Source organism: Akebia trifoliata, chromosome 6, assembly GCF_017979445.1.
Source record: "Akebia trifoliata isolate Shusen 1 chromosome 6, ASM1797944v1, whole genome shotgun sequence".
NCBI classification, from domain to species: Eukaryota; Viridiplantae; Streptophyta; class Magnoliopsida; order Ranunculales; family Lardizabalaceae; genus Akebia; species Akebia trifoliata.
In genome coordinates this window covers 22640718-22712806 of record NC_141380.1, presented here as the reverse complement: position 1 = coordinate 22712806, position 72089 = coordinate 22640718, and the positions used below count along the sequence as shown (strand labels likewise).

General features: G+C 35.0%; 2 protein-coding genes across 2 annotated transcripts; one reads left to right on the top strand and one right to left on the bottom strand.

Annotated features, from left to right (window-relative positions):
* The first annotated feature begins 24970 nt into the window (after positions 1 to 24970).
* Positions 24971 to 58646, top strand: LOC147400423 (Calcium-dependent ARF-type GTPase activating protein family). Its single transcript, XM_086446099.1, is given in 11 exon segments — positions 24971 to 25261; positions 25417 to 25540; positions 30322 to 30411; positions 31426 to 31510; positions 46663 to 46738; positions 54769 to 54932; positions 55020 to 55281; positions 55935 to 56051; positions 56154 to 56249; positions 58221 to 58413; positions 58416 to 58646. Coding segments are annotated over 10 exon segments (1215 nt in total). The 5' UTR covers positions 24971 to 25261; positions 25417 to 25494; the 3' UTR covers positions 58502 to 58646.
* A 1901-nt stretch (positions 58647 to 60547) lies between these two features.
* Positions 60548 to 62044, bottom strand: LOC147400422 (uncharacterized protein At3g28850-like). The gene has a single exon (XM_086446100.1). The coding sequence runs from the start codon at positions 61805 to 61807 to the stop codon at positions 60740 to 60742; it is 1068 nt and encodes a 355-aa protein (XP_086302226.1). The 5' UTR covers positions 61808 to 62044; the 3' UTR covers positions 60548 to 60739.
* Positions 62045 to 72089: the final 10045 nt, after the last annotated feature.

Here is a 72089-nt window from a genome sequence, read left to right as displayed (position 1 = left end):
TTGTTTCTCGGACTCAAAGACTCAAACTTAAGTTTATAGGCACTTCAAAAAGCCTATTCATTATATGATTAAAAAAGTTGGAGTCTGTTTCTTGGACTCGAACTTAAGTTTATAGGCACTTCAAAAAGTCTATTCATTTTATGATTCAAAAAGTTGGAGTCTCGTTTCTCGGACTCAAACTTACTAAGCCATGTTTCTCAGGCTTAGATTTATAGGAACTTAAACAATCCTATTAATTCATTCTATGATTCAAAATCGAGCTCAAAATTTGAAAGATCAGGCCTTTATTGGCTTATCATGCATCTGGATTCATAATTATCATTGGGCTTCACCGGACTTTTAAGTTTTTGTAAGATTTTCTTTTTACCATGTGATTAAGAACAAAACTTTGGAATTAAATGACTTTCAAAAATGCTCCTAGTTTCAAGGTTGACTTTAACTGGGACTTGACTACGAGACTGATGGAATGGATTACGCTTGAAAAATATGGACTCTGATGTATGACAGATAGAAGAACTGACATTCTCTTAAATTTAAGACTTTTAAGATTATCATATGTGCAATAAAGAATTGATCATTATTTTTGAGAAATGCTTGAGCTGGACTTAAAAAATCTTAATAAATATTAGAATAAAAGATCTTTCTCTTCAAAGTGGTTGATGATTCTACATCTTCCATTAGCGAACACTTGAACAAGTAACATACTTTTGAAGATCCTACAATGTTCAAGATGACTTCTGATTTTTTTGACTTCAACATTGTCTTCGTCGGATGTGAGCTATTGGTTGAAAAATGAATATTGTGGCTTGAATGGTTCTGTATTTTCTAGTTTCTCGACAAGTTTTCTTCTTAATTTTTCTTCTTGATGGGACCTTTCCTCCAATTTGATGACGCCCTAATTTTTGCCTAGATCGCCTCTTTAGGTTTTCAATCTAGCGGATTTTGTCTTTCTTTTTCTGATGATGCCTTGATGCCTAGGTCGCCTTTTCAGGTTTTCAACCTAGTAGGCTTTTTTTTATGGTTATGCCCTAAATTTTACCTAAGTCACATTTTCAGATTTTCGACTTAGCAGGCTTCTCTTTTTTTCTTGATGATCTTGATTAACCAACTCGACAACTTCTTGGTTCCCTGCACCTTAACCGAGTCAATTAGCATTCAGGAGGACTTAATAGGTGGGCTTAGGATATGGTTTAGAAAGAAAAGATATAAGGCTCAACTTCCCAAAATGCCCCTAGTTTGATATTCTCTCTTTTATGTTAATTATTTTGATTTTTTCTAAATGCCCCTAGTTTGGCATTTTTTTCTTTTTATCAATTCTTCTGATTCTTTTTTTTCTTAGATGACACTTTTCTTAAGAGAATACACTTATTCTTTTTTTTTTTTGCATGACCGGGCCTGAAGTAACTTCTCAGGTTGCCTACGTACCCCAAATATTTTTTTTTCTTTTGGGATCAAGTCAAAACGTAGTTCATACTAAGATTCCCTCCCAAGGTTGGTCAGTATGGCTTAAAAAGAAGATGTTATTGCTTTTATTTTTTTTTTAAAGGCTGCGAGGAGCTAAAGAAGGTTTTTTTTTCTTTTTTGGTAAGATAGGATAATTGTTCGACCAAAGAAGGCCTTCTTTGGTGAAGTGCTAATTGATTTGGTTAAAGTTCTAGGAACTTGATGTCTTAATTGCTCTGTCGAGGAAGGTCTTCTTTTGAAAAAAAATAATCTTCAGTCTTCTTCTGAGAAAAAGTAATCTTCAGTCTTCTTCTACGAAATTGAGTGTGATTGAGTTATTTATATTTAACTGTTCAGCTTTTCTAGAACTTCCAGAAAATCTTTTATTTTTTTGTGAATGAGAACTCTCCTCTCTTAAGTGAAAAACCTGATGGATCCCTTCTTGTAGGTCTTAGTACCTTTGTCGATGGTTTCAACTGCATCATTCTTGATCGATGAACTTTGACTTTTGAAAATCATCATTGACTTTATATCCTCATGAGACTATGTAGGAACATTGTTGAGCTTCTCAAGTAAATTTATTATTCTCTCATGTTCCCCTGAGGATAATGTATTATCAATTTGCACTTCTTGAGTGTACTTTTTAATTCCAATATTTATAAGTTTGATTAGTGAGCTCTAAGTCAATCCTCATATTAGATATTATGTTCAAATCATTATTACACGCATGATAATCAGAAGTTTCTATATTTTATTAGAATTGAAAAACATAGATTGACTAAAATTTGAAAGTTGAAGAAAGACCGACGTAACTAAAACAACTAACTAGATTTAAAGACTGAAGAAAACTAGATTGAAACTCAAAGAAAAATCAGGGACAATTATTTACAAAGCGAGAAGGTCCTTCTGGGTGGATGGACTACTTGGACTTGACATTGATACTTTGACTAGACGACTTTTTTGACGGACCCAAAATGACACAGATGAGGGTTTAAAACGTTTAGGAGCACCTAAGATTAACCATCGATTCTGAAGGTTTGACTCTTAACCACATGATTAAAATTTTGATATAAATTAGTCCTCCAATGGGAAATATCGAATCCAAATACACTATAAGTCTATATTGACCAAGAATGTGAGAAAAATTAGTCACGGGTCTATCTTTGATTAGGATAGAATCTTTGATCAAATAAATTAATTTGATCTTAAAATGTAACTAAATAGTCCAACTCATTTGGTATTGATCAGTTTGATCCATTTGTCAATTGGGCCAACTGGTTTAATTAGTTCAAATTGATCTGTACATTTCACCGATTGGGTCGGACCGATATTGCGGGTCTAGTTTGAACGGTCTGAATCGATCCGCCCACTTACCTGTTGGTTGGATTAAATTGAGCAACCCAGGAACACCCATAGTCAGTTCAGGTCGTGACCTATATGAAGGCTTCTAGACTTTAGGTTTACTACGTGCAATGCGATTTATCTGCCTACCCTTGCCCAAGTGCACCTATATACCTCTCGAGTGTATTCAATCAGACGGTACGTGGTGACTTGATTTGAATACCGTATAGGTGATAATCTAAAACTCCAACTCACTTCTCTGAAGTCAAAAATAGCCAGTTTGATCCCCAGTTGAGAGGTGGCGCACGATGCTGAGCAAGGGCCCACTTAAATACCTTTCGTCTAGAATAGACGTAATCTATCCCCTCGTACAGTAGGGTACAGCGGGGCAGGATCTTGCTTAGGTACTGATTTTGACCAAGAAGTGCAATTGATGTACTTGGATTATCTTTAATATACCTATGGGTACAGGTCAAGAGTTGTAGCTTTCATAAATGGTTTGGCATCCCACGAGAGGACCGACCACGTACTAGTACTACGTTGGCAAACGGGACATGTGACTGTGTGGCTTACAATAGGTCAAAGGCTCAAGTCGCCCCAGCTTGGGTGCATCGATATACCTTTCAAAGTCACCTGATCAGACGGTACGGATGCCCCAGTTTGATATACTCTAAGGTACGTGACTGGAGTTGTGGTTTTCATGAATGACATCGCATCTCCGAAGAGACCGGGCCACGCACTAGTGCCACGTTGGCTATATGGGACGTGCAATCGTGCAAAACAGTAAACGTGCATGTGATGTGTGCAAAACAGGGTGGGGTGTACCCGGGGCTTTTTTCAGATAAATGGGCCCATGAGCCAAATCAGACCATCACAATATGGATCTCACATTAATACTTAATTAAAGTATACACAATTCATAGCATCGAGATCAAAACAAAGCAAGCATATCAAAAATATATCTATAGAAATCATAGCATATTAGATGGGCAATCAATGGGTATAACAAAAAGAATAATCATCAGATCCAACATTGTAACAAGCAAATTTTTTTTTTTTTTTTTTAAAATCCAAACAAAAAGATTTATTTTATTTTTTATTTTTTATGGTTCAATCAAAGATCACTTTGGGTGACCCAAACAAATCGAGATTTTAACGAATATTGAATTAGTGATAGAATGATGGTTGTAGGGATAAGGAGCAATATATTTTTTTGAAAGACATGGGTAGTAAAATTTTTTAGAACATAAGCTAACTTGAATCACTCATAAGGTTTCAAATTTTACTAAAGGTCATTAAGTCAACGTGGTCATCTCATTGGTAATCAATATCATAGCCTTTTTAGATTTGATGGAAAAAAGAATGTGGATGAGAATAAAATTCAATTTAAAAAATAATAATAATAATAATAATAATACTTGGATCCAAGATTTTGAAAATGGGTGGCTAAGAAATTTCATCAAAATCCTAAATTTAGAGTCAAAATTCTATGATGAAGTGTACAAATTAGGAAGGATAAAATTCTAAAATTTTTGAAAAATGATAAATTTTCACCGTTGGATTTCCATTTTCAAATTTGGAGATTATAGCCATCCACTTTCAACAATGAAGATTGGGGTCAATTTTTTATAAAAATTCTGAGTTTTTTTTTTTTATGAAATCTAAAAGGCTACGGTATTAGATTTCTAACTTGATATTCCACGTGGACCCAATAACACCTAGTAAGATTTAGTAAGTCATGATAGCATGGCTCAAAAAATAAGTTCTAAACTCAATTTTTTCTTGATGTTGGTAACATTAACACTCAACTTTTTTGTTTTTTCACCATAATGTACCACACTTAACAGAACATAAATTGAGTGAAAATAAAAATATAAAAAATGTATTGCTGCTATCTAGCACTCAGTGCTCTCTTTTATTGTTTTCTTTATGTTGCTGCCAGCAACCATCATGACTAAAAAACCCTTTTTTTTTATAAAAAAAAATAGACTTTTAAAAGCCAAACAAATGTTTTGACCAAATGCTTGAGAAGTTAAAGAGAATCCAAATGTTAAAGAATGCTATCCACGTAGAAAGAGAGGAAAGAAAAAAAAAACCACATAAATCAGTTTTAAAAAAAACAGCACCCAGCTGGTGTTGTATCAGCAACAATTGGTGTGGCTCTAACAACTCTCAGAAAAAAAATTCAGAACTCGTTCTCTCCTTAATAACAGCGTAAGGGCTGCCAACAAATCCCCAAAACGTATCTGAAATCATCTCTTTCGGGTTCATGGATTTTTCGATCTACATATATACACGGTCATCGCTTAAGCAAACAAAAAAACCCAATTAACATTTGTTTTTTTCGTTTCTCCAAGAGGGCTGAACTGAAATTCACTCTCCTTGATTGGGATTCTACGAGTACCAATCGATCTAGATTTTTTTTGCAAAAATTAATAATAAAAAAAAATCTGAAAAGGTAAGAGATCGATCTTTTGGCCAATAACCGATTGGAAATTCTTGAAATCGAATTGCTGGACAAACATTAACATCTCGATGCATTCTCCATCGGAGAAGATGACCGGAAAAGGGACTGTTACGAAATAATCCATTAAATTATGGGCTGAAGGGTCATATTCTGGCGTAATTTCAGCTACTAGAAGTGCTTAGAGAAACGATTTTGATAAAGATATCGAAAATTTGGAGCGAAATTTGGGGATCCATTGATCTTGGTCAGTCCTTTGCTCCGTTTGCAAGACGTCACTACAATTAAACGGATTTAATGGAGGTTTCGTTGGGACGAATGAAGTGCAGCGACTACGGATAAGAAGAAAGAAACGCGAAGTCGTGAGAAGGTAAGGACATGATCGATGGGCTGAAACACCAAGTGGTGAGGATGGGATCGATACTGGTAAAACCATGAGAGTAAGAGCATGAAAATGTAGCTGTTAATGGTGAGAAGACATGGCCATTAATGATGGTGGTGATGTTGATTTCTTCCATGAACTATTGAATTAAAGAATTTCTAACTCCTGGAACAGAGATCATTGGGGTTTCTAAAACTTCTAAAGAGAACGAAGAGAGAGAGAGAGAGAGAGAGAGAGAGAGACGTTCTCTCTGTTTCTTACTGATTTCCGTCATCTCCTTTGTGGAAAAGGAGATAAAAAAAACAGTAAAAACTGTTTTCTGCTAATGGCACACCACGCGTAAAAAATGATTTTGTGATTTTTTTTTTCTGATTTTTTTTTCTTGAAATTCTCTCCTCATCACAAACAATATTAAAAAAAGACACTTTTTTTATTTCTTAATGTATCACTCACAAATAATTTATCTTCATAACTCGCCGTCTATACTTAGTAATGTGCTAAAAGAAATTTTTTTTTTTTTTTAAAAGAAGAAAAAAAAAAAAATCCATAACTCAAATTCCAACCACCATCATTCCATCATCAATTTATGTCAATTTGAATCTTTCATTATTTAGGGTCATCCCAAAATGACCTTAGATTGAATCAAAAAGAAAAATTATACGCCAAATCCGAAATATCAAAATTGAACCAAAGGTTATTATTAATAAAGGATAATACAAAATAATAATAATAATAATAATAATAATCCAAAATGAGTCAACACCCATTATTTTAGTCCATTACCTTCTTGAAATCCTGCATGATTTTAAGGTCATTCCGAATAACCCTTGATGATCCATAAAAAAAATGCCAAAACAGAATATTCAATATCCAAACCAGTGCTCAATAATTGAGCCAAAAAGAATGATAAAAAAAAATTAATAAAATAAATAAATAACTAAAAATAAAATAATTAAAAAAAATTAGGTCCTACTGGCAATGTTTCCCATACTTGGGGTTTTTCAAGTCTAATCCTCAAATGTCCCCAACGAAGTCACCACTGAAAGCGCCCTCGATCCGTGGGGTGCGCGAATCCACTTTTGACCTTTGAGGTTTGGGAGTCGCCACCTAGTTATTACAGTTTAGGAACCGAACTTTAACTCTAAAAGACAAATAAACTAATCTACGAAAGAAAATACGGGTCCGGGGATCACGTTACGGGGTTTGAAGGTGTTAGGTACCAACCCCGCCCGGCAAGTGCCGGTCTCTACTTATTCCCAAAAATCGATTACATTACAAAATAGACCAAAAATAACAAATAATTATAAAAAAAAATATAAAAGAAAGTTACCTTGCTGATTACAACGATTCCCTCAGCACTAGCGAAGAGTATCTACGTATGTATTTCCTTGCTATTCGCCCGTCACCGGATTTGATTTCTAATCTCCAAGTTGAGGTATCTTTTTCTTAGATCTGTGAGTTTTCTGATTTTTCTTATGGATTTGAAGGTGTTTTGGAAGGATTTTTGGGTATTTTTTGAGCTAAAGTTGAGGTATGGATGTTAGGTTAGGAGTTAGGACTTCAAAATTAGGATTTTGGGAAGGTTGGAAAAGCTTTTTGACCTACTTTTCTTAGAATTTATGATTTGATCCGAAAATAGGGTGTGAGGACCCCTATTTATAGATTTTTTTTGAAGGTTTGTTTAGATAGAATTAGTGTTTAATTAGAATTCTTTTAGTTAGAGTTATATTTTAATTAGAATTGTTTTAGGTAGAGTTGTATTTTAATTAGAATTATTTTAAGTAGAGTTATATTTTAGTTAGAATTCTATTAAATAGAGTTATTATTTAATTAGAACTCTATTAGGGTTTTGACTTTTGGTCTTATTTGATTGACTTTAATATCTTGACTTTAGTCTTACTTGATTGACTTTTAATATCTTGACTTTAGTCTTACTTAATTGACTTTAGTCTTATTTGATTCAATTTAATATCTTGACTTTAGTCTTGCTTGATTGAATTTAATTTTTTGGAGAACCCCCCTCTATTATATCTTTAATTCTTTGGACCCCCAAATGGAGGGGTCCTTAAAGAAATATGTTGCGAACCCTCAACAATTTTGCCTGAGAGCCTGATTGATCGATTTTTTAGTTCAAAATTTTAAATTAATTTCATTAATGTTTCACTTTAATTATTTAATATTTTATTTATTAATTTCAAAATTTTTAATTATGAAAATTATGAAATTACCGTTTTACCCTCGGAGAGGACTTTTCGCGTTTTAAGTCAGTTTTTTATATTCTAGGATGTTTTACAATCAATTTTTCGTAAGAAATTCAATGGAAATATTGGTTTGTATTATTTATGATTTTTTTTGTGTGAAATGATTGTGGACTTTATGAAGGGCATTTTCGTAATTTTATCGAATTTTGTAAAAATTGGCAAAATGATTTATTTAGTTTCGATTTATTGTTTTATGTGTTTGAATAAGTTTTCCTAAGCGTAACGTTGGCTCTAGGGATATTTTAAGGTTAGGGGTATTTTGATAATTTGATCATTTTTTAGTAATTTTTATCGTAAAGCTTCTTTTTGTCTGCAAGATGATGATGTCTATATTTCTGGGGTCATATTTTCCTAACGTAGCGGGATTTCTAAGGTTTTGTCAGTTCGAGATACCTCATCCAGATTTCTGAAACATATCTGGTAACAAAATAAAGCATTGGAATAAATATCCATCATTGGGAATCGTTGCGATCAGGTTGACGAGTTGATTAATCAGGCGAGTGCAAAAATGGGGTGTCTACAGATTCTAGGGATGCGGTTCAGAGCTTCAATACCTATTGCAATTTCATCGATGCCTTTTATACTTTTCATAGCCGACTCTAATTGAGATATTCTGTTAGCTAACATCGAATTTTCATCAACACATTCTTCATCTCCGTCGAGTTTGAAGACTTCACGTGGACGTCTCTCTTTTACCTTCTTTCCTGTTGATTTCGAGATCTGTTCTAATGTTTCTACTTTACCTTTTATACTGTTGATATCGTTGGCAAAGGCCGCCAAGATCTTACGGATCTCTGTAAGTTCAGATTCTGAAGCCATCTCTGATTGTTGACTTGGTACTGTAGCTCGTTCTAACCGACTGGACTTACGACTCCAACTAGGAGGTGGACGCTTGAGTTTGGGCGCAATGATAATCCTATATGACCCCATCAAAGGTAAATTTAGTCAATTTTCAGTATTACCCTCTTAATAACATTTTAAAGAATCACTTTATTGAGTTTTGTGCACCAATCCATTAATTAATCCATTCACACAATGAACATTCAAAGAAGAAATCAATATTTATTTGAAAGAAAAATAGTTTTATTGAAAATGATTGACAAATAAATGTTCTTATTAAAAATATCTTTCAACAAATTTGACTTGAACTATTTTTACATGAACGCTTGGCTTTGTCTTGATGGTCATCAGGATTGCTGTTAGGCTTGACTCTCTTGACTTTAACAACTGGCTCTTTGAATTCTGCTGGTCTGTCTGGATATCCTAAGGTGCGCCTGTTCCAAGCTTTCTCAATAAGGTGTACTAACTTTTCAGTCAAAGGCTTAGGGGGAAAGAAAGCTTTGTGCTGAGGTAAAGATAACTCTGTAGGTACGTCGTATTGTTCTGGGATCAGATTAGGATGGTAAAAAAATGTTTCTTCTAAACCGATCAGATGGACATAGTAGGATCCTTTGGTTCCTAGAACAGGGGGATCAGCCATCCACCAAGGGCACCTAAAATCGATATGACAGGCAAGCGAGAGTCTAACCATTTGCTCCAAGCTTTGACTGAGTTGTGACGCACTAACAGGTTTTTCTTGGAAAAGTATTATGGCCCATATTTGAGGTTTGATGGAACATTTACAATTTTGAGACGATCACAAAACCACATATATAGTAAGTAGGGGCTTCCTTTGAAACTTTCCCGCTCACCATTTTTTATGGCATCTAAACCTGAGAAAGTTTCAATTAGAATGAGAGGTACCGGGTTAGCTTTCCTTGAGAGTTGAGAAGCTATATCTATGAAGGACTCAGGGATAGTTTGGCCATCACTATTGGAGGTCAGCATGTATTGGGCTAGGATTCCTAGGCACAAACGATAATCTCTAGTAGCTCGCCAGGCTTCAGGTTTTACATTGATAGGGTGACTGCGGGAGCGATATAGACCCAGTAAAGGTATTAAGTCTAATCTCCCGTTATGAACTAAGGCCTTGGCTTCTTCCTTGGAAATGTTCAGTCCTGTGGCGAGGTCACCAGAATACCCGGTCTTCAATGAGGGCCTGACTAGGGGTCCTGAAGTGGATATCCCCATGATACCACAAAAATCCTCGTGAGTGGGGCACAAATGCATATACCCCATATGGAATATATGAAGATGGGGGTTCCATCGCTTAGCCATAGCATGTAAGAGGTTCCAGTCTATCTCAAACTCGTGGAAGTAAAGAGCACTCCTCAACATGAATCTCTCAAAATTGATCTTCTCTACAGGGTGCATCCCTACGACAGTTGTTTTGACTAACTGATCAATTGGGTTATCGCCTGCGACTAGCATCCTGGTTTGACACAAAAGGGTATTTTAGTACTCTTCCAAGGCCCATGTAAAATATCAATTTTCTCTTTATTTTCTTTTGGAAAATCTTGTTTTCATGGAAAATATTTTTCTAGAGAATAACACTTTTACTGGAAAATACTTCTTTTGGAAAAATATTTTTTCTGGAAAATACTTTCCCTTCGTAAACCATTTTTTTTCTTTGAAAATTTGACTTCTATTTCAACTTCAATGGCCCCGCCCACCATGATTGATAGATCGGGATGGACTGGATCATTATTGTAAAAGAATGGATTCTTTATTGGGTCGGTGCACCCATTTTAATTTTCAAAAATAAAATTTCTGATTCTTGAGGACAATCATACACTCTGATCTCATCATCCACATCATTCACATCAATCACAAAGTCTCATAAGATTCCATTCAATGAACAACCTGGGCATACCCACGATAAGTTTGAGTCGTGACCTACAAGGAAGGTTTCTAGACTCTAAGCTTACTACGTGCAATGCATTTTTATCTGGCCACCCTTGCCCAAGCACACCTATATACCTCTCGATACGTGGTGACTTGGTTTGATATACCATATAGGTGATAATCTAAAACCTCAACTCACTTCTCTGAAGCCAAAAACAGCCAGTTTGATCTCCAGTTGAGAGGTGGCGCACAATGCTGAGCAAGGGCCCACTTAAATACCTCTCGTCTAGAATAGACGTAGTCTATCCCCCTCGTACAATAGGGTACAGTGGGCAAGATCTCGCTTAGGCACCGATTTTGACCAAGAAGTGTAATTGATATACTTAGATTATCTTTTATACCTACGGGTACGAGTCAAGAGTTGTAGCTTTCATAAATGGTTTGGTATCCCACGAAAGGACCGACCACGTACTAGTACTACGTTGGCAATCGGGACATGTGACTGTGTGGCTCACAATAGGTCAAAGGCTCAGGTCGCTCCAGCCTGGGTGCATCAATATACCTCTCAGAATCACCTGATCAGACGGTATTGATGCCCCAGTTTGACATACCCTAAGGTACGTGACTAGAGTTGTGGTTTTCATGAATGACGTCGGAACTTCGAAGAGACCGGGCCACGCACTAGTGCCACGTTGGCTATATAGGACGTGTAAGTGTGCAAAATAGTAAACGTGCATGTGGTGTGTGCAACACAGGGTGGGGTGTGCCCGAGGCCTTTTCAAATAAATGGGTCTGTGGGCTTGATCATATCACTACAACATTGATATCACATGATCATTAAATACCAATCCGATCACATTCTATCACATCAACATTATGATCAACATCAAACAAGATTATGACATGTTAGATAGGCAATTAACATAAACTAATGATATGGTCCGAATCACTGAAATAAGCCTATAGTTCCAAGTCTCAAAAATTTTATATGGCCCAATCAAAGTTATTTTGAGGCGACCCAAAATAATTCAAAGTTTCTAAGGACATTGAATTGAAGGTATAATAATGATCGATGAAATAAAAAGGATGTTTTTATTATTATTTTTTTATTTTTCAAAAAACAAGTTGATCTCAATCAAAAGTATTTTACGAAACCAAACAAAACAAAAAGATATACAACCCTATGTTGCTGTTGGCGACATTCAAGACTTGATTTTTTTATTTTTCTTTTGAAAATGTATTTTTTTCTTTTAAAAAAACTTTCTTATCAATTTAGGGACTTGATGAAGATATAATTCAATGTAAGTTAACCCCTCCATTGATAAAAAATTGTCCGAGAATTGTAATATTTTTGCGGAATCTGATTTTAAATCAAAATTGTTAAATCGATATTTTCCGACTGATAAAAAACCTGCAAAAATAGAAGAACAAATCGGGACGGCTTGATCCATCAACGTCCTAGGATTGGTTTTTTGAAATCAATGGGTGCTTAGCAGCCATCCCCGTGGTCATGTGTTACAATAGTTGTTGCTGTAAAGCAATCATAATGGAACAGCCACACTCCATGTTCACCCCGATTATCAATCTCCGTCTGATCAACATTTTTAACTATCCAAAAATCAAGAGCAAGAACTAGAACCAAACAATATCGATAAAGCTAATCCAGAAAAATCGAGAGAGTAAAGAAAAAATTTACGAACTTTAAAATTTTGGTTTTTCGTTTTAAGCTAATCTACCCATTTTCAAATTGAAATAAATCAAAGTTCTCAAGAAAAATCGAAACATTAGATCGAACAAAAAAAAAAATAGGAAATTTCTGCCATGAAATCCTTTTTAGAACCGATCCATATCGGGTTTGATTCGATCGGGATGGTTCATGTCTCGATCTCATTCAAAATTTGAATTCACCGCGGCTTGAACCAGTGACCATGGAGGTTTTCTTCGACAAAAAATGATTTATTCATGATGAACTCCTTTAATTCGAGTCGATTTTAAGAAAAACTACTTTGAATCAAAAGGAATTAGCGATTTCGAGCAAAAGCTAAAACGATCGGGCTGAGATTTCAACCGATCGAACAGAGAGATGTTCAGTTTTTTTGTTAAATAACGCTGAAACCAGGTCGTCCTTTTAAGGAAGATGGTGTGTGAAAAGCAACATATTGATTTTATATATGACACACCTCTCAAACATCAATGTTGTTGCTGTTTAAGTGGTGTGAGACAAGAAAAAAATCAGCATTGCTCGCGGCACCCTACACAAACAACATGCTATTTTTGTTGACAGAACCTCAAAATTTTTTTTTTTTTTTTTAAATGATTTTTTTTTCTTGCTACAACACAGCCCAACATTGCTATAGATAGATCCTTTTTTTTAAAAAAAATTTGTCACAAAAAAAACAAAAATGGGGGGTATTAAAAGGATTGACTTTTATTTTTTTTCACACCAACACCCTCAGCCCATTATCATTGTTAGTGGAACCTAAAATTTTTTTTTTTTTAAAGTAACAATAAAAAAAAAACAAACTAAAAATAAAATAAGAAATTATCGAAGGATACATCATCCACCAAAAACTTTATTAAAAAAAAAAACAAAAAAACAAACCTATATGATTCACTAATCATCATTCCATCCTCAATTAAACTTCTTGATTTTGTTAATTATTTAGGATCATTCTAAATACCCCTCGATTGAGCCACAATAATAAAACGAACATATAAAAGCAGAATATTCAGGATCCAAACACATGATCAAACATTGAACAATAGGATGATAAAAAAAACTAAAAAACAAGAATAAATAAATAAACAGATAAGCTAATAAAAAAAAAACTAGATCACTTTAGCAATACTCTCGTACTTGGGGTTTTTCAAGTCTGATCCTCAATGTCCCTAATGGAGTCGCCACTGAAAGCGCCCTCGATCCGCGGTGCGCGCGGATCCGCTTTTGACCCTTGAGGTTTGGGAGTCGCCACCTAGTTATTATGGTCTAGGAACCAAATTGACTCTAAAACGGATATAAAAAAAACTAATCTACTATAGAAAAACTAAATCCGGGGATCATATTACGGGGTTGGAAGGTGTTAGGCACCAATCCCGCCCGGACGATGTTGGTCTCTACTTATCCCAAATAAGATTACATCGCTAATGACAAAACCTAGATATATAAAAAAAAATGAAAATCTTACCTTCGATCTGCAAAGGTTCTATTCCCTCAGATCTGTTGAAAATGCTCCTTGTACCGTACTCCTTACTTTGTTCTGTCTCCGGATCTAATTTCTGGTCTCCGAGACAAGGTATCTCCTTCTTAGATTTGGGTGCTTCGAATTTGTTATGGATTTTAGGGTGTTTTTGAAAGGTTTCTGGGTATTTTTAGTCTAAAATCGAAGTAGGGGTGATGGGTAAGGAGTTGAGACTCCAAAATTAGGGTTTTGGAGAGGTTGTGGGGGCTTCTTCACCTACTTTTCCTTGGGTTTTTTCTTTGATACGAAAATAGGGTGTGAAGGCTCCTATTTATAAAGTTTTTTAGGAGAATTAGGGTTTGATTAGGATTTCTTTTAGGGTTTCAATTAGGATTTAGACTTTGGTCTCATGAGATTGATTTAGTCTTTAGGGTTTTAATTTAGAGTTTTGACTTTATGTAGACACCCCATTTTTACATCCGCCTGATTAATCAACTTCGTTAACTCGATCGCAATGATTCCCAATGATGGATGTGTATTCCATTGCTTTATTTTATTACCAGATGTGTTTCAGAAATCCGGATGAGGTATCTCAAACTGACAAAACCTTAGAAACCACGCTACGCTAGGAAAATACGACCCCAGAAACATAGAAATCATCATCTTGCAGACCAAAAAGAAGCTTCACGATAAAAATCACTAAAAATTGATCAAATTACCAAAATACCCCTAACCTCAAAATAACCCTAGAGCCTACGTTACGCTTAGGAAAACTCTCTCAAACACATAAAACAACAAATCGAAATCAAATAAATCATTTCACTAATTTTAACAAAATTTGACGAAATTACGAAAATGCCCTTCATAAAGTTCACAATCATTTCACACAAAAAAAATTTATAAACAACAAAAACTAATATTTCCATTGAATTCCTTACGAAAAATTGATTCTAAAACATCCTAGAACATTAAAAACCGACTTAAAACGTGAAAAGTCCTCTCCGGGGGTAAAACGGTAATTTCACAATTTTCATAATTAAAAATTCCGAAATTAAAAAATAAAATATTAAATAATTAAAGTGAAACATTGATGAAATTAATTTAAAATTTTAAATTAAAAAATCGATCAATCGGGCTTTCAAGTAAAATTGTTGAGGGTTCGTGAGATATTTCTTTAAGGACCCCTCCATTTGGGGGTCCAAAGAATTAAAGAAATAATGGAGGGGGGTTCTCCAAAAATTAAAAGTAAATCAAGCAAGACTAAAGTCAAGGTATTAAAGTCAATCTAGTGAGACTAAAGTCAAAATTAAAATCAATTAAACAAGACTAAAGTCAAGATATTAAAAGTCAATCAATTAAGACTAAAGTCAAAACATTAAAAGTCAATCAAATAAGACCAAAAGTCATAATAGAGTTCTAATTAAATAATAACTCAATCTAATAGAGTTCTAACTTAAAAACAATTCTACCTAAAACAATTTTAATTAAAACACAATTCTACCTAAAATAAGTCTAACTAAAACACAACTCTAATTAAAAGAACTCTAATTAAATACTAACTCTATCCAAATCAACCCCTAAAAATATCTATAAATAGAGGTGCTCACACCCTATTTTCGTATAAAATCATAAACCCTAAGAGAAGTAGGTCTAAAAGCCCATATAGCATCCCATAAACCCTAGTTTTGGAGTCTCAACTCCTTACCTAACATCCCTCTTTCAATTTTAGCCTAGAAAACACCTAAAAGTCTTTCAAAAACATCTCAAAATCTACAACAAACTTGAGGAGTTCAAATCCAAAAATAAGGAGATACCTTACCTCGGAGATCCGAAATCAAATCCGGAGACAAAAGAAGCAAGAGAGTACGGTACAAGGAGCTGTTTTTGTCAGATCTGAGGGAACAAAATCCTTGCCTCGGAAAGGTATAAAATTTTTTATTTTTATCTAGGTTTTTAGCAATGTGATTTATTTGGAAAGTTAGTAGAGACCGGCTTTGGCCGGGCGGGGTTGGTGCCTAACACCTTCCAACCCCGTAACGTGATCCCCGAACTTTTTTTCTCTTTCGTAGATTAGTTTATCTTTTTTAGAGTCAGTTTGGTTCCTAGACCTTAACAACTAGGTGGCGACTCCCAAACCTCAAGGGTCAAAAGTGGATCCGCGCACCCCACGGATCGAGGGCGCTTTCACTTTAGTCTTATGATATTGACTTGATTAGTTTATATTAGGGTTTTGATTTTAGTCTTATGAGATTGACTTAAGTAGTTTAGATTAGTGTTTTGATTTAGGGTTTTGACTTTAGTCTTATGAGATTGACTTTAATACTTTGACTTTAGTCTTTCTTGGTTGACTTTTAATATCTTGACTTTAGCCTTACTTGATTGACTTTAATGTTTCACTTTACATTATTTAATGATTTGTTTATTAATTTTAAAATTTTTAATTATTAAAATTATAGAATTACCGTTTTGCCCTTGGAGAGGATTTTTTACGTTTTAAGTCAATTTTCAATGTTTCAGGATGTTTTGGAATCAGTTTTTCGTAAGGAATTCAATGGGAATGTTGGTTTTTGTCATTTATGAAATTTTTTGTGTGAAATGGTCGTGAATTTTATGAGGGGTATTTTCGTAATTTTGTCAAATTTTGTGAAAATTGACGAAGTGGTTTATTTGATTTCGATTTGTTGTTTTATGTGTTTTGAATGGGTTTTTCTAAGCGTAACGTAGGTTCTAGGGTTGTTTTGATGTTAGGGGTATTTTGGTAATTTGGACATTTTTAGTGGTTTTTATCATGAAGCTTCTTTTTGATTTGCAAGATGATGATTTCTATGTTTCTAGGGTCGTATTTTCTTAGCGTAGCGTGGTTTATAAGTTTTGTTAGTTCGAGATACCTCATCTAGATTTCTGAAACATATCTGGTAACAAAATAAAGCATTGGAATGAACATCCATCATTGGGAAACCGTTGCGATCAGGTTGACGAGTTGATTAATCAGGCGGATGCAAAAATGGGGTGTCTACACCAACACGATCAATTAGCCCCTAATCAAATACTTTTAAAAGTCATAGCCCGCCAAAACCATCTCATTCTTTTCAACCCAATTCAAAACACCCAACCCATGTCTCTCATAGCAATTTGCAAGTCTTAATTCTCGAACATCATCATCAACCAAACCACATTACACCCCCATCATCCTTCAAATCCCATCGACCAACAAAACACCAATGGGAAAATAGACAAACAAACAACAAAACAAAAAATAGAATAATAAATAAGATAATTCGACAAATTCCTAATTGTTTTCATGGTAATATTCTAGAAAAATAAGAAAACTAGCGAAGAAGGCAAAAAACAATCATGGTAGCATCATAAAAATCAAAATGGGAAAAAGTTAAAGCACTTACCTCTATCGATCGCAAGAATCAAGAATCATTCTAATTTTGTTCAAGGAAGTGGTTACGAATATGAAAGAGAAACTGGAAAATTTTGAGATTGAAAGAAGGAAATAAAAAAAACAAAAAAAACAAGGAAAAATATTTTTCTAAGAGAGAAGAAAGTTACCTTGAAGCTCTAGGTCACCTCCACAAGTATCGAAATGCAATACACACGCTAAATTGTTCAAAATGATAATGTCAAGGCCCCAAACCGATGAAAAATAAGGATAATGGAAGAAAAATCACAAGAATCTAAGAGAAAATTGAAGAAGAGGAGAAAAAATGAGAAAGGAAAACGGTGCGTAGACCTTAACCTTTTGAAATTCGTACTGGTCTGTGTTACCAGTACGAATGAGGCAAAATTTATTCCATCCGTGCTTCATGTACGGATGAAGCATAAGTAGTGTTAATCGTTCTCCAAGAACGGATAAACTTGATCCAAGTGTTATCCGAGCTTCATGCATAGATCAATCAATAAAATAATCCAAAAATTAGAAAATCGAAAATTAAGAAAATGCAAAAAAATCAAATATCAAATATCAAAAGAATTAAAAAAAAAAATTCGAGTTGCACTCAACTCTGATTTGTCAAAACACGACAAAAGAAACACTCAAATTTCAAAACTCATCAAATTTGCATTGAATCTAAGATCTCAAATGAGCTCTGTGTCATCTAGATTAAGGAATTAATAAGACAAAACCCTGTCAGACCCTGTGCTCAAATAATCATTTTCTACAAAAGTTATAGATCCACTCAATGTTATCAAGTCATGTTTTACAAAATTCTCTGACCTACAAATAGGGTTTAGTCTATTCTTTGTAGTTTTTTGCATGCAATTTTTACAAAGAAGGACAACTGTAGACATTCTAATTTGAATGGATCCCCACTCGAAAGGGCCCAAAAAAAATATAGATTTTCTAAATAACTTACCAACGGGCCTAAAAAGCCCAATTGGTTGGAACGTGGCTTTTGTGATCGATTTGAAAGTTCCTAAGACCCCCTAAGAGTCTAATGGATCCACAGAAAAGACTTGGCGTACCCCTACCTTCCTCACCTTTCATCACTCCACTCTCAAAATCAAAAAACCCCAAACCCGCTTAAAGCCCACAAATCCTCAACTCACCAAAAGTCATTTATCACATTATCCAACCTAACCTAGACTTAATCCCACATCACCTAAACCCTAAAACGTACCCATCATCAAAATCCTATAAAAAAATAATCCTAATAAATTCCAATAATTATAATCAATTCCAATAACCTAAAATCATTCTGAAAACCCAAGCCCAACATACCAAAGACCAAATCACTTCAAACCCACATCCATAATCCATAACCCTAGCCCACAAACCATTATCCATACCAACCAATCATCCTTTGATAATCAAATGAAATACATGTCATCACCCCAATTCACATCTCTCATCCAACTACCTACTCCCATCACCTTTCTCTAAAAATCATCTCAACCCATACCCCTTTCTAATTTACCCACACCACCTCTCTCCAAAAATCATTTCAACCCATACCCTTCTCTAACCTACCCTCATCATCACTTACAAATCCATCTTCACAAATCAAACCCACACCCTTCATCTCCAATCTGACACTCATTCTCTCCAATCAACTTATCTAATCACCTTACCTCCCCATCCCTTTTTGACGTATGTCATCATCTCCTTAATCCTCCCAAAATTCAAAACTAATCCCTTACACAACTCATTCTCCTAACATAAACTCTACTCTCCTTTAACTTACCTAACATTCCATCAACAAATCACTTCCTTACACTCTCATTCTCTTAAATCAAACATCCATCATCTTACCTCACCAAACACTCCACCCAAATGGGTTGGGAAAGATCCAAACTATTTGGATAAAAAATTATCCATTTACCCTCATTACACAACTATCCTCATCCCAACTCTAAATTTCAGACCCCCACCTTCAAAACTCATGTCATTCTCCACTCTTCCATTACTTCACCTCATTATATCCCTAAAGTAACCTCCAAACACCTATAAATACCCTCTTCCCTTCCAAAATGGGTATCAAGTCTTACACTAAAAAAATCTACACTCAACTCAACTCTTTATTCATCTCTTCTTTACTCCCTTACTTTATTTATTCTAAAGAGTTACACTCTCAAATTCAGTAAGGACTCAAAGAAGAAAATATAAAAAAGAAGAAGAAAGGAAAGAAGAACAAAATTAAAGCTTCAAGGTGGGTCAAAAGGAACACCCTCTCTCTCTACCCTCTCTATATCCCTCTTCTACTATCCCATTCATCTCTTTAATTTTTATTATTAAAAAGCTTTTAAGATGTAATGTTCCCCCTCCCCTATCTCCGGTAGATCGGACTTCGATTCAATTGAAAGTATAAGGGTTGTAATCACTTTCAAAACAAAATCGCTTTAATCCTTCAAATCATTTTGTGACAACCAGTATTCGGGTCCTTCTCAACTCATGATAACGGTATCCAATACTTTTCAAAAATACATATAGTTCCTAAGGATAAGTGTTTATAAGGATTATCTCCTTCAATGGGATGATCTTATAATCGAGTTAAAAGTAAATCCTTACTTAGGGTGTAAGTTATCAACACATGGCACTTTATTTTACTTTACATTTTCAATCAAAATGACCGAGTCCTTTGAGGTTACCACTACTTGGTGGAGATAAAGGGGTGCCTAACACCTTATTTTTTTTTTTCTAATCGAGCCGCTTACCCCGATCTTAGATTGGATCGGTATCTTATCCATCGAGAGTCACTAAAGGCCAAAAATAACACTTTTTCTAAAATGCACATTGGGTGACCATTCATACCCTTTTACACATATGAATGGTGGCGACTCCAAACCTTCGTAGAAGTGGTATTCATAATCAAAAATCACGCATCTACAAACGCATTAGAAAATTAAATAGATTTTTTTTCTTCTAGGAATAGATCTTATGTATTACCTTTAAAAAAAATAAAAATAAATTCTTTTGGGTTTATGAGTGAGTCAACTCATTGATTTTGACAATTTTGTTTCAAGATTTTACACACATTTTTCAAACTACGTTTAGTCTAATCCCAAAAGTAATTTAGGTACGTAGACAACATGAGAAGCCATCTTAGGCCCGACCACAACAAATATTTTTATTTTTTTATCCATTAATTTTTTTTTTTTGTAAATTTTTTTGAAGTTGAGTTGATGATTTCTCTAGTTTAATTTGATATTCTTAATTTGACTTTGACCTTTGATCATAGTCTTCTAGTTGACTTTTTATTTGATGTAGGTAGTCTTGACCTTAGTTTGACTTTAGTCTCATCCCATTGACCATAGGATTAGTCTTGGATCGTTGTAGAGACAGATCATAGATGAGTTCTTTTACCCCTTATACTTATCAAAAGGATAATAGATTAAGCATCCAACCTCACAAGTGATGAGGTAGTTCATGAGTTTTCCTTTAAAAGTGTCAGGCAAGAACTCCTATTATAATTTCAAAGGATTTAACTCTATTAACTTGTGGAAAATAGAAATTAAACAAACAAGAATAAATAAATTCTAACCAAGAATAGAAGGAAATAAATAAATTTCAATAGTTCTTGAGCTTGAGATGTAAATTTGACAGAGTTTCTCCTTAATAAAATTTTCCCCCATATTTATAAGCTCATAGGGGGAATTGCTTAAAAAAATATCAACAAAAATTATAAAAATGGGCCTAAAAATAGAAAATAAATTTTGTCAATCACTCTTAGATTAAAGTGATTACTCTAAACGAATTTATCACTCTACCTTAGAGAAATTAGTCATTTATTTTTGTGTAGTTTTTTTTTTCTTGGAATCTCCTTTGTTTTTTTCGCTTGTATACCTCTTAATGACCAATACCATGTCTTATTTTAGACTCAAACCTTGGTAAGCCAAAAATATTATACAACACTTGTGAGATCCGGGAATTTCTCCTCTTATTTTCTAGGAAATATCTGTGTGTAAAGATAGTTTTTGAATAATATAGAGATAATCGAGGTTCACAATACTGTCTCTTGACATCCTTAAACACAGGGAGCTTTCTCATGGGCTAGTTAGTGATTATTGAAAGTTTGCAGTCGTTAAATGAATAATCAACGTAATTCATTTAAGTATTTGAACCTCGGTCAACGACCACTCTCAACTAGATAAATGGTCACCCAAATGTGGTAACAACGATTGACCACACAATCATATAAGAATGATGAGTTTCATATTAAGAATAGTTTAGAATATCGATGGTCATGTCGAAACTATTATATTGTCATGTTCCTCAACACTCTTATTAATTATACCGTCGTGTTTGTATTATGTATTTTTCTTTATTTTTGATGATCGATAGATGTTTTATTTTGAAAGCATGTTAAAAATGATAATGTTTTATTTGTAGAATTGATAGATTGATGCTTATCTATATTATTTTACTATATTTCTTTTAGTCCTTATTCGAATACTATGATATATCAAAACCTGAATGATTTAAATTTTAGTATGATTATATGTTGCACGTTGTGATTAAATGTTAGAATGGTAGACTTCCTATTGGTTAATTCCTGTTACTCACCTTACCATTTATCTTTTCAGATATTTCGACTATTTAAGAGTTACCTTTGAGGAGGTACATGAGGTTGATTATGTCTATGAGTTGCATATTCTATCTACTTGAAGATGGTCATAAGGTTTAGTAGTTGTCTATGTTTTTATTTTAAGAAATTTATGTCTGTTTAGAGATATTATGTCTTATGAGAGTGAATATTATGGAATATGGATTATGGTCATATTTGATAATAGCTTCCGGAAACTCTAATTATTATTTATTAGTTATAAATTTTCACTGTATTATAACTGTTATTTATTTATTATATGTTAAAATGAGATGGATAGTTAATCATGCATTAAGATCTAACAGATGAATCTTTGGGATTCGTTAATGGATTTGAAGGCGTGACAAAAAAAGAATTGAGTGGAAGGAAATGGACAACAGATAAAATTTAAAAAGTAAATAATAATTAGAAGGAATCTTTATAAATTCTCCTCCCCCTATATTTGATGTTAAGAATCAAGATTCAAGAATAAAGATATCGAAGAGAGTTAAAAGTTGAAGACATGTTGGAGTCGGATTTTACAAAAATTATACTTTAAATTAAGTTTAAAACACTTTAGAAAGATGAGAGAGAGACAAAGACCCTCTAAATTTAAAGATTTGGGGCTTGCTATTTGCATTCACCTTTTATTTTATTTTTATCTCTCACCCATTTATGTCTTTCAACCACCTAAAAAGTGGGTGAAAGGAAAATTTTAGGTTTACTCATACACCCATCATCCCAACTGAGTTCCATTTCTTATTAGTATTCTTCTTATTCTATCTAAATTTAAAGATGAAAGAGAGACAAAGACCCTCTAAATTTAAAGATTTGGGGCTTGCTATTTGCATTCACCTTTTATTTTATTTTTATCTCTCACCCATTTATGTCTTTCAACCACCTAAAAAGTGGGTGAAAGGAAAATTTTAGGTTTACTCATACACCCATCATCCCAACTAAGTGTAAAGATCTTATTTGATTTAGAATTCTTAGATAGTTGTTACAAATGCCCAAATAGGGTATTTATAGGCATTACAAGAATAATCTAGAAAGTCTTAGTTATCATATTCTAGAAGATTGTAAGAATAATCTAGAAAGTCTTAACTATCCTAATCTAAAAGTTTGTAAGAATAATCTAGAAAGTCCCAACTATCATAATCTAGAATATTACAAGAATAATAAAGAATAATCAAGAATAATCCGGAGATATCCTATTAGGCCCCCTCAAGATGGTGATCCAGAGGAGACACCAATCTTGAAAACTAAGTCACGCAGTCGAGTCCGAGAAAGAGGCTTTGTAAGAACGTCGGCAAGCTGATCAGTGGAAGAAACGTGGGACACGCGAAGCATAGAGCGTTGAACAAGATCCCGGACAAAATGATAATCAATGGAGATGTGCTTCATGGTTGAGCAGTTTCTCATGTAGCTCATCGAAAGAGATGGATGTTTCTCGTGCTTGAATAGCATTAGAGAGTTCTTTATAATTCTCGTCAAGGCCATTAAGAATTTTCATGACGAGATCTTCAGAATCAATCGAGACGTTCATAAGGGCTAGTGCATCAACAGTGGTTTTGATGCCTTGCATATACTCAGTGATAGACTGAGTACCTTTGACGGGGTTGGTGAGGCGGCCCTTGAGACCGAGAATGCGACCACGAGTCGGCTTAGCATAGGTGTTGGAAAGAGTAGTCCAAGCATCATAGGATGTTTTTGCAGTAGCAATGAATGGGATTAGTGACGGTGTGAGAGAACCGATGATGGCGTTGAGCAAGAGTTGGTCTTGACGGATCCATATGAGATAATCGGGATTGGTGATGAGACACACCGTTTTGCATGATGGTGGAAGGTGGACATGGCTTTGTTCCATCAATAAATCCGAGTAAGTCGTAGCCGATGAGAAGCGTTTGAAATTGGAGCCTCCATGCGGTGTAATTTGTGGATGTGAGTTTTAGGGGTGCTTGTGCTGAAACGTTAATAGCAATGAGGTGTGTGGTGTTGTCTAGAGGATTAATGACGGTGGGGTGGGGGGTGGTTGATGACGGTGTGGTGGGAGTGGAGGCCATGACTTAGAAAGAAAATTTTTGTGGTGGAGGTGTGATCGGCTAGCGTTAAGAAATGGGTGGCGTTAGCCTTGAGGCTCTGATACCATGTAAAGATCTTATTTGATTTAGAATTCTTAGATAGTTGTTACAAATGCCCAAATAGGGTATTTATAGGCATTACAAGAATAATCTAGAAAGTCTTAGTTATCATATTCTAGAAGATTGTAAGAATAATCTAGAAAGTCTTAACTATCCTAATCTAAAAGTTTGTAAGAATAATCTAGAAAGTCCCAACTATCATAATCTAGAATATTACAAGAATAATAAAGAATAATCAAGAATAATCCGGAGATATCCTATTACTAAGTTCCATTTCTTATTAGTATTCTTTGTATTCTATCTCATTCGTCTTGCTCTCTTTTTCATTATTCTCTTATTTGTTTCTCTTCTTCTTCTTCTTCTTCTTCTTCTTTCTCATTCATCTCCTTCTCTTTCTCATTCTCCACTTGTTCATTTTTCTTCACTCTCTCAATAGTGAAAAAATAGCTCAATATCGAAGTAAGTTTCTATAGTATTCCAATTGATAGATTCTTATCTAATTCTTTCATATAGATTCAATAGGATCCTGCTAAAATGCAATGAAATTTTTTTATTTGATATTTTTCTATCAAATAAAAGTTATATTTTCTTTAAAGTGGGCATGAGTATCAGGAGTAATTACACTATTTATTAAAAAATAACGTTTTACGAGAAAAATAAAGTGAGTGCAAGTAGTCCTCCGGCCTACACATATAGATGCTACCGGTTGGAGATACTCAAAAGATAAGATGGACAATGGGTTGTGTTATAAGAAAGCGTTATTAACGATATAATCTCTTTTCAAAATTTTAACGTTTATAAGGTACAGTTTCGCTTCACGTTAAAATCCAGACGTGCACATTGCACCCGTTAAGTGACAGGTACGAACGCAACCACAATATTTATTAATAGATAAATAATAAAGAAGAACAGTTATATCATATAAGTCGGTGGGAGCATTTATAATTTACTTAAATTTATTTAGTAACTAAAAACAGAGCCATTTTTTTTTTTTTTTAATTTTTTAATTTTTTTATTTCATCGTTCCCCAGAATATTCATTTTGACAGTTTCTGTCAATTTTTTTTTTTTTTTTTTGGTTTGGCAAAGTGAATGCAGGAGAATATTAGAACAGATGACAAATTATTAGATTTGATGAGAAACCCCACACCAACCAAAAGCAGATTCGAAAAAATAAACGCAGAAAAACAAACAAAAAAAAAATTAGATGAGAACAAAATCCCAGATTCAGAATCTGATCCAACCCATTCCTTTATTCTCCTCGGACAGATTCATTCCTGAACTTTACAACATTTTTAAGGTATATTTCTCTTCCCTCCCACCTTTTTTTTTTAAATTTAATTTTTGGGTTCTAGGAGAACCCATTTTTTTGTCTGGTTTGTTTGATTATATCTGCAATTAAAAAAAAAAAAAAATGGATCTGAGTATGGTAATTTATTTGTTGATGCTAAGAAGAAGCAGAAGAGAAGATTGTTGTGAGCTTGTAGTGGAATGTTTCATGATCTATGTCTGAAATTCTTGGGGGGGTTGTAAATGACTACCCAGCACGAAAATACCACCGATGCCAGCAATGTTCCAGGTATATTATATTTTTTCCATGCTTTTTAAATAAATAAATCATGCAGTTATTCATTTAAGACGTTTGTAGGCTATGGGAAAAATGAGTCTTTTGGAACTGATGGAACTTGTATTCTCTAAATTAATTATAAGAAGAAACAAAAGTAAAGGAATTTAAGAAGAATTAGAAAGGAATTTGGAAAATTGAAGTATCAAAGTAAGGTTAAATTTTGGAATTTTAGGGGTTTGGAAGTGTTACTCTTAAACTCGTTTAAAGAAATTTTCCATGGAGGTTTTGATGGCATAGTAGGTGCATTCGGAGAATGTTGAATAAGCAATTTTTGTAACAAAGGAGAGAAGGATGTAAACCACTATCAGCTAGAAAATAGGTTGAGGCAAGCTACAAGCGAGGCCAGAAAATAAATAAATAATCAGGGTCCCCATTCAAAACAAAACAAAAAGAAAAAAACTTCTTATACGTCTTGGTCCAAAAGAACGTAGGACTTTTCACCGCTAGACTAATATCATGCAGATCCCCATTCTTCCCCTCACCCTTTTTTTTTTTTTCATTCCTCTTCAACCAAATACACCAGCAAACTTCAAATGGTAGCAAACTCCAAAGAATTCTACCTTTACAACTAAAAGCATGACTGAACTAACCAACGTTGAAAAATATATGGTCATATAGATATGGAATGGGGAAAAGATATGGAACCATGTACTTTTTGTTATCTTATAATGTATCAAGAGATGATTGACACTTCCCCACTTTGTTTTCACATGACACAAAAATCAATAAAGGACCCTTCTATAGGTAATTTAATGATCTATTGTAGGATTTTAATAAGAAAATTTAGACATGATTAACATTTTCCCTACTTTGTTTACAAATAACACAAGAATGAATAGGAAGCTTTCTACGAGCAATTTGATGATCTATTATTAGGATTTGAATGTGAGAAGCTGATTAATTAAGAAATCAACTTTAGATGGGATTTTGTACACCAAATAATGGTACCTGGAAAAGTCATAATGTAGAAGGAGCTAACCAAAAACACTGCATCATGGGACTTTTTCCACAACCTCTTGTCTTCGGAGGACACATGGGGTATAACATGGAGAAATTAGAAATGGAATCCATGAAATTAGCTATGTGCTCTTCTTCCTTGTCATTTAGGTGTCTTCTAAGACCTAGATCCCAAGAAATATCTTCGCTAATTTTACATACAAAGTTTTGAATAGTAGAGTTCTTCTTAATAGGGAGAATTGTATAAAAAACTAAGATCTCAAAGGGGTTTCTCCACATCACACATCCTCTAAGAATCAAACCTTCCTTCCATTCTCAGCCCTGAACATAACTTCTAGATTTTATTTTACCTTCTGATTTTGTATTCCATTCCACACTCCACACCCATAAGGAGACCTGGCAATACCGCGATCACATCTTAGAAGATCACACCCTAAATTTTCACAAATAATTCTTCTCCAATGACTATATTTTTTCTCCCAAATCACCATTATTGTTTATTTGATGTAGCCAAATTCATCAATTCCAATCTTCTCACAGCCAACGCTCCTTATATTTTAAGTCATATATTTTCTCCCACTTCATTAAATGATATTTATGAAAATCCTCCCTGTTATTATAGAGGGAGTTTTTAATCTTCCTCTTTATACTATTTGAAATCACATCCGCAGTAGAAAACATGCCATAAATTATACTGGTACACTAGAAAGAGAACCCTTGATCAAAACCAAGCTACCTTTAATAAATATCTAGCTTGCCAGGTAGCATATCTGCTATCAATATTGTCAAAGTACAAATACCATATAGCTTTAACTCTGTACATGGCTGCCAATCTGAATATTTTGAAATCATCAAAACCATTCCTTTATTGATAAATATTATTAGAAATATGTTTCTGTTATAAAATGAATCTTACAACCATATATGTTAAATATATTATGCTTTATTTTTATAAGTAATATATTATGCTTTTTCATTTTTATATGCACTGAAAAATACCGATATGTTGAAAATATATTAAGTTAAATTGCACACTAGTATGTTTAATATTTCAACAAGTTATCCAATATTTATACACACAAACTATATTCAATTGGAGGAAATTTCTCAATTTCATTATATTGCTAAGGTTCAAATTTCATCTCGATGTAATGTATGTGTTAGAAAAAAAAATATTGGGTATATCTTGGATGATCTAGGGATGACCAGTGCTAAGATGGGTATGGCCTAGTTGGTCTAGTCACTTGTTGAGCTGGGCTGGCCCTGCTTTTATTTTTTATAGCCAATGATTAGAAATCATGAATTAGGACAACTGGGTGTCCACAGAGTGGTCCAAATATTCATTGGTCAATGAGTCCATTAATCAATTATATTAATGTAAAATAGACCTAGTGCAAAATCGCTTTATTCATTTTGGTGACCTTTATCTTGCTTTATTTTCCCTCCCTTCTCTTTTCTCTTAGAGAAAGCATGGTTAAATATATTATATATGTTTTCTCTTGAAAAAACAGACATCAAAAGACAATAGTTGATGTATTATTGTCCTTCAAATATATCTTTTTTGTAGAGATTCAAAGAGTTTTTTTTTTTTAAATAACTTTTATTTGTATATTTCAAGAATCTAGACAAGAATTGCAGAAGATTCGATTTTTTGGGTTTGTCTTGTCTTGCCTCATAATGTTTCAACCGAAACATGGTAAACTGAGAAAATTCAAAATGAACTAAACCATTCCGTAGAATCATTTATTCAATGAATGTTTCGCTCCAAAATGTTTTATTCTGGAATATTTTGGCTGACATTCCAACCAAAAACAAAACTTTGAACCATAGTTTCATCTAACTTGCGTATAACACAATTTTTTTGTTGGATGTTCCAGCTTAGAATTTGAAAGTTCCATTCTCTTGTTTCTTTCGTCATCTTTTTTAATCTTCATTTGCAAATATTTGTTATTTAATCATATCTCTTCTTCTAGATGTTGTTGATTAGGTGCTGAATTTTCGAGTAATCATTTGCTGCTTGATCCATTGTCACCATACACCAAAATCTTGATGATGTGTCAGTTAGAGATTATTTGTTCAATTGTGCAAACCTCATATAGATGTGCACATCTTTACTAGTTTGATTCACTTACAGCATCATTCATTCAGGATGTTCAAGGACGAGTACTGTGGATGATATTTGTTGACTTTATTAGCTCATACATTCGTGGTTCAAAGTTTTGTTCTAATTCGGAATGTTTCAGTGGAGCCTTCCAATTTTTTCCGTACTAGAACTTGCAAAATTTTGAATGTATCACAATGTTTTGGAACGTTTTCCGAAACATACTTAAACATATCAAATGCAATGTTTTGATAATAAACTGCCATGAAACATATTTTGTAACTTTTGAGATCCATTCAATCAAATAAAAAAAGACTTCAGAACATTATATATTTATTGAATGCAATGTTTCAAGGTTCTTATGTTTGTTTCGAAATGTTTCAAAGCATTCTAATGCATATCAATAAAATGTGTTTTTTAATTCTAAATTTCTTTTTGAACATTTAAAAACTATTTTTATTTTTATTTTGTATGTTTTTATGGATAAAAACTAAAATTTAATGATTAAAAGTGAATGCTTTAGAATATTTCGGTTCTTTCTCGCTCCATTAAGTTTTTGGAAAAACCAAAACAACAGGATGATATGAGATTTTAAACCTTGTGCATTTTAGGGGTGTGATTCATGTATTTATTTTGTTGTGTAGAATGCACACATCATAATTTCCAGTCACTAGTCATTTGTAACCTTTGAGGGAATATATTACCTCTATTTCAAGTCTCCACGTCTACCCTACCTTCCATCCATTTCATCTGTTTCTACATAATTGGAGAATTTTTGCTGATGGTATTTTTATCTCTATTTTTGCTAGCTGAACCATCAAGTCCCCTCTAGTAGCTTTATTCTTCGTCTTTTATGTTCTCATTGTTCCTTGGGCTTCTTGCTCTCTTATAACATATTTGAGTTTTTCTCATGATATTTTTCCCAACTTATTGATGTCTCAAGACCAGTTGAGGTTGAATATGAATATCCTGCCATCAATATTTCCACAACATCACCAACTCAGATATTAGTATATGATCATTGCGGATGATCTTTTTTTTACTTTATTTGGTCATATGTTAGGGCTATGATTCACCTATTTGCTTGGTTGTGTGGCATTCCAAACACGTCTCAATTTTTCAGTCAACATTCATTTATAATTTTTGAGGAGGGATATTACATCTACTTCCACTCTTCATGTATCTCCATTCATCCATTTCATGTGTCGTTGGTACTGGACCACTTGATCATATGAAAGGTACTTCTTAATTCTTTGGATCTGTTTCCATGAGTTTGACAAGTCTTGCTGATGGCTCTTTTGTCTATATGTTTGGTAGATGGACCATCAAGGTGTCTCCACTATGTTAATTCTTCATCTTTTATGTTCTCAACTTTCCTTGTGGTCTTTCTCTTAATTTTCTTCCCCAGTATTTGAATGTTTTTTAGAACTGCTATTGGCAACCCAATTTTTACTTCTTACACACCCAATTAAAAATAAAGAAAATAAGTGAATGTTTGCACTTCTCGTATATTCCATCATGGATGTTTGTACTTGTATGCCATAAATGTACCTGTAATAGGAACATATGAAGTTCCAAAACAAATGCCTTTAGAAAATAGTTGAAATATGCAGCCTTATTTATGATTTGATAATTAAGTTGAATATTTGTTTTTGAAGAGTTATAATTTATGTAGGATCAGGGTCGTCTTGCCTATTTGATCTCTTGTCTTCGGACCCCTCAACAAGTTGGAGTTGCACAAAGGAATGCAAAACATCCCATGCAGGTAATGTGTGCGTTGCCAACTGAAATTCTGGTGCCATTTCATTTCATTTTGTTTGGGTTTATTATTACATCTTGTTATCTTAATAAACAAATTCAACTGTATCCATCAACCTTCCCATATTTCTTTAATTTACAAGTGACTCCAGAATATGGTGATTCTGTCAGCACTGATTGACTTATGAGACGGTTCAAAGATTTTATGAATTGGAAACATGTTAAAGCATGGAGATCTTTTTACGATTTATGTACACTAATACTTCATTATTTCCACAAAGATTTCTAATGAACCCAATTCTTGTAGTTATATTAGTGGATTCAAAGGATGCTTCAAAGAAATTGAGTTCCTAGTTTAGTATAGGCTGTCTGAGAGCATCAATCAGCATGGATTAAAATCTCATCTTGAGGCAATGTCTTGGTTGGGAGAAAACCGATATTGCCTCGAATGAGGCATTCCGAGACAATCCGAAGCATACTATGTTTTGTTCTGATCTCGGTCAAAACATTTGCGAGATATTCTAAGAAACTTTAAACCATGTTGAGCAGGATTTAGAAAATTTTGAATTATAGGTCAAGTCCTGAAAAAATAAATAAATTACAGAACAAGTTCAAGTGCTGAAATTGCTTGAAATCAAATTGAAGATCTTCAAATTCTCCGATAATTGAAAACAATAATAGTCTTGTTATTCTCCATTTCTTGAATGTGCAGCCTTTTTAGACATCTTTTCCTTGCAAAGTAACCTGTTCGTAGTTTGGTTTGATCTTCATGTTTTGCATTATCCATTCACCATGATCTTTCTTAAGAAACTAAGGATAAACTGTCTAATTTTGGTGCTTAGTTTGCCACATCATCTAACAAATCACATGGGTTTGCGTGCAATATATTCTTCTACTAATCGTATCTTTTCTTATTATCATACTATCTTTGTGGTTAGGAGGGAACAATAATGCCTTTATAAGATTTTGAAGCTCATATAACTTTGTGCTTAAATTGTAACTTCAGTTTTCTACTAATCAGGCCCATTAGGAAGGCTGGAAAATCTGTTGCGTCAACCAGGAAATAGGTATTGTGCAGATTGTGGCTCTCCGGATCCAAAATGGGTGTAAGTTTCCGATGTTAGTTAAGCCGTGTTTTTATTTTTATTTTAACTTGAATCCTGACTGAGTTAACTTTTATCTTACTTCGTTGCTTACTTTCTTATTATAAAGCCATTAGTTTTAACTCAAATGTTTCTGTAATCATTTTGGTTCTTATCTCTTTTAGTTATGTTGCAGCAAAATCTCTGTAGGAGAGTTTGTGCATCATGGAACCCAAGTCTTTTAGGAAGTTAGAGGTAAAATATCAGGATTTCCATTGATTCCTCGTGATTCCCCAAGAACTCAATCTTCACCTTTGATTCCTTGGGATTCCCCTGACAACTCAATTTTTTTATGTGATACACACCTTCCCACTCACACACACACACACACACACACACACAAATTGAAGAAGAGCATGAGACAAGAATGGTATATTTGTTCGCAAGGTTCATCACCTAAATCGACGATTATGCCCTTGCGTTCTAGAGTGCCAATCCACTACTGTTAAAATGAATGCAAAGAAGCTGCCAGCTAGCTTACTTGGTAAAGTCTATGGGTGATGTACTATAGACTTGCATTCGATTCCTGCCTTTACCGAGTTACTGATCTCATTAAAAACAGGCTTACGAATAATAATAAAAAGACTGCAATATTTCTATAAGCTTGGGTTTTTTGGCCTGATTTTCTTCCGTAAGAGGAGAACAAGAAGTGGACAACCTCATAAGCACGAAGTAACAACTTTTTCTCCATCAGTCAAGGACTTGGATCCTAATATAGCTTTATTTCAAATCTTAGGATAACTTTCCTTTTCTACTTATCTATCATATTGAGATGGGCTCTCCGGAATGGGAATGTGCGTAGACCCTAGGTTACGTGTTGAACCAACCTTGAGATTTGTATTGGATCATCTCTGGATTGCTCTGAATATGTATAGTCCTTCACAATTCTTAGGTCCTTATGTACGCATTTGGAAGTGTCACATGTTCGACCTAGATTAAGCATCATTTATTGCACCCACAATGGCTCCCCTTTGGAGGTGGATCACAGTGTATCCGTGGTCGGCCTTTGAGAATGTCAATTTCCTTCACCAAATGTTGGGCTTCTTGGTTGTACTAGGTTTCTTTTTGTATAAATGCGTCTTTAGAAATTTCATTTAGGTACCGGCCACTATCTTATAGTAGTTGTTCTAATTTTTGCTTTTAGAACTACTCCAAATTGGTGGAAGCAGTTCCCCTATCTCAAGTTGGGGAGGTAAATTTAAAGAAGTTTATTTTGGAGTACCTGATTCACAGATTTGGAGTGCTAATGCCTTGGTCTCATATACTGGCTGACGCTTTGGGCTAATGCCTTAGTCTCATTTACAACCTAAAATCTTTCCCTTAACTGAATTCTTGTTGTCCTTAATATTTATCTTAAAAAAAAAAAAATCTATCCATATAATAAAACACAACAGTTGTAGTTGAATTGAGAGGATTTGAAATTGATGATTAATTAATTAGCCCTAATTAGGCTTTAAAAAGATTACATAGTCTGATAAGTGGAAAAGATTAAAAAGGACAAAACGACTAAAAAACCTAATAAAATAGAATTGTTTAACACTCCCCCTTAAGTTGGTGTGTGGATATCAACAACGCCCAACTTGGACATGACACCTTCAAAGATGGTTTTGCTAACACCTTTAGTAAGAGTATTAGCGAGTTGTTGAGATGTTGGAACAAAGGGATACAAATCTACCCATAAACAATCTTTTTTCTAATGAAATGTCGATCAACTTTGATATACTTCGTTCTGTCATACTTGTTAATAGTTGATTTATTATCATAATATAATGGAAAATGGACTGTTACGGGAAGACATAAATCAATTAGTAAGATTTTGAGCTACAACAACTCACATACTCCAAGTGCCATAGTTCTGTATTCTGACTCAGTACTGGACCGAGAAACCACATCCTACTTCTTACTGCGCCAAGTTACCAAGTTGCCACCAACTTTAGTATAGTACCCAGAAGTAGATCGTCTATCAGTCATTGAATCAGCATAATCTGCATCTGTCCATACCTGCATGTGAAGATGACCATGATTACTAAACAAAATACCTTTGCCAGGACATCAAAAAAAAAATTAAGAATATGATAGACAGCAGTAAGATGAGATGTGCGAGGTGAGTGCATAAACTGACTTACAACACTAACATCATAGGCAATGTTAGGGCGAGTCACAGACAAGTAGATCAATTTCCCACAAGACGCTGATACTGGCCAATATCTGACTAACACTCCCCCTCAGAATCAACCAATTTGTGATTCTGCTCAATAAGAGTACCAGCGGGACGAGAACCAAGCTAATCAGAGTCATTAAGTAAATCAATGACATACTTATGCTGAGAGATAAATATACCGGAATGGGACCGTGCAACCTCAATACCCAGAAAATAATGAAGATACCCAAGATCCTTAATCTCAAATTGACATCCTAAGTAAGATTTTACCTCAGTAATGCCAGCACTATCATCTCCAGTAAGGACAATATCATCCACATAAACAATCAAAGCAACAGTTTTGCCTTAAGAGTGACACAAGAAAAATGTGTGATTAGCAGAACTTTGATGGAAATCAAATTGATGTATGCTCAGGCCATGCGCGAGGAGACTGCTTCAGTTTATAGAGAAAACAACGAAGACGACAGACATGTATAGGAGAAACAGTTGTGAGAAAATCAGGAGGTTGGACCATATAGACTTCTTCCTGAAGATCATCATTGAGAAATGCATTCTTAACATCTAACTGAAAAAGAGGCCACTTTATGATAGCGGCAACAGAAAATAGAACTCGAATGGTGGTCATTTGGGCAACCGGAGGAAATGTCTCCTAATAATCAATCCCATAAGTCTGAGCATAACCATTTGCCACCAGACGTGCCTTATAATGAGCAATAGAACCATTATGATTATGCTTAAGGGTGAAAACCTAGTGACATCTCACAACCTTCCTTCCAAGTGGAAGAAGAACAAGTTCCCAAGTCTGAGTCTTTTCAATAGTACTTAACTCATCAATCATAGCTTCTCACCATTCAGGATGGGTAATAGCATTTGCAACAGTATTAGGAAGAGAAACAATGAAAATAAAAGCAAGAAAACTCCGATAGAGGTGAGAGGGCAAAATCAGATATATAATTAGAAATGGGATAAGTACAAGTATCGCTTATTCTTACGAATGGCAATGGGACCATTATCATAAGGGACAGATGGAGGTAGAGCTGGAGGCGAGGAGGCGAGCTAGTCTGGTATAGGAGTAACGGTAGTATTGTGTGGTCCTCGAGAGAAAACCTGCAATGGAAGAAGTGACAAATTGACAGGGGATAGAGGAGGAATAGGCATGAGAAGAGAAAATAATAAGTGGAGGGATCATTATCAAGGGAATCTAGGGGAAATCACTCAGATTGAATGCCAATGGATCCATTGTATTATGGGTTATGTTCAAAAAAAGAAACATCCCGAGAAATGAAACGCCGTCGAGAAGGAAGATGGTAACAAAGGTATCCTTTTTGGGTAGAGGAATAACCCAAAAAGATACATTTTACGACCTTAGGGTCAAGTTTAGTACGAGTTTGGTCAAGAATTTGAATAAAGCAAACGCACCCAAATACACGCGGAGGAAGTGAAAACAAGGGACGATCCGGATAAAGCTGAGAGAAGGACGTGGAAAACTGAAGAACTTGGGAGGGGGTCCAATTAATAAGGTAAACAACAGTAAGAACTGCATCGGCCCAATAGGATTGTGGCACGTTCATACCAATAGAGAGGGCACGAGCTAACTCTAGAATATGGTGATTTTTTCGCTCTGATCAACCATTCTGCGGAGGGGTCTTAACATTGGACATTTGATGCTCAATGCCAGACTCTAAACAAAGTTTTAAGACCTCACTATAGGTGTACTCAGATCCATGATCAGAACGGAAGGTCTTGACTATACTACCAAACTAGGAATGAACCATAGTGAGAAATTACTTGAAGATCCCATATACTTCACTCTTGTGTTTCATAAGATAGACCCAAGTGGTACAATTGTGGTCATTGATGAACAAGACAAAATAACGAAAACCAAGAGTGGATGTGACAGGGGGAAGGACCCCACACATCAGAGTGAATTAGGTCAAACATAGCAAGTAAAGTAGTATTCATACCAATAGGATAAGGAGAACATACATATTTAGCTAATTGGCAAGTTTCACAAGATACATTAAGCAAATTGTTATTATTAAATAAAGCAGGGAACATATGTTTCAAATATCCAAATGAACTATGGCCTAAGGGTAAGTGCCAATGCATTACAAGTGTCTTATTAGACTGACTACTACTACTAAGTTGAGAAGCAGACTGGGTGCTTGGTAAAACGGGTACATCTAAGAGATACAAGCCATTCACTTCACGTCCAGTGCTAATAGTCCTCTTCGACCCAGATTTTGAAAGACTTAATGAGAGGGATAAAACATTACACTGCAATTCAAATTTTTGGTAATGCTACTAACAGATATAAGTTTAATAGTAAGTTGAGGAACATGCAGTGTATTAGTTAAGGATAAAGATATAACAAGAAAATGACCTTGACCAGCTATAGAAGACAAAAAACCATCAGTCAGGCGAACCTTGCAATATCCAGAACAAATACTATAGGTTTTGAATAGGGAGGACGTATCGGTCATGTTATCTGAGGCACCAAAATCAATTGTCCATGGTGAGGAAATGGTGGAAACACTGTGTGCAGATGCAAAGGTACTTGAGTGAGCGAAAGTAGAGACCGGTTGAGATAAAGTCTCCATCTAATTGAAGAATTTCTTGAACTTGTCAAGCTCAGCTTAGGATAGAGATACCGAATCTAAGGAGGAGGTAGTAGCTGAAGGACGTATTGGATCAGTAGTCGACTGAGAGACTACATGAGCTGAATAATAGTTGAGACTGTTGACATTGCTGATGAGCATGACCATGAAGCGCATAACAACGAGTCTCCACGTGACCCAACTTTCCACAATTATCACTTATGTTGTTAACGGGTAGGCAGAGACCCACTGGGAGGTTGTGGAGAAGGTAGGCGAGCAAGCATAGCGGGGTGGTCTCCTGAAGATGAGGTAGGACAGCTGCGCGATGACTCTCATTTGCCAAGATATAAGAATACACTGTTTGTAGAGACGGAAAATGATCCATACTCAATAAATGAATTTTCATATATTCAAACTCATCCCGGAGACCAGCTAAAACTTGATTCTTATCTAGAATCGACGCATATAATGCCTCATCAAGAGGGTCATTCCAGGCGTAGGAAGAGGAATAAAAGGTCAACTCTTTCCAACGAACACATAGTTGTGATATATAGGTAGTAATTGAAGAGTCACCTTGCGAAAGACGGGAAATCTCACACTCTAAGTTAACGATCTGGACGTTGTTTTAACATTGCGAGTAAGTGCTCCCATATCTATTTTGCTGTCGAGGAGAACATAAAACCAGTCGTAATGTGTGGTTGTATAGATGTAATCAGCCAAGAATGGACTATAGAATCATTAGCAAATCAATGGGAGTAAGAAGTGTCGATCTGTGTAGGTTGTTTGTCTGCCCCTCTGAGGTAACCGATCTTTCCTTTTCCACCAATGAATATTTCAGCCGATTGTACCCAAAGAAGATAATTAGGACCATCTAATTTCACGGTGGTAATTTGAATGCTTGAAAAGTCGATTGAATGAAAAGGAAGACCATTCGATCCATCACTATTACCGGTGATTGAGGAAGAGGACGTCTCAGAGGCCATCAAAGAGTCTATGTACATTGGTTTGAAGAGAGTTCAAATGAGACGAGGGGACAGCTCTCAAGGAGAAAATGATCGCAGCACCCTAAAGGTGACAATGCACGATCGTAAGAGACGTGGAAGCTGATCAAACACGGCCGTGGGTGACCTGAGTAGTCATTAGCGCAATCGTAGGGCACCAAGAAGCAACATTGCTGTGAGAATAGCCCCAAATAGCACCCTGCTGTAATCGCAAGCCCCCGTAGATGTTCAAAATAGTTGTCGCCACCCTCAAATAACATACCTATTATGATTGCAGACTTCAAAACAGCAACCTGCTGTGTCATGAGCCTCTGTGGAGATAAAAAAACAAGTGTTGCCTGCTACAAAACAGCAACCTGCTGTGTCGCAAGTCACTTTGGAGGTCAAATAAGCAACCTGTTGTGTTGCGAGCCTCTGTGGAGGTCAAAAAACAAGTGTCACCTTCAAACCAGCAACCTGCTGTGTAGCAAGCCACTGTGGAGGTCAAACAAGAGTTGTCTGCCTTAGTTTTGTCCAAAAAACTCTTCGCAAGGCTCTGCTGCTGTTGCTACAACTCTCAATAGGGGGTTGCGACACTCCACAATGGCCAAATAGGTGTCGCCTAACCTATTCTGACTAAAAAACAGCACTCTGCTGTTGTTACGATCTTCAACAGCTGGCTGTGGCAGTGCATGCCTCTGTTGGTTACCAAACAACAGCCTTACTGTTGTTGCAACCTCACCATCCAGCAACTTTGCTGCTGCCTACAGCCCTTCACAGAGATCTGAAGAAAAAAAAACCTTATTGCATGGTGCGATTAAGGAGTAGGAAGAACCCCCATAGGGGTGAAATGGTTATCGAGTGCGAGAGGTGTAGTGAAGGAGGTTGTCGTAGGGAGGAGGATGATGGAGGCTCTAATATCAAGTTGAATTGAGAAGATTTGAAATTGATGATTAATTAATTAGCCCTAATTAGGCTTTAAAAGGATTACATAGTCTGATAAGTGGAAAAGACTAAAAAACCTAATAAAAAAAGAATTATTCAATAGTTGTATTCCCCCACCTCAATGTTTATTCCCCATAAAGAGCGGTTCAGATTCAATCTTGCACGTATCTCGAGAAACAACTTCAACGTTATTCCTTTTTCTCTCCCTCCTTTCGAAGAATACTCCAACTTTATTGCCTTTTCTCTTTTACCCCTTTTCCATTAATACCCCTCCAGCTTCATTGTCTTTCATCTTTTTCCCTTTTTTTTAATACCTTTCCAATTTTATTCCCTTTACTCTTCTACCGCTTTTCCAACAATACCCTTACAACTTTATTGTCTTTCCACTTTTACCCCCTTAGCCCAAACAGGATGACCATTCCATAGGCATGAGCAAACTCTAGTATTTACTAATCCATAGAGAATTCTTATTCTTGACTTTATTGATTATAAGTATAGATGCCTATAACTCACCAAGTCCCAGTTCATTAACTTGTTGTGTCCAACAACTAGGTTCCACCAGTACAGTAGTTTGCATACATTGGAGATAGCAAATCTAGGATTACAAGTTTTTTCTACCTTTACTATAGTGTACTCTTGTAGATTTGTATGAGCTCTGACATATTTTTTTGTTATTCAGATTTCCATAGGTCTGATCCTTAATGCATAAATTTGAAGTGGAAATTCACATGTATTCGAACCACCTTGGTAGGATTCTTAGACAAGGTTAAAAGTGTTGTTTTGAACTATGTATTTGCCCCTCCATAAATGAAAATATAGAGTGGAAATATATGGAAGCATTTTAGTTTCTTTTGGTTGTTGTACCAATGTGAAATATGGATTTATGTTTTGATAAAGGTTAAAACATGCACGAAATAATGTCACGGCTAATGGTTGTATCAGTTTTTCCATTACATCGATAATGTGACAATATTGCTTAAAAGTCCTCCCGCACCCCTCCCCCCCACACTCCCAAAATACTCATGCACACATGGAAAATATTAAAAAATACAAACACATTTCAAAATGAAAATTGAATTTAGTGTTATTTCTGAATACTGATTTCTTTTATGGCAAAGTGAGAAGAAGTTAGAACAAACCTTATATTTTGAAATTGAATGTAAAAGAAAATATTACCTACAAAGAAATGGTTGAGGCGTGCACAAAGCACTGTCCTAAAACGAAATTCGCCCCTGCTACGGTATCACAGTCTGTAGGTGTTCGTTCTGCAGGATTCAACAACCCACGTATCCAAAAGGGTACTCTAAATTGGAACGTAACTTCGAACTCGACGATGTTGTGTGCTCTCACAACGAAATAATAATTTACTGATAATTCGAAAATACATAATAACAGAGAAAATCAAGTAGTTTAAATCGACTAAACAATTGATATATATAAAAGAGAAAGTGACTGTTTAGAACAGTCACAAACTGGTTCCGAACAGGCACATTGTGCTGGTTCAGAATAGTAGACACACTGGTTCAATTTAAATTTAAAAAACGTCTAGAATTTTTAAATAAAAACGGACCTTGAAAATTAAAGCAAAAACGTGAGGTGTAAATTCGAGAATTTGCACCCCCCTGCGCGCACGTCGTACGTGCGCACACACATTAAGGTTTTCGGACCGGTGGATCCAAATTCCAATTAGAATCATGGGTTTTCCTCTTGGACCCCCGTGTGCGCGCGTGAGCCCGCCCACTACTTCTATATACTTTAAAGCTATTAGAAGCACAACTACTTAAGAATTGCAAATCAATTCTTCTCCTAGTCGATGTGGGACTATTATTTCTCAAGGCAAAATCAAAACATTCAACTAAACATAAAGCAATAAAGTAAAAAGCATAAAGCATAAAGTAAAAAAGCAAAAAGCAAACATGGGATTTAAATACCCTATGGTTAATGATTTACCATATGGTTGCAATTAAATGAATATTAAAGGGTTTTCTAATTCAACCCTCTAAATTCCAACAATCCCCCACATGAATGCAGAAAACTCAAAATAAAATATATAAAATATATAAAGAGAGAGCACTTTGAACAACCATGTTTCAGTATAGGTGTCTTTTGGACTTGAACCTTACCTAGTATAAGTCTATCGGATTTACAAGTCGATCAGTGGACTTTAAGCCTTGAACTGTCAACCTTTAGTGTAAACCTAAACAATAGACTATACACACAGGTTACTCAATCAACTATCAAGTTCTATCGATGGTGTTCATTTTGGCCCTGAACATATCCTGGTTTCATGAGTGCTTTAGAGAGCTTAGCCTTAACTCTCATAGAATCGGCCCAATTCTACACTCATTTAGGTGTGCCTATGAGAAGTACCCTGATATACTTCACTTTTACAAGTATAGGCAACATTAAGAATTATAATTCAACCTTTCTGTTTTACAGGCAACACTAAACACTTCATAGGAATGGACTTGGAACACTCTGTTCCATTAGTGTTTTCTTTTTAAATTACTTCAACTGGTTTTCCCATTGAACCTAATTTTTGGGATCTCCAATCAATTAGGTTGGGTTTCCATTGAAATAATTTTTAATTAGTAGGCTTTAGGCCCATTCCCCTCGAAGTCGATGCAACTAACTCTCTAGATAATCCTTTTGTTAGAGGATCCGCCAAATTTTCCTTAGACTTTACAAAGTCAATGGAAATAATTCCATTAGAGAGTAGTTGTTTTACAGAGTTGTGTCTCCGTTTAATATGCCTTGACTTGCCATTATATACATTATTTTTTGCTCTTGCAATGGCAACTTGGTTGTCACAATGAATAGATATTGCAGATACTGGTTTAGGCCAAATAGGAATGTTAACAAGAAAATTCCTTAGCCACTCAGCTTCTTCACCAGTCTTGTCCATGGCAATAAACTCAGATTCCATGGTGGAACGAGCTATGCACGTTTGCTTGGTGGATTTCCATGAGATTGCTGCACCTCCAAGTGTAAAAATATAGCCACTAGTGGATTTCGACTCTTCCGAGTCTGATATCCAATTGGCATCACTGTATCCTTCTAATACGGCAGGATATTTATTATAGTGCAGCCTATAACTCATGGTATACTTTAAGTATCTCATGATCCTCACCAAAGCTTCCCAGTGATCATGTCCTGGGTTGCTAGTGTATCTGCTTAATCTATTTACTGAATATGCAATATCAGGCCTAGTACAGTTCATAATATACATTAAACAACCAATAACTTGAGAATATTCTAATTGAGAAACACCTTTACCAATATTTTTCATTAACTTACAATTTGAATCAAAAGGTGTTTTTGCAGGAATACAATCAAACTGATTAAAACGTTTTAGAACATTTTCAATATAGTGAGATTGTGATAAACCAAATCCATTATTATTTCTAAAAATTTTTATTCCAAGAATTACATCAGCAGGACCTAAGTCTTTCATGTCAAAATTTCTAGACAATAATTTCTTAGTTTGATTTATAACATTTATATTAGATCCAAAAATTAGCATGTCATCTACATATAGACAAATAATCACATAAGAATCAAAGATAGTTTTATAATAAACACACTTATCAGCTTCATTGATTCTAAATCCATTTGATATCATTATAGTATCAAATTTTTCATGCCACTGTTTTGGAGCTTGTTTTAAACCATATAAGGATTTAATTAATCTACAAACTTTATTTTCATGTCCTTTAATTACAAATCCTTCCGGTTGATCCATATATATTTCTTCATCAAGTTCTCCATTTAAAAATGCAGTTTTTACATCCATTTGATGAATTTCTAATTTATAAATGGAAGCTATAGCAATAAGAATTCTAATAGAAGTGATCCTAGTAACAGGAGAATAAGTGTCAAAAAAGTCAATGCCTTCTTTTTGCTTGTACCCTTTAGCCACTAATCTGGCTTTATACTTATCTATAGTTCCATCAGATTTTAATTTTCTTTTAAAAATCCATTTACAACCAATTGTTTTATTACCAGGAGGTAGATTAACTAATTCCCAAGTGTTATTACTCATAATTGAATCCATTTCACTATTTATAGCTTCTTTCCAAAATGGAGCCTCAGGTGTTGAAATTGCATCTTTAAAAGTCTGAGGATCTCCTTCTAAGAGAAAACTAATAAAATCAGGTCCATAGGAAGTTGCTGTTCTAGATCTCTTGCTTCTCCTAGGTTCTATATCAGACTCTTGTTCTCTAGGTTCATTATTGATAATTCAATGTGAGATCTTTTTAATGGTTTTTCAATTTTATCCTTACAAGGATACACATCCTCAAAAAATTCAGCATCTCTGGATTCAATTATAGTGTTAGGATTAATATCATTTATATCAGATTTATAAATAAGAAATCTGTATGCACTACTATTAATGGCATATCCAATAAAAATACAATCTATAGTTTTAGGACCTAATTTTGTTTTTTTAGGTAAAGGAACAGCCACTTTGGCTAAACACCCCCACACTTTCATGTATTTAAAAGTAGGTGTTCTACCTTTCCAAAGTTCATAGGGTGATTTATCAGAATTCTTTAATGGAATTTTATTTAAAATGTAACAAGATGTTAAAAGGGCTTCTGCCCATAAATTTAAAGGTACACCTGAACTAACAAGTAAAGAGTTTACCATGTCTTTTAAAGTTCTATTTTTTCTCTCTGCTATACCATTTTGTTGGGGAGAATAAGGAGCAGTGGTTTGGTGTATTATTCCATTTTCTTGACAAAATATAGTTAGAGGATTAGATTCATATTCTCCTCCTCGGTCAGATCTTAAAATTTTAATTTTATTTTCAAGTTGATTTTCAACTTCTAATTTATAAATTTTAAACATTTCCAATGCTTCATCTTTACTACTTAAAAGATATATCATACAAAATCTAGTGCAATCGTCAATAAAAGTTATGAAATATTTTTTACCGCCTCTAGATTGAATGTATTTGAGATCACATAAATCAGAATGTATTAATTCTAAAGGTTTTGTACATCTTTCAATATTTTTAAAAGGTTTTTTAGCAAATTTTGATTCAACACAAATTTCACATTTTTTAGATACATCAATATGCATTTTAGGAATCATACCACTATTCATTAATTTGATAACTGATTTATTATTAACATGGCCTAATCTAGCATGCCAAATATTAGAATACTCAGAAACATAAGCAAAAGAATTAATATTATTAATAGAATCAGAAATTACATTGAGTTTAAATAATCCATCACATAGATAGCCCTTGCCCACAAACATTCCATTCTTTGTAATTATACATTTATCAGACTCAAACACCATTTTGAAGCCTCTCTTACTTAAAAGAGATCCTGAAACCAGATTTCTTCGAATTTCTGGAACATGTAGCACGTCATTCAGAGTCAGAACTTTGCCAGATGTGAAATTCACATTCACTTTTCCTTTTCCGATCACAGCGGATGTGGAAGAATTTCCCATGAATAACTTTTCATCTCCAACGTTGTTGTAAGAGGAAAACATGCCTCTCTCAGAGCATATGTGCTTGGTGGCTCCCGTATCCAACCACCAATCATTGGTATTTCCTACCAGATTCACTTCTGAAACAACCGCTGATAGGTTCTGTGTTTCAGTCACATTGGCTTGTTCATGTTTCTGATGGTGTTGCTGATTTTTCCTTTTGCGACAATCCTTAGCCCGATGTCCAGGTTTATTGCAAAAATAGCAATTTCCCTTGATCTTCTGGATATTGGCTTTTGGACCATGAAAATTTTTCTTTACATATTTTTTCTGGAATCCGGGTTTGAACTTTCTAGTGAATTTGGAAGGTTCTTCTTCCACTACATTCGCTTTAGAAATCATAGAGTTTGTTTCACTCTTCTTCTCATTCTTTCGGTTATCCTCTTCAATTCTAAGTCTTATCACTAGATCCTCGAGTCCCATTTCCTTTCTCTTATGCTTCAAATTATTTTTGAAGTCTTTCCAAGATGGTGGTAATTTTTCAATTATCGATCCAACTTGGAATCCTTCACTTATACTCATGCCTTCAGCATGGATCTCATGAATAAGGATTTGGAGCTCTTCGGATTGTGATACAACTGACTTAGAGTCTACCATCTTAAAATCTAGAAAACGCCCAACAACAAATTTCTTTGTGCCGGCATCTTCTAAAGTATATTTCTTTTCAAGAATTTCCCACAAAGTTTTGGCAGACTCAATAGAGGAATACACCTTATAAAGAACAGTACTTAATCCATTTAGGATATAATTTCGGCACATGAAATTGGAATGTTCCCATTTCCGATATTCGGTTCTTTTGATTTGGTCATCCTCATCATCATCTAAAGAAACTGGTTCTTGAGTGATGATATGAGCCAAATGTAATGTTGTTAAATAAAACAACATTTTTTGTTGCCAGAATTTAAAATTCTTTCCATCGAATTTATCGGGTTTTTCACTGTGCACGGAATTAGAAACTGTCTCCATAGAAATCAGTAATAAAGGAATTTCGTTTTAGATTGTTATTTCTGAATACTGATTTCTTTTATGGCAAAGTGAGAAGAAGTTAGAACAAACCTTATATTTCGAAATTGAATGTAAAAGAAAATATTACCTAAAAAGAAATGGTTGAGGCGTGCACAAAGCACTGTCCTAAAACGAAATTCGCCCCTGCTACGGTACCACAGTCTGTAGGCGTTCGTTCTGCAGGATTCAACAACCCACGTATCCAAAAGGGTACTCTAAATTGGAACGTAACTTCGAACTCGACGATGTTGTGTGCTCTCACAACGAAATAATAATTTACTGATAATTCGAAAATACATAATAACAGAGAAAATCAAGTAGTTAAATCGACTAAACAATTGATATATATAAAAGAGAAAGTGACTGTTTAGAACAGTCACAAACTGGTTCCGAACAGGCACATTGTGCTGGTTCAGAATAGTAGACACACTGGTTCAATTTAAATTTAAAAAACGTCTAGAATTTTTAAATAAAAACGGACCTTGAAAATTAAAGCAAAAACGGGCCTATGCACGCACCCACGTGAGGTGTAAATTCGAGAATTTGCACCCCCCCCTGCGCGCACGTCGTACGTGCGCACACACATTAAGGTTTTCGGACCGGTGGATCCAAATTCCAATTAGAACCATGGGTTTTTCTCTTGGACCCCCGTGTGCGCGCGTGAGCCCGCCCACTACTTCTATCCACTTTAAAGCTATTAGAAGCACAACTACTTAAGAATTGCAAATCAATTCTTCTCCTAGTCGATGTGGGACTATTATTTCTCAAGGTAAAATCAAAACATTCAACTAAACATAAAGCAATAAAGTAAAAAGCATAAAGCATAAAGTAAAAAAGCAAACATGGGATTTAAATACCCTATGGTTAATGATTTACCATATGGTTGCAATTAAATGAATATTAAAGGGTTTTCTAATTCAACCTTCTAAATTCCAACATTTAGAGCTTAAACAATGACTGTTTTTTTAAAACAATGGTAGAATAATTGCATTATTTTAATTTGAAAACATTTTAAAATAAAACAATATTTCAAAATTACATTGCTATGAGTTACGGCCCCTTATTACTGCTGTTCCTTGCACGCGCACACACACATACACACACACAAAAACAAAAATCCACATTTATAAACAGTAAAACAACAACCCTGTAGCAGTAGTCGTTATTTAAAAAAAAAAGAAAAAAAAGAAGGAAGAGCAGGTCTAGGTAGTTCCCATTATTACAGCTTTCTGTTTCATTACCATTATTTTAAACCATACTTTATTAAATAGAGTTAAGCAGGACATATAGATGTTAACTCACATATTTGAGACTCTGAAAGTCAAACATATAATCTTAGAATATTAATCCTCAATAGCAGTGAACCATATCATCCTATACACACTAATGGGTTGTGTTTCTTACAACTTTCTATTCTTAAATTAGTTCATAAAATTCTTATATGATTGCTAATATGACTTGAATCTATCATATATACACAAGTTTTTGGTTCTTTAACTCTTCCTTATGTTTCTGTGTATTTTTATTGTAATTTAATTTTTAACATTTTTTCGTCAAAATTCTTATTAGCCCACGTGTTTAAAGTTCTAAAAATTTTCTTTTAACATACTTGATGGTTGTTCTTGCCTTGTGCAAAATCTTAATTTTTATTTGAAATAAATAGTAGTATTTATGTTTTGTCTAGCATGCCTTGTACTTTTAAACCATGTTCCTAGATTGCAAATAATACAATGAGAAGGGGGTAATTAAAATGCTTTTTGGATACCATCACCAACTTTAACATACAAGCCTATATGCCTTTAGGAAGCCAGTAGTGGTTTGTTCTATAATTAAGTTATTGGTATGTTTTTTCATTTTTATTACTTGCTTCACTTAGACAAGCATGGTTTCTAAGTTCTAACCAAATCTCTTGGTGGAGATCAGGTCTTTAAGTCTTGGAGTATTTATTTGTATCAAGTGTTCTGGAGTTCATAGAAGCCTTGGAGTGCATATTTCAAAGGTATTGAATCTGAACCATGCTCAACTTGATTAAATATTGCAAAACTAAAGTCCTTCCTTCTCATCATATTAGTAATTAGTAGGTGAAGGTAATTTTTGAATCCAGATCATGGTATAGACACTGACAGAATTTGTAACCAACTTAGCAAGCTGGAACCTTGAAATTTTGTATTTGTTTTGATAGTTTTTTTTTGTTGGTATTTTGGGTTTTGAGAATAATTTCGTTACTTCTTTCTTAGGGGTATTTTCATACCTTCATATAGTATGAAGGCCTATTTTCCAGAGAATGTAATTGTTTTTTGTTCTTTTCTTTAGTCCTAATTTTATGTAAGAACTGTGTCTCTTCATCTTCCTATCCCTTATCATCTCTTTCTTGATTTTAGTCTAAATCATATACATATAGTTACTTATTAAAGATAATTTAGGAAAAAGAATATTCTTTATTTCTGAATAAATTTTCATTACGTGGTTCAAGGACTAAATCATATACAAATCTTCCTAAATAAGGAAAAAATTTAAATTAAAATAACAATCCCTTTTCAAGGGATGCACAATAAAATCTGCTAATCTACCAGATTTATTCATTGACTAAATCTGTTTATTTCAGTCAATTAAGTCCTAAAAATCATTAAATTCAGAATTTCCACAGTCCCCCTCAAGCTGGGGAGTAAATGTCAATCATCCCCAGCTTGGATATCAGTGGTTCAAATTTAATTCTTGGAAGACCTTTTGTAAGAACATCAACTATTTGAAGATTTGTTGAAGTATGGTTGAGACTAAGTATGCCACCCTCAATCTTCTCCTTGATAAAATGCCGGTTCAGCTCCACATGCTTAGTTCTGTTGTGATGGACTGGATTTTTAGCAATACTTATTGCAGCCATGTTATCACAAAATACTTTCATTGAGGTGTTTGTGATTTTCAATTCTTCAAGAATTCTCTTCAGCTACATTCCTTCACAGATTCCTTGTGCTAAAGCTCGGAATTTTGCTTCAGCATTACTCCTTGCTACCACTGTCTGCTTTTTACTCCTCCATGTGACTAAATTTTCCCAAACGTAGGTACAATAGCCAGTTGTAGATCTTCTATCAGTGATGTTTCTAGCCCAATCAGCATCAGTGAAAATCTCAATCTTTTTGCTGGTATTTTTCTTGAAAAACAACCTCTTTCTTGGTGACATTTTGAGATATCTAAGAATTCTATTCGCTGCCTCTTGGTGAACTTCTTTTAGATCATTCATAAACTGACTTACAAAGCTAACAATGAACCCAATGTCGGGTCTAGTGTGGGAGAGATAAATGAGTTTCCCCACTAGGCGTTGGTACTCTCCTTTATCAACAGGTAGACTATCTTCTTCTAAGCATGCTTTGTAACCTGGTTCCATAGGTATGTCGGTTGGCTTACACCTTAACATGCCTGTTTCCTTGAGTAGGTCCAAGACATACTTTCATTGAGAAACTACAATCCTTGCTCTTGATCTTGCTACCTCCATGCCAAGGAAATATTTGAGATATCTTAGGTCTTTAATTTTAAATTCTTTAGCGAGTCCCTTCTTTAGATTCTCAATTTCTTCATGGAAATCTCCGGTAATAATTATGTCATCCACATAAACAATAAGGATAGAAATCCTCCCACCTGTAAAGTGTTTGACAAACATGGTATGATCGGCTTGCCCTTGTATGTATCCTTGTTGCTTGATTGCTCTTGTGAATCTGTCAAACCAAGCCCTTGGTGATTGTTTGAGTCCATAAAGTGATTTTCGAAGTTTGCACACTTTGTGGGCATTATTCTTAGTCTCAAAACCTGGTGGAATCTCCATATATACTTCTTCCTCTAGGTCTCCATTTAAAAATGCATTCTAGACATCCATCTAATGTAGGGGCCAGTCAAGATTAGTAGCTAGTGAGAGTAGAACACGAACGGTAATTAACTTAGCAATTGGTGAGAAGGTTTCTTGATAGTCAATACCGTAAGTTTGAGTGAATCCTTTTGCTACCAATTTGGCTTTATACTGATCTATACTTCCATCTGGTTTGTATTTGACGTTGAAGACCCATTTACATCCCACGGATCGTTTTCCTTGTGGTAATTCAGAGAGTTCCCATGTGCCATTCTTCTTGAGGGCAATAATTTCTTCTCCAATAGCTGTCCTCCATTCAAGCTTACTTAGAGCTTCTTGAACATTTCTAGATATTTCAACAGTAGACATATTAGTAACAAAAACACGATGTTGAGAAGACAATCCCTTATATGAAATGAACCAATGTATAGGATGTTGAGTGCAGGATCTTACTCCTTTCCTTAATGCAATAGGGATGCCTAAATCATTATCAGTATGAGAGTTATGAATTGTGTTACCTAGAAGTTCTGAACTTGGATTAGTCGGATTGGACTTTTGAGTTTGCTCAGGGAGTGTAGGAGACTCCTCTTCTAGGATTTTTTTCCTCTTTAAATAAACACGTAACTCTTTGTTGGTAGTAGTCTGATTGTGGATTTCTGGAGTGAGTGTATTGGGGGACATTTCAGTTGAAGAATGAGAGAGATTAATTCTATTAATTAGCCCTAATTAGGCTTTAAAGCTATTACATAATCTAAGTAGAGGAAAAGACTAAAAAGGACATTAAAAAACTACAAAGGACATTAAGACTTATTTAACACTCCCCCTCAAGTTGGTGCGTGGATATCAACGATGCCCAACTTGGACAGGATGCCTTCAAAGATGGTTTTGCTAATACCTTTGGTAAGAACATCAACGAGTTGTTGAGATGTAGGAACAAAAGGAGTACAAATTTGTCCAGAAGCAATCTTTTCTCTAATGAAATGACGATCAACTTCAATATGCTTCGTTCTATCATGTTGAACCGGATTTGCCGCTATGTTAATAGTCGATTTAGTATCGCAATATAGTAAGAATGGGACTGGCACAGAAAGACACAAGTCAGCTAGTAAGATCTTGAGCCACAACAACTCACACTCCAAGTGCCATAACTCTGTATTCTGACTCAGCACTCGATCGCGAAACCACATAACGGGTGCTAGGTGAACTGGGTACGTCCAAGAGATACAATCCATTCACTTCACGTCCAGTTCCAATCGTCCTCTTCGACCCCAGATCCTGAAAGACACAGTGAGAAGTATAAAAGGTTACATTGCAGTTCAAATTTTTGGTAAGACTACTAATAGATATAAGGTTAGTAGTAAGTTGAGGAACATGTAGTGTGTTATTTAGGAATAATGAAAATGTAACAGGAAAATGACCGTGACTAGCTATAGAAGACAAAGAACCATCAGTCAGGCGAACCTTGTGATGACCAAAACAAACACTATAGGTTTTAAAAAGGGAGAACGTACTGGTCATGTTATCTGAGACACCAGAATCAATGATCCATGATGAGGAAGTGGTGGAAACACTATGTGCAGATGCAAAGGTATCTGAGTGAGCGAAGGTAGAAATCGGCTGAGATGAGGTCTCTATCTGATTGAAGAATTTCCTAAACTTATCAAGCTCGGCTTGGGATAGAGATACCGAATCCGATGAGGAGGTTGTAATTGAAGGAGGTGCTAAATCAGTTGTCTGCTGAGAGACTACATGAGCTGAAGATTGTTGAAATTTTTGACGGTTCTGATTAGGATGACCATGAAGTGCATAACAACGAGCCTTCACATGACCCAACTTTCCAAAATGATCACACTTATGTCGGTGACGGGTAGGCAGAGATCCACTGGGTGGCTGTGGAGAAGGTAGGTGAGCAAGCATAACTGAGTGATCTCTTGAACAAGGAGGTAGGACAGCTGTGCGACGACTCTCATCAGCTAAGACGTAAGAATATACAGTCTGGAGAGACAGAAACGGATCCATGCCCAATAAATGAACTCTCGCATACTCAAACTCATCCCGTAGACCCGCTAGAAACTGAAAAATCCGATTCTTGCACAGAATTGACACATACAATGTCTCATCAGACGTAGGACGAGGAATAAAATGTCAACTCTTCCCACTGAGCACGTAGTTGTGATATATAGGTAGTAACAGAAGAGTCACCTTGCGAGAGACGAGAAATCTCACGCTCTAGGTTAAAAATCCAGACATTGTTTTGACGTTGCGAGTAAATGCTCTTTGCGGAATTCCATATCTGTTTTGCTGTCGAGGAGAACATAAAACCGGCAGCAATGTATGGTTGCATAGATGTAACCAGCCAAGAACGGACCATAGAATCATTCGCAAACCAATGGGAGTAAGACTGTCGGTCTGTGCAGGTTGTTTGTCCGTTCCTGTGAGGTAACCAATCTTCCCTTTTCCACCAATGAACATTTCAACCGATCGTGCCCAAAAGAGATAGTTAGGATCATTTAATTTCATGGTAGTGATTTGAATGCTTGGAAAGTCGGTTGAATGAGAAGGAAGACTACTCGATCCATTACTAGTATCAGTGATCGAGGAAGAGGACGACTTAGAGGCCATCAAATAATCTGAGTACTTTGGTTGGAAGAAAGTTCAAGTAAGATGAGGGCACGACTCCCTAGAATAAAATGATCGCAGCACCCTAAAGGTGACAATGCACGATCGAAAGAGCTGTAAATGCTGATAAACCACTGCTGTGGGTGACCCAAGGAATCATTACCGCAAGTGTAGGGAATCAAAGAGCAAGACTAATGTAAGAACAACCCCAAACAACGCCTTGTTGTGATCGAAAAGTTCCGTAGATGTTCAAAAACACTGTCCGCACCCTCATATAACCACTACGGTGATCAAAAAATCAAACAATAGCCACTTGTTGTGTCTCACAAGGCAGAGCAGCCACCTATGGGTGTCGTCTGCTTAAAAATGACAAAAAAAAACAGCCACAAGAACGAGAAAACAGCCATTTGCTGTGTCGCACAGGGCAGGGCAGCCACCTATTGGTGTCGCTTGCTCAAAACTCAACCCCCTGCTGTGGTTATAAGGCTCAGACAGACACCTACTACGTCGCAAAACACAGAGCAGCCACCTGTTGTGTCGAAAAAATGGAAAAAAAAACTCCCTGCTGTGATCGCAGACGTCGAGGGTGCTACCTTAGGTGTCGCAAGGCCCAACTATAGTCACCTTGGGTGTTGTAGGGCTGAGATACAACCACCTTGGGTGTCGCAGATCCTAAACAGCATCGTTGCTGTGAGTATAGCCACATCGCAGGCTTTAAACAGACTTTTAACTCCCTATCGCATTCTATTGATGAGATATGTAGCCGTGAGGATTGCCTCTCCCCAAAAATAACTTGGGACATTCATGGTGTACATAATGGATCGGGCCACCTCCAAAAGGTGTCTGTTCTTTCTTTCTGCAACCCCATTTTGTTGGGGTGTATTCACACAAGAACTCTGGTGGATTATTCCATGGGTTGAAAGATAGTCTCCTAGGATTGAATTGAAATAATCTGTGGCATTGTCAGTTCTAAGGATATTGATTTTAGCTTGAAATTGATTTTGGACCATACTAAAGAAAATTTTCAAGATGATACCTGCATCTGATTTTTGTCTCATTAAATACACCCACGTAACTCTTGTATGATCATCAATGAATGAGATAAACCATTTAAATCCAGAAATGTTATTGATCCGAGAAGATCCCCAAATATCAGTATGAATGATAGAAAATTGATGAGATGTTTTATAACCTTGGATTGGATAATTGTTTCTCACATGTTTTGAAATTTGACATGCCTCACATTGAAAGTGTTTGGCGGTTTTATCATTGAATAAACTGGGAAACAACTTTTTCAAGTAGAGAAAATTAGGATGTCCTAATCTATAATGCCACAACATAATAGCATTTTCTTTATTGGACAAAACAGGAAATGACACACTACTAGCAGATAGAGTTTGTTCATTAGGATTACTAGGAGTCTTAAGAAGATAGAGTCCACCACACTCCTTAGCATTGCCAATCGTCCTCCCCGATTCCAAGTTTTTAAATTCACAATGAGTAGAGAAAAATTTAGTAACACAGTTCATATCCCTTGTAAGTTTACTAATAGACAATAGGCTGCAAGATAATTTGGGAACCGATAGAACAGATTTTAGGGTCAGATTATTGGAAATGACCACTGAACCCATTCCTACCACCTTAGATAGAGACTCATCAACTATTCTCACCGTGAAGTCCCCTGAATAAGGGATGTACGTATGGAAAAGTGAAGCATTACTAGTCATGTGATCCGACGCACCAGAGTCTATTATCCAAGGAGTTGAAATTTCCATATGTGATTTTAAAGCCATTGCAGGATTACCCCTTTGTGCCACCAAACTTGTGCTCGCGGTAGGATCATGTTGAGGGAACTGAACATTTTTTAAAGCAGTTCTAATTGTCCTTTGCTAAACATATTTGTCTCAGGTGTAGGTTGTGGTGTTTCTCCAGTTGAGGTGAAACCATGACTTTCTGCTGCCCCTTTTGGCTTCCAATCTGGAGGTTTGCCGTGGAGTTTCCAACACCTCTCACGGGTATGATCAGGTCGACTGCAGTGATCACATCAAGGTCGTTCACCTCGCTTGTTCATGCGTGGATCATGATTGGATATCCCATTTGGAGTAAAGTTCCTGGACATCAAGGCTGATCCTTCTGAGTTAGATGTGAGAGGAGGAGGATCATCAGATAACATCACCTTACGACGTCCCTCTTCACGTCGTACTTCAGCAAATGCCTCCTCTATTGAAGGAAAAGGATCTCGAGCCGCCACACGACCACGGACTTCATCAAGATTCTGATTTAGTCTAGCCAAAAAATCATACACCCGTTCACTTTCGAGCTTGCGTCGTTGTTTGACAATACACTTAGCACAACTGGAGTCATCATCAGTGAATAGGTCAAGTTCTTGCCATAAATCTTGGAGATCAGAAAAGTACTGAGTCACTAAATTTGTACCTTGCTTTAAAGCCTTTAGCTTTGACCGGAGTTCAAATATTTGAGAAGCATTGCCAAGATCTGAATACATTCTGCGGGCTGCATCCCAGACTTCGCCGTTTTGAAGAACAAATAGCAACGACTAATCTTTGGCTCTATGGAGTTGATAAGCCATGCGAGAACAATAGAGTTTTCAGCCATCCAAGTGTTGTAGGTGGGACTGGTTGGTGAGGGAACAACAAGCTCACTTGTGATGTAACCGAGTTTGCCTCGGCCACAGATAACAATCTTGACAGATTGTGCCCACTGCAGATAGTTTTTTCCATCCAACTTGTAGGCTGTGATATGGAGAGAAGAAAGATCACTACCGGAAAGAGTAGTGATGGAGGAAGAATTAAGTGTCTCAACTTGGACTTGGGACTGGTTGGAAGTTGGGGATTCAGGGTTATCTCCGGACATGGTAGCACCGTATTTCACCATTTTAGGGAGGAAGAATCAGATTTCCAGCTCTGTTACCATAAAGATAATTTAGGGAAAAGTATATTCTTTCTTTCTGAATAAATTTTCAGTACGTGGTTCAAGGAAATATATAGGGAAAAAAGGACAGCTGGTCTGCCATACAAATCTTTCCTAAATAAGGAAAGAATTTAAATTAACATAACAATCCCTTTGATCAAGGGATGCACAATAAAATCTGCTAATCTACCAGATTTAGTCATTGACTAAATCTGTTTATTTCAGCCAATTAAGTCCTAAAAATCATAACATTAAATTCAGAATTTCCACACTTATACATAGAAAATGTAAGACCTTAGTTTTCCAGAATAACTTTCTACTGACTAGAGCATTATGCTTTTATCATGCGAGGACAGGAATCTTTGTAGTTTAAAATTGCTCATACTTCTAAAAGGATAAGAGACAACATTGAGTTCTTAATTAACAATTTTTGATTATTGGTTTCATCCATGATTTTGTTGCCTAAATACCGAAGAGATTCAGAGCACATTTCATTAATGGGTTCTCTCTTATTTATATTAGTAGGGAGTCTAGGTAACTTACCATATGAAAGCTTTATTAATAGCTTTCTTCAAATTTACTTGGTAGTAGAAATGAGCAGAAAAGATTTTTTTTATTTATATTTGTTGTTTGTTCCTCAGGTTTTGTCGGTGAAGCTAGATGAATGGACAGATGAACAAGTTGATTCTTTGGTTGAAATGGGTGGAAATGCTGCAGCAAACATGAAATATGAAGCTTTCCTTCCTGATAATTTCAGAAAGCTGAAACCAGATTCCCCTATAGAGGAGCGGTCTGATTTCATAAGGTAAAAATTAACTCCACTATTCTCCAAATTTTGTACAAGAAAAACACTATATCATTCTGAATTTAACACTGTTTCTTGAATATCCAGGAGAAAATATGAACTACAACAGTTTTTGAACGTTAAAGAACAGAACTTTTGCATTCTTCCATCCTCAAATTTGGGTTCATCATCCAAGCAGAGCAATTCTTCAAGCAATAACAACACCTGTTTAACCCAAGACAAGAAACACTACGAGAAACAACCCACCCCAAGCCGTATTCATGGATTAGGGCAAGCTTTTCGGAACAGTTGGAGAAGAAAGGATTCTGAAAACAAGGCCTCAAAAAAAGCTACCTCAGCTAACTTAACGGTATGATTATCCATGTGACAAATCCATCATTCTGCATTTGTTTCTACTGATTCACTTCTCAGCAGTGTTTTAAGAACCGAACCAGACCTGCTGGTTGGACCAGATCCGTTAGCTTTAACAGGTTGAATCAACTGAAAAAACCCAATTTTAAAAAAAACCAGTTGGCTCGGCTGGTTCAACCAGTTAACCAGTGACCTGACCGGATTTATGTAAGGACTGGTCCAATTTTTGGGTGATTAACAATTTGTTACACTACAACCCTCTAAATTTCATGCTTAGACTAGATTTAAAATAAATAAATAAATAAAAATAATTTTTGGCTTTATCCATTTTTGAAAATGGACAACCACTAAAATCTTAAATTTCAAATTCAAGTCAAAATATAAATCCAACAGTGAAAATTTTTCTTTTTAATTTTTTGTTTGTTAGAAGTTCTTAAAATATTATAACCTATATCATGTGGCATTGTATCAAGTCATTTTTGGGCCAGACCAGTTCGATTCACCGGTCAGACCACTTTGGACCAACCCGGTCAATCATACGGGTCAATGACTGGTCCAGTTTTAAAACATTGCTTCTCGGTATTTAGATTTTCAGTTTGCCATTAATAACTTGATATTTCTATTTACTACGATAAATTTACATTTTTGTAGCCGGGTATGGTTGAATTTGTTGGATTGATAATGGTCAATGTTGTGAGAGGCACCAACCTAGCCGTTCGGGATGTGATGACTAGTGATCCTTATGTGATCCTCACATTGGGACACCAAGTAAGCCTATTCCCTTGATAAATGATCTCATTATTACATTTCTAAACTAGAACAAAATTTACTGTATTAATTAATGGAAGTTCTTTGAAACTTTTGTTGCAGTCAATGAAGACTCGTGTGATAAAGAGCAATCTGAATCCAGTTTGGAATGAAAGGCTAATGCTAGCAATTCCAGAACCCATTCCACCCCTAAAGTTGGTAAGTTGGCATTTCTTTTTCATATTGCTAGGAATTTAGCATGCAACATAATTGAGCGAATATCACTCTGAAGGATCCAATAAGCATGTTCCAGAGTGTTAAAACGCTTTGCAATTGTAGGTGGACCCGTTGAGATTGCTCCTTTCTGCATAGAAGTTTATGTTCTTTTTTAATCACTTCAGGGAAGATCCATGCCTAGCAATATAAATATGGGTTTTCCATTGTTTAAAATATCGCCCGATACATATCAGTGTTGGCCAAGATTGATACGAAACATTGTGGCCATTTTTTTACCTAACAAATGCATGATCCGTCTTTAAAACAAGTCTTATACCTCTGGTGATTAAAATATTTTTTATTTTTAAAAAGTTACTTGTTTTTTTTTTTGAAATAAAAAAACTAAATACTTTCTTTGTAGCCGTATACTTGTTTTGTGATTTTATTCATTAATGTTGTTTAATGTGGGATTCAACATATAGTGAATTTGGTGATTCATAAATGTTAATATGAGATTTGGTGATAATATCTTGATGTTATAGTTTTTAATTTTTTCAATAGTGTATTATTTTAATAAAAAAATATGTTGACAAGTATACTTTTTTAGAGAGCTGCTATTGGCACCCCAACTTTTACTTATTACACCCAAATTAAAATATAAAGAAAATAAGTTAATGATTGAGAATAAGTTAAAGTTGGAGTGCCAATAGAAGCTCTCTTGTGTTTTTACTAGATTTTTTGGGTTTAAGATTTTATATGAGCCCAATCATAACTATAAACAACTATCGAAATTATTTGAACGAGTGGTATAATTTTAAGATAATAATTTGATCCAAACTTTTGTAATGGTCAAATGGTGTGTTTTAATCTTTAATTTGGGGGTGATAAATAATTTAAGAAATTGGGGTGTAACAAGTAAAATTAGGATGCCAATAGTTGCTCTCCTTTTTAAGAATCATAACATATTATATTTGAGCACATGTTATATTCAAAACATAGAATAAATTAAAATTAATGTTTAATGTACTATTTATATACATGTATATATTTTTTTTAATTTTAATTTTTATGTTTCATCATTTTTTTCCCATTTCTTTCTGATTTTTCCATCTTTTTCCCTTTTTTAACCCAAAGTTTTCCTGTCATTTTATACCTGTATTCCGACTGTGACTATGCTGGAGATGATTAGGTTGTGTTAGGAAGGTTTTCTCAAGTTGAAGATGGGAACAAAACACTGATCCCGATATCATGAGTGTTAAAAAATGTCTGTTGAGTAAGTCAATTTCCTGACCGAGTCAATGTCTCAAGACGAGATTTTAAACCTTGTGTAGCCCTTAACCATAAGAGATGATGTATTAATACTTTAAAATTGATCCAATCTTGTGAAAGAATACAGATTCTGCACTATGTTTTGAAATTTGAACTTCTTTCATATCAATATTACAAAATTTATTAGCTCTAAATTTGGGCTTGGGACCGACTAGTTGCACACTTGAACATCACCTAGTACCGGTTGCACTCCATCACTTCAAAATACCACTTGCGGTTCACTGTTATGATTGCACTCCAAAAACAAAAGGTTGAACTGTTTCTCTTCTTTTTTCTTAAAAATGAGAGATGAAATACAATACCAGAGTTTCATAAACTCTAGATTCATTTTTCAAAACTTCATGATATGCATTAAGGTAAAAATAGTAGGAGTTCCTACTAATGATAGGTTCAGTTTAAATTTGAAGGAGTTTCTACTAATGATGGGTTCTTTATATATAGTATTGGTGTAAAATTCTTGCAGAGTGTAGTTGGATTTTTTTTTTTTTTTGTTTTTTAAAGTTGAGAGTGCAATTGGTACTAGATGATGTGCAACTAGCCACTCCCTTTGGGTTTTATACTTATATTTTTAATAACGTTTGGTTTTTTAGATGCAAAGCCTCATACTGAACATTCTTCTTGTTGGTTGTTCAATATCATTTACAGCAAGTATATGACAAGGATACATTCACGACAGATGATCGCATGGGTGATGCTGAGATCGACATCCAACCTCTGGTCTCTGCAGCCAAAGCCTATGAGAACTCCACCATCACTGAATCCATGCAACTAGGGAAATGGCTAGCAACCAAGGATAACACTCTAGTAAAAGACAGTATTATCAACCTTGTTGATGGCAGGTAAAGCAAGATATCGTCCTTAGGCTGCAGAACGTTGAACGTGGAGTGTTGGAGATTGAACTTGAATGTGTTCCTCTCAGTCAATAGTGGATATTGGAAGAATTTCCAGAAACAAAGACGATGAATGTAAAACCAACCATTCATTTTTTCGTTAGCCTTAAATGTCTGTAATGCCAACCTTGTGTTCTGTGGAGATTCACTTTAGTTTCTATCCCCAAAGTTTTCTCTAATATATCCTCTTGTATGCTGCAAAACTCCATGTTTAGCTCTTAATATAATTAAGAGTCGTGCTGGAGTAACATTGAAATTGACATTGTTTCACACATTGGTGTGCACAGAATCAATAGACTCTTCTCGATGAAAAGCATCTATTGTTCTGTGCACACATCAACATCAACAATGTGTGAAACGATGTCAATTTCAATGTTACTTCAACATTACCTACAGGACTTGCACAAAAAAATAATAATTAATGTAAGTGAAAATAATACAATTAAGCTGAAGAAGATGAGAGAACCTTATCCCTATTTTCTTTCAATGAGCAAAGTTTGAAGTTTCAGTGTCAGTTTTGAAGGCGTCTGATTCAATATGTTGCATGACCAACCTCTACAAGGCCAGCACTACCTTCATCAATAGTTGGCAATAGCGGGCAAAGTTTACACACTGAAAGCAGATTGTTTTTTTTTTTTTCTGGATTGAGCAATAACTCATTTTGTAATTCGATTGTAGCCAACATCTGATTCATAATTTGAATATCAAGCCACGAATAAAGATTACAAAATCAGTAAAAATTAAAGCAACACATGACATAGCATCCCAAGATATATGTGGTTCGGCAGTGCTTTATGTCCCAAATAATGAGAAAATAATTAGCTCAAATTTAAGAAAGACATTACAGTACGATATATCTCCCTCCCTATACAACTTTTGGATATTATTTTAAAAAATGGTGCAAGACCAAGATGACTTGTCCGAATCATCTTGGTGGTGTTTGTGGAGAAGATGAGATGTCCTTTTCGTTCTTGACATCTACACTTAATTGAAAGAAGGCAGTCAAGGTAGCCAATCAAATATAAAACAACCCACATCCAAAATAGAAAACTAATCCTTCAAAATATAACAAACCTGATCCCATCTACCCATTAAGTCCTCGAAGGATGCCCTTTTAAATTCTTTGAAGATTTTACAAACATCAACACCAAAATCCTAAGATTGAGATAATTTTCTGACAAGATTACTACTTACCCTCAAAGACACACTGGTTCCTCCCCTTTCAAGGGTGGGGGCACGAGGGTTTAAATCCAATAGATTGAAGATGTACAATTCAACGACATCCAACCTTTGAATAAGGAACACAAAGACCAAGGAATGCATCCAACTATTACAAATAGCAACGACCATACCTCATGTGCTAGCTTGCAATACATAAAGATACGAGCTATTGTCTCCCCATTCAAATGATGGAGGAAACAGAAATTCAGAACAATGATGTCCCTTCAATTAATTTAAGAATGTAGGAATTTTGACCAAAGTGGTTTGTTGACAAGATAAAGAAAGAGATTTTGAATGGCACCTTCAGACCCCAAACTGCCACCATAGAAATGAAGAAGAGAAAGTTTGAATAAATGCCAAGTAAAATGATCTTATTGAGAACAATCCATCCCAACTTCTGACTGCCTATGGTCATCCCCTTATAGGCTTCTAGCTTACATTCAGACCGTCCAAACCCTCAAAACCTACTCTCTTGTCCAATTTCACTCCATGTAATCTTAAAATGAGTTACATTATACTTGCCCAATATTTTGGTGATTGAATTCAACACCATGGTTTCAAAAATTGTCCAAGATGGAGATGACTCGCTCGGGCCATCTTGGTATCATTTGTGAATGAGATGAGATGAGACGTTGTCACCGAGTTATTGGTTTTTCTTCTTCTTCTCCTTTTACTGAGATATCTCATTGAGTCATCTTGATAAATTCTTGGATGAGATGGGATGAAAAACCATGTTCAAGTCATCAATCACAACACAAAGAAAACCAATTTACATACCCAAGAAGATAAAGAAACAATATATCACAATTCTATTTTAGCAAGAATAGCTTTGCAAAATAAATAAATAAATAAATAATGGTCTAATGGGCAACCGAGCCAAAATCTGTTGCTTTTATTTATTTATTTATTTATTTTGTTCAGAGAGACGATGAACAAGAATACCCAAAGCTTTTAACATTTGAAACAAAGAACCAAAAAGAACCCAACTAAGAGTTTCAAGAGAAACCCTTTTAGGTGCAAAGAGATTCTACCTAGTAGTAATGGTGGTACCACTCAACAACAACAACAACTAGGGCACCGTATCAGCCCATTCTCATTGCAGTCGGGGCACCTCCGCGGCTTTCCCTCCGCGATGAAAACCTTTCGACTTCCATTACAATTCAAGCAAGGAACAAACCTAGCCTCCCCACAAGTCTTGCAAACAAACCCCGGATCTCGAAATGGAAATCCTTCAACAAGTTTTGCCAATCGTCCCACCTCATGAATCTGCTTAATTTCCTCAACCCCACCGATATATTTCCCTCTAATGAAAACTTGAGGCAAATTTACAATCTTCTCACCCATTGCATTTATCAATTCTTTCCTAAATGTTGAATCCATCGAAACATCTCGTTCATCAACCGGAACCCTAAATCCCTTAAAGATCGTTCGAACAGCCCAACAATCTTCATAAGTTCTTCGAATTCCTCTCAGACTAGTGAAATACAACACAATCTTATCCTCAGTACCTGGTAATTGAATCCTATTTTCAAACAATTTTGAAACCCTAGCACCAAAACCCGCAGATTTCGTAATTTTAGACTGATTGCTATTATTATTAAACTCTAATTTCTTAGACGAAACAGCTCGTCTGAAACTCGACGCCACAATCGGATCCATATCCGCAAGAAGCGATTCTTCCGTCAAGTGCTTCCATAACGGTCTCGTCGAAAATTTTTCAACAACTGATACTGATTCAATTGAATCACACAATTTCTTCACCTTGGAATCTATAGAATGATTCTTAACAAATTGGTCTATGTCATCTTCGTCGTTGAGACCTGCCATGAGTTCCCAGGTGTTGATTACAGAATCGGGAGATGGGCAAAGTAGTGGGGTTTTAGTGGAAGGAGAAGAGAAGGAGAAATCAGGCTTAGGACTAGGGTTAGGGTTAGGGTCAGAGTCTAGGAGGAGAAGAGAGCCGTAAGTCGTGGAGATGAGGGAGACGAGGTGGTGAGTGTCTCCTTTGGTGAGAGGTGGATGGTGGACTAGTGGGTTTGGGAGAGAGAGAGTTCGAGAGATTGGAGAAGGTTCAGTGATTGTTGAGAGAAGTGATTCGGGTCGAGAGGCTGAACAACCCATGAGATTGGATAAGAGAGAGAGTGAGTGAAAGAGAGAGAGATGAGTTTTTGTAGAAAAAGTTTTGGATTGTTTTGTTGTTGCTTTTTGTTGGGATTTTGGAGAAGGCGTAAGCTTATGTTCGAAGAAAGTAATACATAAAGAAAGAGAAAATAAAAAAGGTGTTAAAAGGGTGAGCTTTCAGAGTTTGGAGAGTTAGTTGTGATTTGTGAAGGAAGAAGACGTGGTAGTAATTGCGGTTGCAGGTGTGTTATTTAATTGGGTTGGTTCATGAAAAGATCTTGGGTGATTTAAAACTGCCACCTACGTTTTGCTCATTTTTAGAGATACCCCTCATGTTTTTAAATTAATGACATTCATCCCTTGACCTTAGTCTTTTAAATTGACTATGTGAAAAAGACAAATGATGATTGAACCTCCTCTTTCTACTTTCAACTATCTCAACTCCTAATTCTAAAAACTCTCTCTCTCTCTCTCTCTCAACCATTATCTCTCTCAAGCCTTCACATTACAAAATCTCAATCCATGTCAATTCCTATATTAAAATACCATGTACTTTCATTCTTAAAGCCTCAATATTTCAAGATCAAAGATCAAAAGGATCTCTTTGAAAATTAAGAAGAAGAACAATGTAGGGTGAGGACAAAAGAAATAATACATAATCCCCCCCTTCTCTGACTTTCCTTTTTTCTCTTTTATTTTTTTCCCTCTCTTCTTTATTTTCAATTTAGATCAACTATAAAATGTAGAGGACGCCCTCACCTACACCCGGTAGATTGGGCCTAGACTCAATCAAAATGGTAGGGGCTCAAGATCATTTCAAAATCTTTTCTTAAAAATCCCCAAATCATTTGCACCCACGAAAAAAAATGTGTTTTTAAAAAGGCTAAAGACAGCCACTTTCTCTGTGAAAAAGGACTCACAACCATCAAGCCTACACTTTGAGATTTGTATGTTTTCGAAGGCATTGATTACAAAAGGTATTCCCTCCTTCCATAAGGATCCCTCATGATCTAAGTCGAAATTAAAGTCCCTCAAACTTGAGGGCACAAAACTAGATTTATTGACTTTTCATTTATTTTTAAAAAAATTACCAAATCTAAGACTACCACCTAAGGTGGAGAAAATAGTGTACCTAAAATTTCTCTATTTTATAAACGGACCTCCTTACCTAGATCTTAAGTAACTTAGTATCTTATTCATATGAGAGTCATTACAAAAAAAATACTTGACAAAAAAAATACTTTTCAAAACTTTCTCCCGAGTGTTCATGCACATTCTTTTCTAAAAAATAATGTTGACAACTCCAAATCCATGTAGTGTTGACTTTTGGGCTCGAAAATCGCATATCTACACCTTCTTTGTAGAAAGCCTTAGAGTTTTCAATTCAAAATTTCATCATTTTATACTTCCTCAAAAATTATATATTACCTTGAGAAGTGACTGTTGAAGACTTGAAGTAGATAAAATTTTAATATAATTCTTGAGAGTTAAAATTTTTGTCCATAGAAGTTGAAGATGAATAGTGTTTAGAAGAAAAAATTGGATTTTTGACTAGAGGTTGAAGATGAGGGCCTTCAAGTCTTTTCTCCAAAGTCTATGTAGAAGACCGAGGTTTCAAAACATTGGGGGTATCTCTAATATTCAGTAAAATATAGGGAGGCATGACTAAGTCACCTAAAAATCTTTGAAGCGGGTTGGCACTTTACATGACATGTGGTCCCTCCACGTTTATGTGGATAATTGAGATAGTCTCCGTTTTTCAAACTTGCACATGTGCTGTGGTCTTTCCCGTCCACAATGAAAAATGACCTTAAAACTTTTGATTTTTAAAAATCAAAATTAAGGGAAAATTATAAAAGAGAGTTAAATATATGAATTAAGTCGGTGTATAGTCTAGCGTTTTAGTAACTTGTTGGATTGTCCAATCTTTTAAATGTATATGTAAAATCACCCCACAAATTAATAAGGGCAACCCAAATCATATCTGTTTGTTTTTTATTTTATTTTTTTAATCTTATATGATTTAAAAGTTTTGGAATAAACTGATTTTTGGTGATGATGATCTTTGTGACGAGGAAATAATCCTCACAAAAAATCAGCCCATTCCAAAACTTCTAACCTTATCAGTTCATTAAAAAATGGATGATTTACCGTTCTTGAACTTATTTTGATGGAGTAGGAAGTTTTGTAATGAGTTGCTCATTCTGAAACTTTTAAGACATATAAGACAAAATAATTCGAGTATAGTGTGGGTTTCCCTTATTAATATATGAGGTTATTTTATACCCGTTAAAATAAACTATTAAAATGTTGGACAGTCCAACGTTTTAACTATTCCACAGCATTTTTGGTAAAGCGATGGATTTTAACACATTAAAACGTTGGATAGTCTAGAGAGTTACTAAAATGCTGGTCAATCTAGTGACTTATTTCTTTTTCAGTAATTTTTGAAAAAATATATTCTTTTTTATAAATATTAAAATATTTAACCCCCTTTTACTAATTTTCCCCAAAATCAATCTTCAACTCTTCAATAAGATGATTAAGATGATTTTACGATGATGAGGATTATCAATGGATCATATTAGACTCAAAATCTGATTCGATAATTTTGGGTCTAGATTGAGGAATTGGATTCTTATAAGGATCTGACAAGGTTGTGATATGATCACTTATAAGATCAATTTTTGATAAATCATGTTTCGATCCAATAGGAATCTGATCTGATAAAATGTGAGAAATTATTTATATTATATACTTTTATTTAAATAATGAAATTTATTTACATTTTTGACATCAAATCAAATTTGGTTGGATTAGGTTATATCGAGATTCAATAAAAACCGATCTAATAAAAGTCCAATATGATGCTCATCAAATCAATTTGAAATTCAATCCTTATTGGATAGGTCCCAAATCTACCTTGATCCTTTCAGAATTTGGTTCTAATGATCATGACAATATGGATTATTGATAAGTGCCAGAAAATATCGAATTAATATCAAATTAATAAGGCACTTATTAGGATTTTCAACCTAAAGTATTATTTTTAATAAATAAATCCATAAAGTATGTTTTTAATTCAATTTAATGATTTTTAGGTTAATTAAGATTTTTTGCATATTTAATTTAATTTTTGGTATCTAAATTTCGTGTAATATCTGCTTTGTGGATATTCAAGGAGATCAAGTCAAAGATGGAGACCTAAGAAGCAGATGAAGTCAACTTTTGGAGTCAGCCACGAAACACCAAAGTCAAACATGCAACTTTTCCCACGGTGCGGTGAACCATGCCCGCGACACAGTGAATGAAGAGAATTAACATAAGAATTCTTGTGTACGTCTTTGATTATGCAGACTCGTGGTAAAATAGAGTCCAAACGTTATCCAACTATTCAAAGTTGTTCCAAGTTTATAAATAGAGACCACTCTCTATATATCTATCAGTCTCTACCATATGCTAATTCATCTTCTCCCTCCTTAGTTTAGGTTTATTTTGTAGTAATTTAGAAGATAATTATTTCAAGATTTATTCAAAACAATAAAAGATAAGTTATTTATTTATCTATTTATTTGTTTTATTACTTTTTAGACCGAGTCTTGGCTAATCTCCCAATCTAGGGAGATTGATGAAGCCAAGATAATTATTTTATATTAAGTTATTTTTCTTGTTCTTGATGTCTTAATTATTAAATTAAATTTCTCTTTACAAACATTGGTTCTTAATTTATTTCAATTATTTCTCCTTATCCTTCATCTCGACATCATCCTTTACTATTAGGGAGAACTTATATTGGATCTTCCTTGTGATGTCGGATCATTGAGCGATACTAATTGTTAAGGGAAGGAGATCTTGGCTAATTATCTAGATTTTTTAAAATAAATTTTTTTTTTAAGTTAAACATTTCGAATCAAGAACCTTTGTCGGTTTTTTGATTTGAGTTATCCAAAAAAAAATTGAAAATAAAATTAGATTAACTTCATCAATTTTGATGAATTCAATTTCCTTAGGTTTTCCAATTTATAGAGTTTTTACATTAAATTTTAATTTAGTTATTCTTAATTATTAGTTAAAATTCTTTCTAAAAAAATTAGTTATTTTAGAAAGGTTTTTGTTATTTTTCGTGTTTATAAATTCTATCATCTTTTCCTTGTGGATCGACCCTTACTTGCCTTATCAAGTTAAAGTTATAAATTTTATTTGTTCGGAAGATCTTAATGAGCTACGATCGATATTTCATCAGCATCATTGCAAGAGCGACGAAAAAATTCGCATCGCTATTGGGGAATTGAAATAACACGATTTTATTCAAAAACCACATGATTGGTATCCTTTTCCATTGTATTTTTAGTTTAGGATTTCTTTTAATTTTATTCTATTCACTGCAATTTAAGGGACCCAACTTGGTCTCCGGTGTAAAAACAGAGACCAAAAGCTCATGTTTCACCACGGTGCAGGTATCTAATACCATGGCGTGGTGAATTTATGAAATTAATTTTCTGCACAACTCCTTGTTTATTAGTTTTTCTCGTATAGTGCAACAATCTTCTTGATTTTCAACTTTTCTTTAAAAAAATTATTTCTGTCAACCAAATTCTTTTTCTTAAAATTCAAGTTTGAACTTTGCAAAACCACAAAAGAAGCAACATTGGGTTTTTGTTGAAACCCAAAACGCCAATTCATTAGCATGGTGCAGTCATCTAGAATTGTTGGCAAAAAGTCTTTCTTCTGCAAGTCTCTATCAGTTAAAACAGATTGCTATTGTGTTGTTAATTTTTGACAATTATTTGGGTTTTGACAATTCAATTTTTCAGGTTGAATTTTGGAAATAGACCAACGAAGAGTATTCTAGAAGGAATTTTCTTCTTAGTTAGGATTAGTTAGAATTTATTTAATTGTTAATCTTTTAATTTCAATTTCATATGGGAAGACCCAAATTGTAATAGATTTAAATTAGGAGGATAGTAGGATGTAATTGTCTCGGCCCCTCAGATTCGTATACCAAAATTGGTGTCGTTGGCTCTAGTTGATTCAACTAGGTCATCCCTCGTCTAAAAAGGGAGATAAGTTCTTCTAACACCCACAAATCTATTATAAGTGGGTTTTTGATTGTCTTTGGTTGTTATAATTTTCTCACACCAATTGCACCATTTTAGTAAAAAGGCACCCCTAGGGGAGGACATCGAATAATATAAGGATCAGATTTCATGATCGATTCCTTTTCCTTTAGGTTAAATTGAACTACTCAATCAATCCAATAACTAAAATTTAAATTCAGTAGACTTGAACCATAGGTCCTTCGAGCTCAATAGGAAATACCCATTCAAGTTGCCCCAATTATTATTCCTGATCCTAATAGGTGCTTAAGAACGATCCTACCCCACTATACCCTATTGTACAAGGGGGATAAACTATATCTATTATAGTCTAGAGGTGATTCAAGAGTGTCCTTGCTACACATTGTCCATTACTTGTTATCTGGGGATCCAAATGATTGGTTTTGGTTTTAGATAACTGAGTTGGGAGGCTTGATTCGTTGTTTTTAAATAGTTAGGAGCTATCTAGGTTTAGGCATCCATAACAAGTCAATTAGGTTACTGTGATCATGTCTTTATCTGCATTGGTATATGCTTAATAGATGAAGTCTAGGAGATGACATATTGCCATTAGATCCTGAAATCGAGAGAGCAGTCTCATACATTCGTAGAACCTGAGGCACTCCGTTATTCAAGCTAAATATGAAGAAAAACCAAGGAAATCTAGTTGATAAAACAAACAACCCACTAGTAAGAGAGATGATCATACATGAGCTATTGACTCCCACATCTATACATCAACCCTCTTGTATTGTTCTACTTCAATTGAGGCATACAATTTTGCGATAAGCCTAGCTACCATCAATATGCTGCCCAAGTTTCATAGATTAGGGAATGAACAACCCTACACGTACACCTCAACAAGTTCTTGACAATCGACAAATATCTTTAAGATAAAGAACTTGGATGACGAGAGTGTGAAGTTGAGACTCTTTCCGCTAACAGTACAAGATCATGCAATTGCATGGTTCAACTCACTCACTTTATATTCCATCTACGCATGGGATGAACTCTCAACTAAGTTTATGGCTAAATATTATCCCGTGGCCAAAATAGAGAGAATTGGGAAAGCCATTAAAGTTTTAAGGAAAGGCCTAATGAGGATTTTGCCCAAGCTTGACAGAGATTCCGAGACTTACAACTTATGTGTCCACACCACGGGTTTGACAAAATGCAACTAGTACACTCATTTTATAAGGGATTACCAACAATTCATAAAATCTTAATCGAGTCAATGCATACAGGAAAATTCTTACATCATCAGGCCAACAAATTTTTAATCGAATTAGTTGAAAGTACCTGAAGCTGGAGTACCCAAAGTTGGAGTAGTCCTGGAAAATAATACTATAAAGAGGAATTAAGAACTTGAAAGCCAAAAATCTATTAGGTCAAATTTGACCTTGAACTAAAGAATTTCATGGCCAGTCTCATTAGTGGAGTCCATAATCTAACTCGAAAAATAGATACCTTAGTGGTATCTTCTCAACCTAGAGTTTAGTTCAAAGATTCAAATCCTGCCATGAACATAGATAGTGAAAATCGAACCATGCGTATTTTATGTGTAGGTACTAAACACACGGTTGAGTACCATCGAAGATTTTCAACGATCAAGGTTGTGCAGGCCAAAGCCATTAACTCTAACCTTAATTTTAAGAAACCCACACCTAATTCTTATAGTCAGATGTATCAGCCAAATACTAGGTGTCACCCCGACTTCTCCTATAGACAGAATGATCCTAATTATTCTTAGGGTGGACCTTTAATTCATAAAAATTCTTCCAAGAACCATCAGGTCATAATTCCTCAATAGCAACATCAGTCTCAACAAACTCAACAACCCAATCAATGTAGAGCTTTTGTCCCAAATAGTATGACTAACTATTCTACTCCCTAACATAATTCATCGATGAAAGTCATGATGGCTAACATGGTGAAAATGATGTAAGACCAATACATAAAAATGATGCAAGATCAACAACATCAATCTCATGCCATTGCTAAGCTAGACATCCAAATGAGGTAGTTAGTACAATCCATAAGGAAAAGAGAGGAGTCAATTTTAAAGTCAAATGGTACCCAACTGTAGACACCCCATTTTTGCACTCGCCTGATTAATCAACTCGTCAACTCAATCGCAACGGTTCCCAATGATGGATGTTTATTCCAATATTTTATTTTGTTACCAGATATGTTTCAAAAATCCGGATGAGGTATCTCGAACTGACAAAACCTTAGAAACCATACTACGTTAGGAAAATATAACCCCAAAAGCTTAGAAATCATTATTTTTCAGACAAAAAGAAGCTTTACGATAAAAGTCACTAAAAAATGATCAAATAACCAAAATACCCCTAACCTTAAAACATCCCTAGAGCCTACGTTACGCTTAGAAAAAACCCATTCAAACACATAAAATAACAAATCGAAACTAAATAAATCATTTCGTCAATTTTCAATGAATTCGACAAAATTATGAAAATGCCCCTCACAAAGTTCACAACCATTCCACACAAAAAAATTTCATAAATGACACAAAATAATATTTTCATTGAATTCCTTACGAAAAATCGATTCTAAAACCTCCTAGAACATTGAAAAATGACTTAAAATACAAAAAAGTCCTATCCGAGGGTAAACCAGTAATTTTACAATTTTAATAATTAAAAATTTTGAAATTAATAAATAAAATATTAAATAATGTAAAGTGAAACATTAATAAAATTAATTTAAAAATTTAAACCAAAAAATCAACCAATCAGGCTTTCAGGCAAAATTGTTGATGGTTGCCAGGATATTTATTCAAGGACCCCTCCATCTGGGGGCCTAAAGAATTAAATATATAATAAAAGGGGGCTCTCTAAAAATTAAAGTCAATCAAGTAAGACTAAATTCAATCAAGTAAGACTAAAGTCAATCAAGTAAGACTAAAAGTCAACCAAGAAAGACTAAAGTCAAAGTATTAAAGTCAATCTCATACGACTAAAGTCAAAACCCTAATCTAAACTAATCAAGTCAATCTCATAAGATTAAAGTCAAAACCCTAATCTAAACTAATCAAGTCAATCTCATAAGACTAAAGTCAAAACCCTAAATTAAAACTCTAAAGACTAAGTCAATCTCATAAGACTAAAGTCAAAATCCTAATTAAAATCCTAAAAGAAATCCTAATCAAATCCTAATTCTTCTAAAAAACTTTATAAATAGGAGTCTCCACACCCTATTTTCATATCAAATCATAAATCCTAAGAGAAATAGGTCAAAAAGCTTTCCTAACCTCCCATAAACCCTAATTTTGAAGCCCCAACTCCTTACCTAACACCCATACTTCGAATTTAGCTTGAAAAATACCTAGAAGCCCTTCAAAAATACTTAGAAACCCGTAAACAAATCCGAAGAATCCAGATCTAAGAAAGAGATACCTTGCCTTGGAGATCAGAAATCAGATCTAGAGACAGAACAAAGTGATGAGTACTGTACAATGAGCGATTTTATCAGATTTAAAGGAATATAATCGTTACGTTCGAAGGTAAAATTCTTTTATTTATTTTTTTTATCTAGGTCTTTTTGTTAGCAATGTAGTTTTATTTGGGATAAGTAGAGACCGGCATTGGCCGGGCGGGGTTGGTGCCTTACACCTTCCAACCTCGTAATGTGATCTTCGGACCCATATGTTTGTAGTAGATTAGTTGATTTATCCATTTAGGGTCTATACTTGGTTCCTAGACTGTAATAACTAGGTGGCTACTCCCAAACCTCAAAGGTCAAAAGTGGATCCGCGCACCCCGCAGATCGAGGGCTCTTTCAGTGGCGACTCCACTGGGGACTTTTGATGATCAAATTTGAAAAGCCCCAAGTATGGGAACATTGCATTTTGACCTAATTTTTTTTAAAGTTTATTTTACTCGTTTATTTTTTAGGTTTGTATTATATTCTCTCGGTAAATTTTTTTTTTTTAGCATATTATTTTGGTTCAATCCAGTATTATTTCTGTGGTTCAATTGATGGTCGTTTAAGATGAGCCAAAATAATGCGAGATTGCAAAGTGGTGGTTTTTATTGATGGTAGAATAATGATTATCGGATCAGATTTATTTATTTATTTATTTTTATTATTTTCTACTTTTTATTTTTTTTATCTAGATCTGTCCTTTTAAAAAAAAAGTTCTGGGTGTGTGCCGATTTGGTCCTTGATGGTATACATAAGAGAAGAAAATTTTATTGGCTGTTCATTAGGTACGTGTCGATTTGACCTTTGGCAGCATATTGTTTTTTTTCCTTTCTTTAAAAAAAAAAGGTGCTGTTGTGTGTTGTTGGCAGCAACAAAAAAAAAATGTGCTGGTGCTGTTGAGTGTTACTGTTGTGTGTTGATGTCGCTGTTGGGTGTTGCTGTTGTGTTGTTGTTGCTGTTGGGTATTGCTATTGTGTGTTGTGTGTTGCTGTTGTGTGTTGTGTGGTGCTGTTGTTGTTGTGTGTTGCTAGACAGCAACATATATGAAAAAAATGAGTGTTGTATGTGCTGACGGCATGTTGGATGTTTTGGCAACAATAAAAAATTGTGTGTTGGCAACAAAAAGAAAAAAAAAACAAGAATTTCTTTTCTTTAAAAATCAATTAGTTTTTTTTTTAAAGTTTTTTTTTAAAATAAATAAAAAAAGGGATTCATCACTCCAAATCACAACAACTATCATGCTATCTTCAATTTAATATTTATTGAAGCCTCGATTTATTTTGGGTCACCCAAAACCACCCTTGATTGGACCATAAAAAGAATCTCCTTGGTTTGGACTAAAAATAATGAGCTTGTGCTAACGATTAGATCCAATTATTATTCGTTGTCTCAATTGCCTATCTAACGGTGCCATGATCTTGATAAGTTTGATGTGCGTATCTTTAATAATGTGATTGGAATAATATTTATTTTGATTCATGTTTATGTGGTATCAATGTTATGATGGTATGATCAGGCCCATGGGCCCAGTGTTTGGAAAAGGCCCCGGGCACACCCCACCCTGTTTTGCACACATCACTAGCACGTTTACTGTTTTGCACGCTTGCACGTCCCATATAGCTAACGTGACACTAGTGCGTGGCCCGATCTCTTCGGAGATGCGGCGTCATTTATGAAAATCACAACTCCAGTCATGTACCTTAGGGTATATCAAACTGGGGCATCAGTACCGTCTGATC

Bases quoted from the DNA above. Each gene is read 5' to 3' on its own strand.
- LOC147400422 (XM_086446100.1), bottom strand. From the start codon at position 61,807: ATGGGTTGTTCAGCCTCTCGACCCGAATCACTTCTCTCAACAATCACT.